Source organism: Melanerpes formicivorus, unplaced genomic scaffold (genome assembly GCF_026170545.1).
Source record: "Melanerpes formicivorus ecotype bairdi unplaced genomic scaffold, bMelFor1.0.p_v2 SCAF_19, whole genome shotgun sequence".
In the NCBI taxonomy this organism is placed as follows: domain Eukaryota; kingdom Metazoa; phylum Chordata; class Aves; order Piciformes; family Picidae; genus Melanerpes; species Melanerpes formicivorus.
The window spans coordinates 13,524,930-13,576,289 of record NW_027142371.1 but is presented as its reverse complement, the minus strand read 5'-3'; the positions used below and the strand labels follow the sequence as shown (position 1 = coordinate 13,576,289).

Here is a 51,360-nt window from a genome sequence, read left to right as displayed (position 1 = left end):
TTTCTTGGGAGCACACAGCCAGGATGCTCTGCCCCTCTCTTCCTGACCTGAGAAGCTGTAGGCTGCATCTCTTACACCAGGGCTTTGTTTGCAGCCACGTGTGCAGCAGTGGCTGCTGTTAAGCACAGAAGAGTGTGGAATGGCTGAGTCTGGTTTTAATAATGGTTCCTTGTAGCCTGGCATTCCCAACACCTGTCCAGAGTTTCTCTGCAGCTATTTGGGAGGGCTTCTTGAGTTGGGCCTGAGAGGAAGCTCTGGAGCTGTTCTTCTGGTATGAACCCTGCCCACTCTAATTAGAGGCACTCTCTTCCCTGCTCTTGAAGTTCCCTCATGCTCTCCTCCCTCATCCTGTGTCACAACCTATCCAGAGCCATGTCCTGAGAGGAGCTTGCACACTGCTCTGAGCTTTCCATGGACTGTGACTGAGGAGTTAAGGGGAAAAGGAGTAAGCCCTTAACTGTCCTCACCTCTCCATTTCTGTGTTGTGTTGGTCTTGTCTGTTGCTGTTTTCTGCTTTGTGTGCACTCTCATTGCAAGATCACTGGCAGCCAAAAAAGCAAATCACTCACAGCTGGAATTTCTTTATTTAGCAAAGGAAATCTGAATTGTTGTTATGGCTTCTCATGTATTTGTCAGTAAGACTTTGTGATCGTGTCTGGATGTGTCAGACTGAAATGTTATCACCTGCCAGGCAAAAGATGTCCATTTCAAACTCCTGGCAGCTCTGTGCTTCAGTATTTTGGCCTTAATTCTGCTTTAAACATTTTTTAAGCCAGATAACAAAGAGAAATCTTGATTATTGGCAGAGCTGTTTGTGCATCATCACTGCCTTGCACCCTGCTCCTGAAGGGTGGTTGCTGTGCCCAGTCAGTCATCAGCTTTCAGAGTAGTCCCTGGGCAGCTTTCATTGCCTGCAGTGATAGAGAATCCTTAAGGCTCCTTGAGAGGGAGATTCAGGTGGGACCTGGTACTGGTGGTGTTAGGACTGGGAACCCAGAAAGGAAGCATCTGGGACAGAGGTGTGGCACAGGGGCTGCTTGTGTATGAGTTGTACTGGGAAGGCTTGAAGGCAAATGTGTTCCTTGTCCCCAGGGAACTTCCAGTGGTGGCCAGAAATGTTAGGTGGGTTGTGCTGCTGGGCTTGCACATTAATACAAGGCTCCTGTTGGGTGAGACTTGTTGCACTGCATAGGAATGAAGTTCCTGGTTTGGGTATGTACAGGTGGTGTCTACTCTGAGACAGGCCTGTGCCCACAGGCTACAGAAATATGGTTGTCAAGGATCCCAGACATTTCTCTTTCCAGCCTTCAGAGGCTTTCTCCCTCCCCATTCACAGAGTTGGAGGTGTTGCAAAATCCAGAACCCAAATGGACAATGGGGGGAAATGTTCTACTTTGTTAGGTAAGAAGTGTGTGTAATGAAAGTGGGGGGAAAACCCCCCAAACCCTCCTCAGGCTTGTGATTCCTCATTTCCATGGAAGGCAAAATTCATTACAGAAGAATACAGCCAGGGGGATAGAGTTTATTTATTGCTGAAAATGACAAGGTGGTCAAAAAGAGACTTTTAATGATCTGATTTAAAAGCCCAAACTGGGAGCTTAACACAGTGAGATTTGATAAGACCACGAAACTAGTGCTACAAGGAAGGGGCTTCATTTTCCTACACATAAAGAGGGATGGGGTGGGGGGAAAGAAAGAAATACAGTTAGTAACTACACAGTGAAGCACTATGACAGCAGGAGCCTGGGTTGTATTGCAGTGTAAGAGTCACCCACTTGTGTGGGAAGTTTCTTGCTGTGATGGTTGTTCCTGTAGTGGGAAGAGTGCCTTCCCCTGCTGGTGTTGAAAGAGGAGGCTGCTTCCATCACATTATGCAGGTGCTACTGCAAGGGTTACAAATCCCTTCACGTGTGAGAATTTGTCACAAGAGAAGTCCACTTGCAGCTGCAGAGGCCCAGTCCTGCGAGGTGTGAACTCAAAGTAAATCTTGGATCTCTCCCTCGCTGCCAGTGGTGCCAGGCTGGGGAGAAACAGAACACAGTCAATCACTTCAGGCTTTGCATTGCCTTGCCTTGAGATTCCCGAGCAGCAGAGCACCAAGAGGTGCTCAAGACCCAGCCTTAGCTTCTGGGAGTTACTTAAGGTTTCAGGCTTTATGTAGACTGAGCAATGAGAAAAGAGAATACTGACTTCACTGACCCTTGGATTGGCCTAAATTTGCTTCATGTTTGACTGCAACAATGTTTTCCATATATATTTTTGCAATGGATTATTATCCTGTCCAAATATTTCCAGAGCCACAGCAAGCCAGGCTGGCTTATAATAAAATGAGCTTTAGGAAATGTGAACTGCTCTCCCTCCCTGAGCTGAATACCCTGGAGGTGTTCAAGAGGGGATTGGATGTGGCACTTGGTGCCATGGTTTAGTCATGGGGTCTGTGGTGACAGGTTGGACTTGATGATCTTTGAGGTCTCTTCCAACCTTGGTGATTCTGTGAATGGAGTAGAATTAACCAGGTTGGAAAAGACCTTTGAGATCATCAAGCCCAACCTGTCATCCAACACCGTCTGATCAACCAAACCATGGCACCAAGTGCTGGATTCAGCTGCTCTGATCTCACCCCTGAGTTGCTCCATAATGCAGCAGAGTCTAGAGGAAAAGGAAGCAAAGTGATACAAGATTTGCTGTTATGTTTTGGAGAGAGATGGTTTTCTCCTGCTGTGAAAGGAGAGCAGAGCAACTTCTTGTTTGGGCTGAAACGAGGAGAGCTGTGGCAGTGTCTTTTGTTTCCTTTAGCTCAGACTTACTTTGGTTGTGTTGGGGCGCTGTATATAAAAACAGAAACACAAAGCCAGGCTGCAGGAGAAACATCAGAGAGACTAAAGAGTTTGCCAGCAAAGAAGGACTTGAGCAGTGTTTAGTTGACCAAGAAGTTGGAGAAGAATGCAGGATTGAGCAGTGCTTTCCCAATGTGTATGTAGGGGGGTTGTTTAAATAGAAAACATGAAGAAAAATGATGCAACCATTCTCTTTTTCCTTATTGGGAAGCAGGACAGGCTGCTGGTCCTGTCAGGGGTCCCGAGTAAGAGCTGCAGCCTTCCCTTACCGTATCTTGACCTGCTGGTTCATCAGAGTCACCAGCAGCACGCAGCGGTCCACAGGCTCCGGCAGGGGGTTGGCGTAGGAGATCTCCAGAGTAGCAGCTTTGTTCACGACAATCCGCCGGGGGATCTGAGCGACAAAGACATCTCTGATGCACTACTTCCTCAACTTGAAGCAGGCAGAATTCTAGAGCAGCCTCTGAAACCCCAGCCCAAATCACAACGCGTTTAGCCCCAAATTCAAGCGAAGATCTGAGCTCCGGGAAGACTCTTTAGCTCTGTCTGTCTGCCTGCTCAGGGCATCGGGGAGAGAGTCGTTTACCTTAATGATAATGTTGGCGTCCTCTAACATGATTGTCTTCTCTACCAGCAGCTTTGCCCCATTCATGTGCATGACTTCACACAGAGCAGTCACTTGGATCCTTTTGTCAGTGGTCAGATACTTCCCGTAGTAGGAATAAGGGATCTTTATCCGGATGTTTTTCCCTGCAATCAGACACGGTTAGGAGCCAGGAGGCTCTCCAAGAATGTTAAAGCAGAGAGAGGGTTGGTTTTTTGTGAGGGATTGTGAAACATTTAAAGAGAAGAGAAGATAGCTGGAGTCTGTTCACACTTCTTCCCTCTTGTGTATTTCCCTCTTCTGGTCACTCTTTTCTGCTTTAATTCATTGACCCTTAGAGTTTTGAATGGAGATCTTTGGCCTGAAGCTCAGGGGTTCTGCTTAGCTGCATTTTGCTCTGTCCCTTTCTATTTCTTACAATTAGAGATACAACCCTTTTTGTCCCTTTCCCCTTTATATCCTACTTATTTTACCTCACTGAAGAAGGAACTTTGAGTCAGGTTTCACAGAGATGCTTCTCAAGTGGCCTGCTCAGCTGCTTACTGTAATCCCACAACTCTTCAGCTATGTGTGTGTGTGTGGGGAAATACGTTTATCTTTGTAGCCCCTGGCAGTGAAAAAGATCTCTCTATTTTAACAACACTAACTCTTCAAGAGGGAGACAGAAATAGACCAGGTTAAAAGTGACAGTGAAACTCTATTAGGGTCTACTTCTGTTAGGGACTATTTCAATTAGGGTCTATTTCTCTTTCTGCCTGTTGAGTGCCAGCAAGCATGCAGCAGGCTTTTCTTGTTTGTTAAAAGAATAAGATGTGCTCCTGCACAAGTAACAGCCACAGCAAAGAGAGGTTTGCTTCTGGAGCTGTAATCTAGGTGCAGCCTTCTAAACACCTTCCCAGTCCTTCTAAATACCTTCCAATTCCTGATTGAGCTACCACAAGGTCCCAGGACAAGAGGACACAGCCTCAAGCTGTGCCAGGGGAAGTTTAGGCTGGAGGTGAGGAGAAAGTTCTTCCCTGAGAGAGTTGTTAGCCATTGGAATGTGCTGCCCAGGGAGGTGATGGAGTCACCATCCCTGGAGGTGTTCAAGAGGGGATTGGACGTGGCACTTGGTGCCATGGTTTAGTCATGAGGTCTGTGGTGACAGGTTGGACTTGATGATCTCTGAGGTCTCTTCCAACCTTGGTGATTCTGTGAAAATAAACCTCTTGTAAAAAGCAGCCAAAGCCATTGCTGTTGGGAGAGGGAGCAAGTAGGTGCATGACAAGCCTGATGTAGGGATGAGAAGTGTCTCTTTCAGCTGACTTTGTGTGGCTAGCAGGGCTGTGTTGGTGTGGTAGTCTTCTGCTCAAAATCTGCAGCTAAATAGCCTAAAAGTATGAATAAAGGTAGAAGGTGATAGACTTCCTGTTGCTAGAGAAAAGAATCTGTTGGGCAAAACTGTTTGGGTAATTTTTTCCTTCAGGAGAAGCCAAACCTGTCTGAGGGGTGGTCACAATTACTGAGTAATGCAGGGGAATGGTGAAATTCAGTGCATTCCACAAAGAACTTTAGCTGAGAGAGTTTAAATTGAGTGTTGTACAGATGGCTACTTAGGGACGTCAGAAGTTACCTTGTCTAGAACCAAGATCCACAGAAGTGGTTGCCTTCAGGATCTCTGCCACCGTTCTCCTTGTATACAGGATGGTTGATGCACTCATGTCCACCTTCACAGTCTTGTGGTCAGCAGATAGGTTGTTGAGAATTAGGGTGAGGTTAATATCCTTGCCAAAGAGCGGAGGTTCAGCCAGCTTGAATCTGCCGGCGATCCCCGGGTTCCTGATGGCCTCGGAGGGGGATTCCCTGCGTCCTTCTGTGAAGCTGGAGCCAAAGATCTTGGCCAAGGCTTTCTTATAAACTCTTCTTTCCTCAGCAGAACCTGCTCAAAGGAGAAGACCAAGTCAGACTCCTCCTGGCCTGGAGCAGGAACAGTGTGGCCAGCAGGAGCAAGGAGGTCATCCTGCCTTGTGCTCAGCACTGTTAAGGCCACACCTTGAGTCCTGTGTCCAGTTCTGGGACCCTCAGTATAGGAAAGATGTTGAGATGCTGGAAGGTGTCCAGAGAAGGGCAACAAAGCTGGGGAGGGGTCTGGAGCACAGCCCTGTGAGGAGAGGCTGAGTGAGCTGGGGTTGCTTAGCCTGGAGAAGAGGAGGCTCATGGAGACCTCATTGCTCTCTACAACTACCTGAAGGGAGGTTCTAGCCAGGTGGGGCTTGGTCTCTTCTCCCAAGCAAGCAGCACCAGAACGAGAGGACACAGTCTCAAGCTGTGCCAGGGGAGGTTTAGGCTTGAAGTGAGGAGAAAGTTCTTCACAGAGAATGTTGTTAGACATTGGAATGTGCTGCCCAGGGATGTGGTGGAGTCACTGTCCCTGGAGGTGTTCAAGGGGGGACTGGATGTGGCACTTGAAGCCATGGTTTAGTAATGAGGTGTTGGGTGATAGGTTGGACTTGATGATCTCTGAGGTCTTTTCCAACCTTATTGATTCTATGATTCTTGTGTGGTGTTTCTGAGGGAGCTGGGGGTGTTCATCCTGGACAAGAGAAGGTTCCAGGAGAACCTTAGAGCTGCCTTCAAGTACCTGAGGGGTTCCTAAAGGAAGGCTGCAGAGGGACTTCTCCTGAGGGTGTCTAGAGACAGGACAAGGGGGAATGGTTTGAAGCTGAGGCAGAGCAGGGTTAGACTGGAGCTGAGGAAGAAGCTGTTCAGTATGAAGGTGGTGAGAGACTGGCATAGGCTGTCCAGGAAGGTTGTGGATACCTCCTCTCTGGAGGTGTTCAAGGCCAGGTTGGATGAGTCTTTGAGCAGGTGTCCCTGCCCGTGGTGGGGAGGTTGGAGGAGATGAGCTTCGAGGTCCCTTCCAACCCAAACCATTCTGTGAAAACAAGTTACCCATTCCCAGCCCCAAGAAGGCAGTCAGAGATAACTGTGATAAGGAGGAGAGAATTTGTGACAATCACTTTACCTTCTGGATATTTGTAGTTGTAGGTGATATCCACACGGGAATTGCTGCCTATAGCTTTGGTGCTGATAGATCTGCCAATTATTTCAGTATCACAGTAAACTCTCTTCTTAGTTCCATCATTGTACACAATCCACCTGTTGCAGTCAGCATTCACCTCTGAATACACAAACAAGGTGTCATAGTCCAAGTCCACGTCACCTTCTTTGATGGCTACAACCGAAGCAGGGCCACACTGAAACAATCCTAAAACATGAATATAAAAGGTCAGAGTCTATTAGCTGTGCTCAGTTTGCAGAAGGGATGCTAAGCCATGCTATAGAAGTTATGCTGTCACCTTTGCTTTGCTCTTGTGGAGTGGCATCTAAAACCTGCCACCCGTTGTATGATCCTCCCAGGTCTGGGCGAAGGAACCAGCTCTCATTCCAGACATGGTAATCCCTGGAGAGAGAGAGAGAGAACAGTGTCTAGAAAGCACAGTAACACAGCCAGGCAAACCTCACTTGGGAAGGAGTGGGGATTTTGGGGGTGTATAAAGATGTGACACAAGCTGTCTGGATACAGCAGATCCTTTCCTCTTCCAAACAATGTGCTGCCTGCTTTGGAGGTATCACAGTGTAGACCTCAAGGTGGGGAAGGGGAGATGCCAATCACTTTGGGGTCAATAGGAGCTGTAAGTGTAAGGATTTAAGCCTTGGATGTAGGCAACACTTGGTGGCTGGGCTCAGTAACCTTCAGATGTGGGCAATGCTCCATTTAAATAGGAACCTCAAATAGCTACATTGGGTCAGACAAAGTTCTCCAAGTCCAATAGTCCATCTGGGGCAGTGTGCAGCAGCAGATCTTTAGGAAAGAGGTAAGAACAAGATGTGAAGAGAATGAATACATCCCCTGAGAGGCTGCTTGAGTTCTTGCAGCTGGAGAATTAGGGTCTCTCTGAATTAGTCATTACAATGAGACCACTGAGCTTAATGGCTAAGAGGTGAAAGGCTTCTCATGTCCTTCAGCCATGCAGATTCCACTGTGAAAGGAGGCCAACTAAATAAAGCTGGTGAAGCCTAGAGTGCAGAGAGCCTGTGAGCTATGTAATATATCTCTGGGCAGGGTAAAGTCACTTTCTGAGAAGTGAAGAGGCTGCAGAGTAAAGCTTTTTAAGACCTGGGTGGGGGACAACTGAAGTGCAAAATGACATCATTAGTAGTAGAATATCCTGCTCCTTGGGCTACTCATAACTTGAGGCTTGATTGATCTTGGATCACTTGCAGTTTACAGCACTGGACTACACTGTCCAGTAAGCAAGTGTGGATAGTGGTGGGATTGCTCTGTCTTTCTCAGCTCCCACAAAGGGAAGGTCTAGGTGAGGGAGTGCTGGCAAACCTCTTGAGGAAGCCCCCATCTGCCTGGGGAGGGGGGCAGGCCAAGCTGAGGAAGACAGGCTTTGGGTGTGTGATGAAGGGTAGTTAGAGGACACAGTCTCAGGCTGTGCCAGGGGAGGTTTAGGTTGGATGTTAGGAAGAAGTTCTTCACAGAAAGAGTGATTGCCCATTGGAATGGGCTGCCCGGGGAGGTGGTGGAGTCACCATCACTGGAGGTGTTCAGGAGGAGACTTGATGGGGTGCTTGGTGCCATGGGTTAGTTGATTAGGTAGGTTGGATTGGCTGATGGGTTGGATGCAATGATCTTGAAGGTCTCTTCCAACCTGGTTTATTCTATTCTAAGGCACCAGGAAACCAGTCAGTGGCATGGAAGGCACACAGCTGAGTTACCAGGGACAGACTGCTTAGGTGTCAGTAGTTAAAACAGCCTTGAACTGGGCCCTTGGTGGTGGAAACACGTTTTAAAGACAGTTGCAACTTGTTTGAGGCTGGTTGGCCGAGGTGTTAACCTCACAGCCATGAAGGATGTTTCTTTCCAAATGGTTAGCTGGTGCATTATTTTAGGTGTTTGTATTAACTTTTTGCCCAGTCAGCTGCTTCTGTATATGTTTGAAAGTCTCCTAAATCCTCTCTCTAATTATTGGTGAGATGCAAAAAAACCCAAAACCCCAAACAGCCAATTAATGAAATCATTCTGCTTACCATGTGGAATCCTTGCCAATGTTGAGGCTCTTTCCAGAGCTGTCATAGTACTTATCAATGCTCAGGTTTCTATCCACATCGTGGGCAGAGTTGAAATTGGAAACCAAACGAGTTGGAATCCCCAAGCACCTCAGAACTGAAACAGATTGAATGGAAAACAAAAGAGCAAATCCAAAACTGAACAACAAGGCAAAAACAATCCCCCCCCCCCCTCCCCCCCCCAGCTTCAGCAAGAGAAATGGAGAGATTCAGATTGGATGTTAGGAAGAAGTTCTTCCCCATGAGGGTGGTGAGAGACTGGCACAGGTTGCTCAGGGAGGTTGTAGAAGCCTCATCCCTGGAGGTTTTTACAGCCAGGCTGGATGTGGCTGTGAGCAACCTGCTCTACCTGTGGCAGGGGGGTTGGAACTGGCTGATCCTTGAGGTTGCTTCCAACCCTGACAGTTCTATGAGTCTATGGTTTAATTGGCTTCTAAAATTTGGCTACAATGTGTTTTGGAGGAGAAGCTTGGAGCTGTTGTTTCCTTAGCTGCATGGGCAAGGAAGACAGGCAAGCTGGGCATGGCTTTAGTTTGGAGGTAGTGTGGATGGTTGCAGGGAAGTTGGAACTGGATGATCCTTGAGGTCCCTTCCAACCCTAATAATTCTATGATCACACATCTGAGAACAGAGCTGTCTAAAGATTTTTTTTTTGTGTTTCTTCAATATCTGCAGCCTGTTCCTCTTGTGGAATGAATTAATTGGTTTGTGGCTTTGCTAGACTCAGAGGTGACAAATGCCTCAGCTCCACCACACTCCTCTGCTCTTACCTGTACACATCACGCCTGCAAAAACCCAGCACTGGCCGTACTGCACAGGTCTGTAGTTGTCCTGCCGCCATTTCTGGAGGATCACCACACTGCCATCCCATCTGGAGGGGTTCTCATGGGAATGGAAGCTTCCTTGCCACTTCCCCAGGAGGACTCCGTTATCGTTGTCGTTTCCGTTGATCTAAAGACAGGGCAGTGGACAGAAGGCACAGAGTCAGCTGGGTGTGATGCACCATCACACTGCTCAAGGTGCAGGTGGCTGAGCCTCAGGGGTACAACAAATGCCTTCTGCTTGAGCATGTGGCCCTCAGGTGAAGGTTTTGTGTTCATACCATGGAGCTGATTACTCTGCCCACGTATTTGGGATCCCCTCTGCGGGACACGTCGATGGCTGGGCTCTGACGGTAGTACAGGCTCAGGTCAAGCATGGTGAGACAGATGTTCAGCAGATGGTCTTGAAACTGGGGGCAGACAAAGTTAAAATTAAAGAAAATAGTTTCACCCACAGAGAGTCTGCTGCAGCTTCTCCTTTTTAAAGGTATTCCAACCCAAAGGTGCTTGGGACAGTGAGGCCCAAAGCCAGCAGTGTTCACTTCACACTGCCGTGTTGGCTAAAGGTAGAGTAGAAGCCTAGCAGGATGCTAGATGTGGACACTCTGGTCACAGATGAGCTCCACACTTGTACCATGAGCTTCAAGCACATGCAGAGGCTAGTTCTAGTTGCAGTGTTGTGCTGAGACATGTTTCATGCTCAGGTCCCATGCAGACTGTGAGCAAGCCACAGGTTAAGTCTAGCCTGGTTTGTCCAGTTTTCTAAGGAGGATTTCCTACCACAGAGGTAAATATCATAAAATCCTAGAATGCTTCAGGTTGGATAGGATGTTAGAGCTCATCTATTCCAACCTCCCCACCACGGGCAGGGACACTTCTCAATTACACTTAGCTGCTCAAGGCCTCATTCAACCTGACCTTGAACATCCCCAGGGAGGAGGCAGCCACAGCCTCCCTGGGCAGCCTATTCCAGAGTCTTACCACCCTCATACCGAAGAACTTCTTCCTCAGATCCAGTTTAACTCTGCTCTCCCTCAACTTCAAAACATTCCCCCTTGTCCTGTGTCTAGAGACAGGGTGTCCTGTGTCTAGAGACCCTCATGAGAAGTCCCTCTGCAGCCTTCCTTCAGGATCCCTTCAGGTATTGGAAGGCAGCTCTGAGGCCCCCCTGGAGACTTCTCTTGGCTGAACACCCCCAGCTCCTTCAGCCTGTCCCCATAGCAGAGGTGCTTGGATCAACTTTGTGGCCTCCACTGGACTCACTCCAACAGCTCTGCGTCTTTCTTATGCTGGGGACACCAGAACTGGAGGCAGGATTGGAGGTGGGGGTCTCAGCAGAGCAGAGTAAAAGGGAATAACAAGAGCAAATGCAACTGGAGGCAGTGTAAGAGCCCAGCTGAATTCCTCCTGGCTTACCTGCCCGTAGTACCATCCTCTTGCCTCAATGTACCTCGCATTGCCCACAAAGATGATTCCATTCTCATTTAGAACGTATTCTTGCCTCTCATTTTCGGTAGCCACGTAGACATCATCACCTGGAAACCAAGTTGGAGATGCTTTTCCACTCAGAGCTGAGAATGCCTTCCAAAAATATTTAGTTGAGCAGGGGGAAGGCCACCTCTGGAACAAATGCATTGCTTTAGCTCCCTGGACATGCACACTGAGAATGCCTGCAGTTGTGTGGGGGCCGGGGGGTGGGAATTCACCTTCTAGTACATTAACTTGCCCCCCATCTCAGGGTAGCCTTCCTGTGCCATCTCAGGGTAGCCTTCCTGTGCCATCTCAGGGTAGCCTTCCTGTGCCATCTCAATGTTCCCTGTCTGTCCACTGTATGCTTACAAGAAAGATGGAGAAAAGCCCTGCCTAGCTCCCTGGGGTTTTCTGCCTTCTCAGGGTAGTTGGAAGTAAAAGACACTTGAAGAGAATCACCCAGATGATGATTTTCTCTCTTGTCTAGTAATTTTTGTCCTGGTTTAAGGCACCTGGATGAAGATCTCAGCCTGCCTCCTCTGAAGTGCTGTCAGGAGTGTTATTGGGATAGGATTTCTGATTGCATTGTTGTCCTTAGTCTGTGTCACAGCACATGGCTGCTGTGGGAGCATTGGTTTCCCCCAGAAGCTTTGGTGGTTGTGGGAGCATTGGTTTCCCCCAGAAGCTTTGGTTGTTTTGCTCACTCTTTAGGTAGCAATCTCTCCTTAGCTCTCTCTTTCAAATCTTACTCTTTAAAACACCCTCTGAAAGATTCTGGATCTCAGGAAAAACACAGGGGGGAGAAAAAAAATAAATCATCAACTTTTCTGTTTTGAGTTAACTTCTTTACCTTCCTATAGGAACTTCCCATCCTTCCCCTCCTGCAAATAAAAAGAATGTGGAATTTATTTTAAAAAAAGACTTCTGGCATGTGATATAATTACTGTTTTTGTGGTGGTTATCCACACTTCCTCATCTCATTATTACTGACTCCCAAACTCCTGGGCCAGCATGGGCCTGGAGAACTGTGTGCACTTCTAGGGGCTGCATGCACTTGAAGTATTGAATACTTGAAGTATTGGAAATGCTCAGCAGTCCTGGAAATAGAGTTTCTGAAGGACTTAGGATGACATCTGAGTTCATTCCTATCCAAATCAGTAATGAACTGTTTGAGTGGGTTTTCAGGTGGCAGGTAAGGATCCAGTAGCAGCTTTTCTCCACTCCAGTGCTTCCCCTTTCCTCTCTGGTTCAGGCTGTTTCCTCCTAGGCAGTCCTTTACTAATAGTACAAGTTACTAATTCCTTAATTAACAACCACTCAAGTGGAACCACATCTGCAGACCAAATCTGCCACTTAGCTGAGACACAAATGTTCTGCTTCTCTTCTGCTGTGACATTTACTGTGGTGATAACAGACCCTCAGACCGAGTCTGTGCCTCTTAGTCAGGATCAAGATGCTGTTCCACTCTGCAGAAGCTTGTTCAACTGCATCCTATTTTAGGGCTACTCCCTTCTGCTTGGCAGTGTCCATTGCACTGCCTGATCAATCCAGAGGGTTCTTCTGCAAAGTCATTAGCTTCAGACTGGATCTTTTCCTCTGAGAATAATCTGTCTCATGAGTGCCACAGCTGCTCTGGTATTCCAGTTCAGGAGCCGTCAGCTGTTTCAACCCTTGCAGTGTGGTTGCCATCAATTAGAAGTTACACCACAAGTGATTTTTCCAGGGGAGGTTTGAGAAGGGTTTATTTTCCTCCCTCCTCAGGAATGTCTTTGCAGAGACAGACTGAACTTTCTGAACATACTTCTGCAATTATTTCTGTCTTCCAAGACCTGCTGAGCTAATGAGCAGCTTTTTATCACCTGGGCTCTTCACGTAGAAATTGTGGATCCTTTCCTTTTGTAAAGCTGTTTAGTCACCTGGCTGGCTAAGCTCTCTTAATTACACACAGTGGTGTATCTTAAGGCTGATCTAGGTCTCTAGACTATTGCACACTTGCAAAATCTGAGTTTAGGAATTTGCATTTCTTCTGCAACACGCTGAGGATGCAGCGGTAGAAACTGGAGCAGGAACAGATGTCCCTTTCCAACAGGTGATGAAAGATGTGGGCAGTACCACTCTTCACAGCAGTCCTCTCAGTTTTCAGAGCTGGCTGAGCCGTGGGCTTTGCAGGTAACATCTGCAAGAGCACTCTTGCTTTGGTTTAGCTGCTCCCTGCGTGCTTGCTTCGGGTTTTGAGAAATATGTGAGCTTGTGCAAGCCTGCCAGCCCTCATCTACAGGGGGGAAAAAAGTCATCTCAGTCTTGAAGGAGTAGTTCACATCACCCCATATAGCATATTGCATTAGGATAAAAGTGGGGTGTGAGTGAAGGGGATGGTGCAGCAGTGGCTTTTTAATGTAGTAAAACCAGCTAGAGGAGATGGCTGCCACTGGCAGCCCAACGAGGGACAGCCTGGGGGAGCAAGCTCACTGTGCAAGCATGAAAGCAAACACATCAGTGACATTCAAGAGCATTGGCACCTACCTGGGCACCAGGGGTTGAAGAGTAATACAAACTGCCCCAGGAATCTGGAGAAGATCTTGTTCCCTGAGGTTACCTGGAGGGTGAGATTGTATCGTCCAATGACAGCATTGGCCGGGCTGGAGATTGTAAAGTTCATGGAGCCAGCCTCACTGGGTACTTGCACAGCACTCCAGCCACTGGCCCCCACCTCAGACAGGTTAAACACAGCCTTTGTACGATGTGATTCTGAGGGGGCTGGTCCTGCCAGAGAGAAGGGGGCAGTTGGTTTGCATTGCAGAGCCTGGTTCCAGTACCAACCCCACACTTAGAAGCAAGCAGAGCAGAGAGAGAATTACAGACACGCGAGGGAAGATCGCAGCCCTAAAGAGAGTCGGGGGAGAGCTCTGAGGAAGGAAGATTACAGTTGTGTGGGAAGCATGGGTTCGGCTAGGAGAGTGTTACCTATTTCAGTGATAAAGGCTAGGCTCTCCCCAGCCTGCCTTGGCCTGTTGAAGTAGAGGGTGATGGTGAAGCCTTGTCCCCGGCGCACGGTCAGCTCGGTGTTGGCGTACCTGTCCGTGCGGTGCGCTCGCGCGTTCAGCGAGGGCTGCCAGCTGATGTGGGTGGGTGTCAGATCTGTAAGGCAGAATCACAGGGTCACAGAAAACACCTCAAAGATCATCTAGCCCAACCTTTGACCCAGCTGCAAAGGGTCAGCACTAAACCATGGCCCCTGACAGAAGACCTGAAGCATCCAGCATGTCACTTGCTGAGGCCAGGCTGGATGTGGCTCTGAGCAACCTGCTTGTAGTGTGAGGTGTCCCTGCCCGTGGCAGGAGGATTGGAACTGGCTGATCCTTGAGGTCCCTTCCAACCCTAACAATTCTATGGTTCCATGAGCTTGCTAAGAGGACCAGTTAGCTATTACTGGAGGAAGGTCAACTAGAAAGCAGACAACACTCCATTGGATTTATTAAGTCCAGTTTTGGCTTGAGTTTTGTTGCAGAGCTGTCCTGTGCTGAGGACTTGGACACCCAACACTTCCTATGAGTGTTGGATGTTGGTTTATCACTGGACTTAGGGGGGATGATAAAAACATTTACAGAGGCAGATCAGTGTCAGTCACAGGCAGCACCCAATAAAGTGGCTGTAGCCCCTGTTTTCAGCCTATGTATTTTTACCTAGACAAATGGCTGTTAGGACATCTTGCTTTCCAGGCTTATGTCCTGAGGCCATTTGGCCTAGAGTAGGGAAAGATGCATGGTAAGACATCACCCATCTGACATGAACAAACAAGGACCAAGAGAGCAGCTACAGCAGGCTGCTGCTCTCCCTGCAAACCAACGTTCTGAAAAGTGATTTCAAAATGGTTCATCATTAAACAGGGAGAAGCCTGCCTTGCAACTGCCCCAGTTTGGATTGAACTTTAAAAGCAGAGGTGCTGTCATGCCTGCTCTACTGTGGTAGAGCTTGAATGCAGCTTTGAATTCCCCTCTGTAGGCTCCGTGCTCACAGCTCCCTCAGGATGGGTCACACAAAGAAGAACAGATCTCTGAAATAGCCTCTAAATTAGATGGAGTTCTGCATGGTGCCTTTGGATGCAATGGGAATTTCTTTTCCCCATCCTCACTCCCTCCCCTCAGAAAAGCCCCAAAGTCCTCTGCTTAGCTAAAAAATTGCTCTTAAACAGAAGGCCTGAAACAACAACTGAGGAGAACGGAGACAGGGACGACAGCACTCAATAGGAGTGATAGAAATCACCCAACTTTATTGTTCCACACTTCATTATTTATAGTCTTATCTTATGCATAGTTAATTCTATTCTAATTTAACACATACTATTGGTTTCTCTCTAAAAGGCTACATCATTGTTTTCACTACTCTGTGGGTTTTTTCTACTCAGTCTAATTGCTCTTTTTCCCAGATCTCACCTCCTCCTTATCTTGCTTGCCTCCCTTCTCAGGCAGCTGGACTTCAGCATGCCAAGCAATCAGCACTTTCCCACATCTCCTACTCCATTGCTCTATTATCAACAGAGAATTCTTCAAGGCCTGAATTGCACAGGTGTTCCTGGGATCCCTGTCCCCTCTTGCTCAAAACAAACCCCAACAAACAACAACAAAGCTCTGAAAACAAAGTGCAAGTAGAAGTGAGAAAAGAGAATTCCCCTCAGATAAGGAGTGTGAGCAGATACCTCCAGGGCATGAATCTCGAGGAAATAGCCCTGAGGAAAGGAACTGCTGCAGGGAAGCAAAATGCCACACAGAACTCACCTGCCATTCCCTCAGCTTATGAGAACTGCATACAACTCCTGCTTTGCTCTTCAAGGCTGTCCAGGCCACATTAATCATAAAGAGGAAAAGCCCAGGCAATCTTTTTCTGCTCTCAGCTGAAATTGGAGAGAAGGGAGAGGTACTTAGCAGTTGTTACTAATACCTGCACGGCTGTCAAATTAATTAACTAGTTCCTATAACCCAGGCATGCCTAATGCCAAGGTTCCTACTCCATGTGGGTGTAATTATGGGAGGAGATTCCAAAATTATTTACTCAGAGGAAATGCATTCTCTGGAATTCCAAGGCGAGAGGCGCTTCCTACAAAGGGCAATAGGTGTGCCATGAATGAGTTACCTGTGAGGATGAGGAAATGGGGAGTGTGGTGGGCTGGAAAAACCATATGAAGGGGAAAAAAAGGGAGCATTTCCTGATTACTTCACTTCCAAATTGGTTAGCACCACTTCTGGTTTGTTCAGCAGCTGTGATTTGGTTTTAGAGGGGTGGGGTTGGGTTTCTGTCTCAAATTATCTCCAGTGGCTCCCCCCCCAATTACCCAAAATGATAACCTGCCACTAGGAACAAACTTCTTGCTTGTTCTGTTGCCAGCTCCCTGCTGCTCTTTCAGCACTGTTTTAGTTCAGAAAGAACCCCCAAGCTACTGGCCATGGGTAGGCTTTTTATCAGTGCCAGCTCAGCCTCGCAGCTGCCAAGGCATGCACTCTGAAAGTGTACCCTGACACTGATGTGGGGAGCAGTAGTTACCTGCTTAAGGTTCTGCAGCTTCCCTGATCCTATTGTACCACTCAGCAAACATTTGAAAATAAATTAGTCTGAGTTTGAAGGTAGAGATAAAGAGAACAGCTTGAAAGAGAAGCAGCAAGGGAGACCCAGCACCTTTTTCTAAGGTTAATGTTACCCCCCCAAAAAACCCAAAATGTTGGCTTCTGACACCTTTTTGAGCAACTTTGTTTGGACACCACAAAGACTAAAAGAGTAATTCCTTAGGTTGACATTAGTGCTAGCCCTGTCCTGAAAGAACAGCACCAAAAGGTTCCTGCCTTGGCAGCAGCACATCTGATAAGGTTTATCTTCACTTACATTGCAATTCAGAGTCCTTCCTTCCTTCTCTTGGCGGTTTCCAGGCTGTCAAAACTTGTTCCGGGAAGCGCCTCAAATGGGTTTGATTGCTGTTCAGAGCCACTTCAGTTGGTCTTTTTCTCTTTTCCTTAATTCATATTCCTTGGAAACCATAAGAGCCACAAGCCTCTGATGTTCCCTCTTCCTCACACACAGCCCTAGTGACAAACCGCATCGACCAGTTCTTAAGTTCAGGTGCTCGGCACTTAGAGTGATTGCCTCAGATGTTACACATTGCTGCCCTGCACTATGACTGTTTCCTTTCTTCTTCCTCGCTACTCACAAGCAATTAAATCTCGGAACCTTTTTCTGCCTCTTGCTGCAGCCACCTCCTGTAGCTCTGCCCGACACGCCCACAGTGATGCTCACCAAGCCACCAGAACCTCTCTCTCAGCCTGGCCTACATCCCAAACTGGCACCTGCCAGTCTGCACCTTCACCGCAGCAAAGCAGCAGCAGCTGCTTTTGCAATCCCTTTGGAATGCTGCAGTCATGGTTCCTAAGTGACTAATGGCTGAGCGTTGTCCCAGGTGTTTTCCTAGCTCCGTCCCACCCACCCATCAGCCCAAACGTTTCAAAATAGGTGGTTCCTCCTTTCCCCCTCTTTCAGAGCCTTGGGATTGCAGTCGGTCTGCCACGCTTTGGTTGTAAAACCACGCTTTTAATTTTACTCATCTCCTTCGTGATTTCTTCTGTTGCTCAAGCAGTGCACTATTATGTCCTCAGGGTAACCACATCTCACCTCACACTTGGGCTGTTGATTCTTTTTACTAGACAGCAGAGTTCAGGTAACCTCCACAGAGTGCTGCACCCCCTTCTGTGAGCTTGTGTCCAGGCAGGCACGCGTTTTCATTAGCCACATTAACTTCACGGGCATGTGAAAGGGTGCAGGAGAAAGGTGTTGCCTTCCTTTCAACACCCTTTGAGATCCAATGGGCAAGCTTCTCTCACTTCTGCCAGCTCAAGTCACTTGACTTTCACATCGTCTTGTTTTCACACATCCAAGAGATGTCAGAAGCAATGGAGTGTATATCCACATTCTAAATCCAAGCCCATGCTTGAACTTCAACTTGTTTGGTCTGCTTGATAAGAGCTCTTTGCTCTGGTGAGCCTTGAGAAACATCAGGAGCAAAGGAGAGGCAACCACTGTGGGTTACTTGTGCAGCTTCTCCATCTCTTCCCTCATAGGTCCACTGTGGTCTGTGGTGACATCTGTGTGACAGGCAGTGGAGAACCAGTTGACTACAGGGGTCCTCCCAAAGCAATCTTGCTGGCTACAAGGGCAAAAGGAGTTTAGCCAGTCTGAGTTTGAGCTGCTTGTGGAACAGTGAGGAGGTCCTGTGGCAAGTCACAGGTACCATGTGGTGGAAGTAGGGGCACAGAGCTCCAGGTACTTGTGAAGATTTTGGTGGCTTCTTGGCCCTGCAGCCCAAAGCTAAGCAGAGCAGCACCCTAGCTTCCCATTCACTTCATCTACACAGGTGATTTTCAGTCAGAGATTGACTTGCTGTTGTACAATTATTGGCCATGAACAGAGCCACTCATTGGGTGTCTTGGTTTAGAGCAAGACAGGTTTGCTCTCTTCCCCTTTCCAAAAGGGGCAACAGAAAAACCCTCACACAAAGGATTGAAGAGGATTGGAAAGTTTCAGTGGAAATGCTATTCATAACTGCGTAAAACAGTACAAAGCAGATAAAAATACACACAATCCAGAGTCTGGGTTTAACACAGAAGCTCATTTAAACCAAAGCTCCATGCAAACCAGCCCAACATGCCCATGCTTTCATCCCCCCCCCATGCCTCTTTACCCTCCATCCCACACCGTTCTGACACAGCAAAAATTCAGCTTGGCAGCTCCAGGCCCCAAATTAGGCTGCTCCAGGCATAATTGGCAGCATTGCCAAGGCCAACAACAGGCCTCCCCCACAAGAGATAACAGCCTGTGTGTCCTCCAGGGAGGAGAGAGGGAGGGAGAAGGGGCAGAAGTGGAAATTCTTGGGTTTATAGGGATGCAGAACTTATGGGAATGAAATATACTTTTCTGGCCCACCTCCTGAGCCTCTCTTAGTAACTTACTAGTTCTTAAAGGCTGCTCAGCCTTAAACTACCACATTGGGCTAAGCCTGGTTCAGTTGTTCCTGGAGCCCAGCTGGTTCCTGGAACCTGTCCTGCTGGAAAGGGTTTGGGTGAGATTTGCTAAACTTCAGCTCTGGAAGGTGACCTCCTCACACATATCTGTAGTGAAGTATTCCAAGCTCTTTCCAAGCTACAACACCTTCAGACTTAACATTCCCCCTCCCTTTGGATTCCAAAGACTTTCAGCTAAGTGCAAAATATTAGCATGCAAAAATATAATCTGTGTTGAGCTGGGTAATTATCACGTTGTGGTTGTCAAATAAGTCTCAAACTGGACACCACCCACATTCCTTCTGAACATTTCCTGTGCCTCTTTTGATCACTGATTTACCCCCCCCAAAAAAAGGGGGGGGGGGGGGGAAGGACAGGCTTTGCAGCTGAAAAAGGCAAAGCTAAAAGGCATCACTCCGGCAGCTCATCCTGGCTACTGAATCTAGTATTGTGGTTGCATGAGGGGAAACACTGCTCTGAAAAATTCACTGCATAAGGCTTTGGATGTGTGGAAAGCAGTTCATGAATGCTGGTGGAGAGGCAGCTAGAGCCAGGCAGGATGATTTCCCAGGAAAGCCAGACAAGAGTCAAACAATCTCTGAGCAGAAGATCTCTTTAATAACATGGAAACTCACAGCAGTAAAGGAGGAACCAAGAGTTCCTGATTTGGCTAAAATTCCCAACGTGAAATTTTAATGACACAATGTTGGTAACCACTCCTCAGGGGAAGGGAGGACTTTGCTTTCATGCTAGGCACTGGTTTCTTTTCCAGGGTTTCTTCAGACCTCTGTACACACACACACACACTCCTTGTAGAGCCTCATCTTAGTCAGTCACATTTACCATCTTGAAGGCCTTGACATGTGCAAATTTATCACAGGAGAAATTCACAAGTAGATGCTTGGGGCCCGTTTCAAAAGGGGTGAGTTTGAACTTTGCACTGGATTTCTCACTGGCTTTCAGTGGGGGTAATCTGAAAGTAGGAAACAAAGGGGGGGAAAAACATAAGCTGAAAAATGGCTTACACACCATCCTTGAGGTTTCTTCACTGAGCATCTCTCATCTTCAGTGAGATGAGTTCAGTGTGGGATAGCCACAAAAAGACCACTCAGAACCTGGCTGTCTGCTGTGTGCCTAAACGTGCATTAGGGTCTCACAAATGCACTTAGCAGCCGTCCAGGGAAGTACAGGAAGGGGACATCCTGGGATCAGGAGAAACAGAACTTCATGCAGAGCACATCACTAAATTACTAAAAGTAAATAAGCTGAGACCATGGAGAATGTTAATGGATTAGAATGGATTGTAGCACCAAGAAAACCTTGTTTGAACAGCAGGAAATTTCATGGAATCATAGAACTGTCAGGGTTGGAAGGGACCTCAAGGATCAGCCAGTTCCAACCCCCCCTGCTGTGGGCAGGGACATCTCACACTAGATCAAGTTGCTCACAGCCTGGCTGCAAAAACCTCCAGGGATGAGGCTTCCACCACCCCCCTGGGCAACCTGTGTCAGTGTCTCACCACTCTCATGGGGAAGAACTTCCTAACACCCAATCTGAATCTCCCCACTTCTAGTTTTGCTCCATCCCCCCCAGTCCTATCACTCCCTGACACCCTCTAAAGTCCCTCCCCAGCTTTCTTGTAGCCCCCTTCAGATACTGTAAGGCTGCAATAAGGTCTCCTGGGAGCCTTCTCTTTTCCGGACTAAATAGCCCAATTCTCTCAGTCTGTCCTCACAGCAGAGCAGCTCCAGCCCTCTGCTCATCCTTGTGGCCCTTCTCTGGGCACCTTCCAGCACTCTCAGATCCTTCCTGTAATAGGGGCTCCAGAACTGGATGCAGAACTGTGCTGGATGCAATTTGGAGTGGAAGTGGAACAGTTTGAAAGCAGTGCACTTTGTAAGCCTTGGAGAGACCTGGATGGTTTTCCTGAACAGCCCTACTTTGTCATATTGACTTGTCTTGCCTGAGGATGGGGTTAGATGTGAGACACAACATCAGGTTGCTAAACTCCCTCAGGAGAGTTTATAAGTTGTGGGATAAATCATTCAGAGTTGCTCAAGTGCAAGGTGTCAAGTTGCTGTGTGTCTGTCTGTCTGTGTGTCTATTCAGTTCTGGAGTCCTCTCTCATATCCCAGGTAGCTTACACAAATACCTGCACTTGCTGGCACATGTCAAAGCTGTCTGCAGTTTTTATATGTACAGAGTACATACAGGGGCCTAGCTTAGATGAAGAGCTGGTTGAGAGCTGTGTGCTTCATTACAAGATGTTACATTGCCTGACAACCCAAGTTATCTGCAGGAGAAAATGCTGTCTTCTCCCACTGGTCAGATCTGGGGCAGCCCTGCTTACAGTCTTGCCCATATCTCTTTCCCAGCAGGAAGGAGGCATCACCTATACTTACTCTATCTCAAGGATTCCTCTGAGCAGGTCATTGCCTTGTACCTGCAGCTTACAGTCCATCACTTCCACATCAATAGGATTGGCAAATACCACTTCCACATCCAGTTCTTTATTCACTTTTGCTTCACCAAAGACCTGTGCAAAGAGAATGTTTGAAAGGTCAGGTTCCTGTAATCCTCTACTACCTGATCCTTCTCAGTCATCAGAGGAGATGTGAGGAGATGCTATGATTGATGACCAGGATGCTTCTTTTGGGGTAGAAAATGCTTCTGGGAGCTCATTTCCCCCTTTTTCTGCCACTGCAGTTGGAGAAAAGGGACAGCACTTTACCTGTATGTCGATGGCAGGATTGTCCAAGGTGATGTCCCTTTGCACAAGCACTTGAATTCCACCTTCTACGTGACACAAAGCTGTCACCTGGATCATGTTGTCTGCAGTTAACTGCTGCTGGTAGGCAGTGTATGGTATCTTAATGGGGAATTCTTTCTCTGGAAGAGAAAGAAGGAAGTGATGTGCACATTCATAGGTGCACAGAGTTTCATCCCTAATGTTAGTATTTCCTTTCATGCTGTGTATGGGACCAGGAGGGCCTGCAGGCATCACTAACAGAACCAGCAGTTTGCTGTAGAGGGAGAGTGATTTCTTAGCCCTCCTCTTTCCCTGCTGCCATGTGGTGCCTGGCTTGGTTTCCTCCCAATTGCTCTGCCAGCTAAGACAGCTGGAGCTGAAGGAGCTTGCCAGTGTCACTCCATCTGATGTATTGATTATCCCAAGCTCCTAATGATAACTCAGATTCATCTTTCCAGCAATACTCACGTTCAGGTAGAGAGTTTCTTCCACAAGGTTTGCAAACTCCCTCTGGAAGAATTTTTTTTCCCCAACCTGAGGTCCTTTACTCCTCACCAATTCTTTGGTACAAAACTTCCTTTTCTGTGGACCTCGATGGGCTATTTCAGCTATTTCTATCCCTCACACACTAAATTCCTTTCTAACCTCCTAATGCTTCTTTTTCCTGCTGTTAGCCATGGCCTTGCCCTTTCAGTAAGGCCTCTTGTGATTAACCCCAACACAGTTAGCTGGGGTTTATTTCTCTGGTTTGATGTTGACCATATCCACTTTTTTTACCTTTTTTCCCCTTAATTTTTTTTACCTTTTTTCCCCTTAATTTTTTTTACCTTTTTTCCCCTTAATTTTTTTTACCTTTTTTCCCCTTAATTTTTTTTACCTTTTTTCCCCTTAATTTTTTTTACCTTTTTTCCCCTTAATTTTTTTTACCTTTTTTCCCCTTAATTTTTTTTACCTTTTTTCCCCTTAATTTTTTTTACCTTTTTTCCCCTTATTTTTTTACCTTTTTTCCCCTTATTTTTTTTACCTTTTTTCCCCTTATTTTTTTTACCTTTTTTCCCCCTTAATTTTTTTACCTTTTTTCCCCCTTAATTTTTTTACCTTTTTTCCCCCTTAATTTTTTTACCTTTTTTCCCCCTTAATTTTTTTACCTTTTTTCCCCCTTAATTTTTTTACCTTTTTTCCCCCTTAATTTTTTTACCTTTTTTCCCCCTTAATTTTTTTACCTTTTTCCCCCTTAATTTTTTTACCTTTTTCCCCCTTAATTTTTTTACCTTTTTTCCCCCTTAATTTTTTTACCTTTTTTCCCCCTTAATTTTTTTACCTTTTTTCCCCCTTAATTTTTTTACCTTTTTTCCCCCTTAATTTTTTTACCTTTTTTCCCCCTTAATTTTTTTACCTTTTTTCCCCCTTAATTTTTTTACCTTTTTTCCCCCTTAATTTTTTTTACCTTTTTCCCCCTTATTTTTTTACCTTTTTCACCTTTATTTTTTTACCTTTTCCCCCCTATTTTTTTACCTTTTTTCCCCCTTAATTTTTTTAACCTTTTTTCCCCCTTAATTTTTTTTTTACCTTTTTTCCCCCTATTTTTTTTTTACCCTTTTAAAATTTTGCTTTTTTTTCCTTTCTTTTTTTTTTTAATGCAAGTTTTATTAAATGAAGCCAACTTCTTTTCACTCCTAAGATGTTTTCCATAGCACGAATAGTACTTGAGAAAATGATGGTGTGCAAAACGCCTTTCCAACAGGTTTAGAAGTGCAATGTTATTTCTTTCAACCTTTCCTGCACAGAGCAGTAATGATTGCTCTTTTTAGAGAGCTTTTACCTCCAAGCTGACAAGTTTCTGGTGCCCATTTAATGACTATACAATTGTAACTAAGAGTCACTTGAAGAATTACCTTCCTTAGGAGACAGGGTGACATCTATGGAGTCCTTCCAGACCTCACCAACTGGTCTTCTGGTGTACAGAGTGCTCCAGGCAGTCATCTTGGCATGAACAGTCTTAGCATCAGACTGTAAGTTTGCAAGAACCAGAACCAGGCTGAGGTCTTGGCCCACCTGTAAGGGGCCAGCCACTTTGAACTTCCCTGAGATGTCAGGCTTCTGGTCAACCTCCTGTTGCGTTGGAGCTGTAGGATCAAATTTGTCTTCAAGCCCCAGCTTCTTGCGGGCCTTTTTAAAAATCTCTCTCTCTTTTGTGGATCCTGCCAGAGAGAAACCTGCAGGTTAGCCTCACACAGCTGGCAGCCAGCTCTGATTTTACACCACTGCTACAGACAGGCCAGCAGAATGCACTGCCTGGACTTAGCAGGTGAAGAGAGCCTCTTTTCTGCAGCCACGCATCCTGTTCTGCATCTGCAGTCAGTAATGGCACTGCCCCTCTCACAGCAGCTTTTGTAACACAAAATCTGAACTCTGAGGTTCCTCACTCTTTCCATTTATATCCTTTTTTGCCCCTCATGGTTGCAATATTTAGACCCTAACCCCCTGCACTTTCAAATCCCTAAGGGCTGCCAGGTTGGCGTGCTGTTGGCAAACCTTGTTGTACCTGGGGGGGAGTGCTGCTCTGCCTCAGGTTTCTGTGATAGCCCTTTCATGCTGCTGCCAAATAACCGGGCTGCAGGCTACATCTCACAAAGCAGAGAGAGTCAGTGAACATCAGCAGGCTGAACTGTGAGTGCTTTACTCAGAGATATTTGTGCTTGCCCTATCTGAGTCTCTCAAACCAGCTCCACCCTAGAAAGGGCAAGGCAGTATTTTATTTTTTGGGGGGTGTCTTTATCTTCTCTTCTGTTTTCTGCTGAATAAACTGAGTATAAATTTTGCTCCTACCTTACAGATGCCCAAAATTGCCTGCTAAGAGACTCTTGGCCTAAAGTTTGGATGTTTGGGAAAGCAGCAGCTGTGTCATCAGAGGAAACATCAGAGCTGTTTGTTTACCTTCCTCGTATTTATAATCATTGGTGATGTCTACCCGGTCATCTCTGCCAACAGCCTTGGTGCTGATGAGCTGGCCAATTTCAGTGGACTTGTTGAAGATCAGGGTTTTCTTTCCAGTTTTGGGGTCATAGTTCCAGTACATGCAGTCTGCATTCACTTCTGCGAAGACGAAGGGGCAGTCGTACTCCAGATCCACCTCTCCTTCTTTGACAGCCTTCCGTGAGGTAGGACCACACTGATAGATTCCTACAGCAGCAGGGGGGGAAAAAAAACTGATCCTTGAGCCACAGTCAAGGCTTGGAGAGTATGCAGATTGCTAGACAGATGTTTAGGAATGACTCCTGAATTGCCCAGTGCTGATGTCCCATTGTAGCCCTTTCACCTGCACCAGCCCTCACACCAGGCCAGTCAGCGACACATCTCATGTGCGTTCTGAAGCTGCACTTGATTTATTTTCTATGATTCCTTGACTTTTTTTTTTCCAGTAGCTGTGGACACCTATTCTGGAAATGGATTGTTGCAGAAGACTGCTCCTTGAAGTCTGGCTTCTTGGCAGCCACAGATCTGAAGCTTTTCTATCACAGTATCACTAAGGTTGGAAGAGACCTCGAGGATCATCGAGTCCAACCTGTCACCACAGACCTCGTGACCAGGCCATGGCACCAAGTGCCACGTCCAATCTCCTCCTGAACATCTCTAGGGATGGTGACTCCACCACCTCTCTGGGCAGCCCATTCCAATGACTAATGACTCTCTCAATGAAGAACTTTCTCCTCACCTCCAGCCTAAACTTCCCCTGGTGCAGCTTGAGACTGTGTCCTCTTGTTCTGATGCTGCTTGCCTGGGAGAAGAGACCAACCCCCACCTGGCTACAGCCACCTTTCAGGGAGCTGTAGAGGGCAATGAGGTCACCCCTGAGCCTCCTCTTCTCCAGGCTAAACAATCCCAGCTCCCTCAGCCTCTCCTCATAGGGCTTGTGCTCGAGGCCTCTCACCAGCCTTGTTGCCCTTCTCTGGACACCTTCAAGTGTCTTCTAGTGCCAGAGACAATCTCTTCTGCCGCTTTGTTTCTGAGCATGGTGAGGAATTGCTTTCACAACGATTTGACTTTTGTTGCTGCTTCTCCTCTCTGAAAGTGACCTGATAACTAGCCAACATTAATCCTGAAATGAAACATGCATACCTCCACTTTCCTCCTGGGGAGTTGCATCCAGAACTTGCCATCCACTGTACGAGGGGCCCAGGTCGCTGCGGGTAAACCAGCTTTCATTCCAGACATGGAAATTCCTGTGTGCAGGAATGAGCAAACTAAGCTTCTGGGACAGAATCATAGGATGGTATGGGTTGGGAAGGACCTACAAAAGTCATCCAGCCCAACCCCTGTGCTTCCATCCCAAACTGAGCTAGTCTGGCAGGTTTTTTTGGGGGGGCGGTTTCTCCCCTATTAGTCAAGAGGGGCAAAGTGAGAACACCAAATTTTGTGGTATTATTTGCAATTAATTTTGTGCTTTTATTTGTATTTTTATGTCATGGATCCTATGTGTGTGTAGTTGCTTTCAAGGTGATTTTAAAGGTAAGGCACTTGTCATTAGAATCTAGCCCCTGAACTTGAAGACTCTGCAGGCATTGAGGGGTCCTAGGGGTCGGCACTGAGGGGTCAGCATTGAGGGGTCCTAGTGGTAGGCATTTTAGAGGTCCTAGTGGTAGGCATTGAGGGGTCTTAGGGTTAGGCATTTCAGGGGTCCTAGTGGTAGGCATTGAGGGGTCTTAGGGTTAGGCATTTCAGGGGTCCTAGTGGCAGGCATTGGGGGGTCTTAGGGTTAGGCATTTCAGGGGTCCTAGTGGTAGGCATTGAGGGGTCTTAGGGTTAGGCATTTCAGGGGTCCTAGTGGTAGGCATTGAGGGGTCTTAGGGTTAGGCATTTCAGGGGTCCTAGTGGTAGGCATTGAGGGGTCTTAGGGTTAGGCATTTCAGGGGTCCTAGTGGTAGGCATTGAGGGGTCTTAGGGTTAGGCATTTCAGGGGTCCTAGTGGCAGGCATTGGGGGGTCTTAGGGTTAGGCATTTCAGGGGTCCTAGTGGTAGGCATTGAGGGGTCTTAGGGTTAGGCATTTCAGGGGTCCTAGTGGTAGGCATTGAGGGGTCTTAGGGTTAGGCATTTCAGGGGTCCTAGTGGTAGGCATTGAGGGGTCTTAGGGTTAGGCATTTCAGGGGTCCTAGTGGCAGGCATTGGGGGGTCTTAGGGTTAGGCATTTCAGGGGTCCTAGTGGTAGGCATTGAGGGGTCTTAGGGTTAGGCATTTTAGGGGTCCTAGTGGTAGGCATTGAGGGGTCCTGGTGTTAAGCATCTGTGAGCCTTACCACACGCTGTCAGCTCCCCTCTCCAAGTGGTTTCCATCTGCATCGTAGAACTCATCCACGCGCAGGTTTGCGTCTGCGTCGTGGGCAGAGCTGAAGTTTGTCACCGTACGAGTGGGAATCCCCAGGCACCTCAGCACTAAAGAGGGAGTGGAAAACAGTCAGAATGCATTTCTGGAACGTTCCTTGGAACACTTTCACCTAGGAAGCGTTCTTAGGGCCTCTCGTAGCAGAAGCTGTGCGGTGGCAGAGACGTGCACGGCACGGAACGTACCTGTAGTCAGTACTGCCGCGAAGACCCAGCACTGGCCGTACCGAACAGGTTTGTACCCTGATTTCTTCCAGTTTTGCAGGATTTCACCACTTCCAGTCCAGCTGCTTGGGTCTTTCCCACCCTCATATTTTCCACTCCAGTTTCCTAGCACCACCCCTTGGTCATCGTTGGCATTGACCTGTAAAATTATTCACTCCGTCGGTGGTGGGATAACGTAAGAGGTTAGAACAGATGCAGCAGTGGTAGGGGAGCAGGCAGGAGGAAAGCTTTGGATGGTATTTTAGTGGGCAAAATTCCCAGCCTCGTGCAGCTGGCCTTCAGGAGGAAGATTTAACTTTTCAGGGCAATGAGATGTGTGTCCTCTTGAAACGTGGAGAGCATTGCACCACTGTTTCTCCCACACAAGTACAGGAGCACCAGGCAGGAGGACTAACATCTGTTTTCACTGGACCTTCATCACAGAAGGTGGCAGCTTTACCCCTGTGTTATTGAATGTCATCATCCAAGCATATTCCATTGTATATCATGCAGCTAAGCTTTCAGAGTGGCCTGGATCAGGATGTAGTGAGCCCTCAGCAAATTGACGTTAGACTAGGGGCACAGTCACCTTGAAAATCTGGGGATGATAGAAACCTCAGAAAGAAAAGGTGCACATTTCAGAAACTTGGGCCAGAGTAACCCCAGGCATTGGTAGAGGCTGGGAAGCAGCCATCTGAAAGAGGCCTGGGAGTTACAGCAAATGTCAGACTGACTTTGAGCCAGCAGTGCTCTGTCATCATAAAGGGAAAGCCTGTGCTGGCCTGCACTGGGACAAGTGTAACCAGGAGATGGGGGGAAGCTGCTAACTCCCTTTAAGTATCCTTAGTGAAGGTGTGCCAGGGAAACCCATCTCCAGTTTTGGATCCCTCAGTTCAAGGGGATGTTGAGACACTGAAGAGGACTCAGGATGGAGGGCTACCAAGATGCTCAGGAGCCCTGGAGCCCATAATCTGCAAGAATAATCTGAGAGCACTGAGGTAGTTCAGTCTGGTGACGAAAGGGCTAAAGAGAACATAATAGCAGCTTGTGGCTGCTTGAATGGAGCAGGCTGAGTTGTCAGAGCTCAGATTTGCTCTTTCTGGCAGGCTAGGTGACAAGAGGCTTAATGCAGAGGGGGTTGGACTAGATGACATTGGAGGTCCCTTCCAACCCAGAGCAGTAGATAGCTGGAAGTTATAGTATCATAGTATCATTCAGGGTTGGAAGGGACCACAAGGATCATCTAGTTCCAACCCCCCTGCCATGGGCAGGGACACCCCACACTAGATCAGGCTGGCCAGAGCCTCATCCAGCCTGGTCTTAAACACCTCCAGGGATGGGGCCTCGACCACCTCCCTGGACAACCCATTCCAGGCTCTGGACCACTCACCCGGAGAGGCCACGAAACCTCCATCCTTGGAAGTTTTCAAGGCAGCCTGGCAAACTGGGTTTGGACTAAAGACCTCCAAGGGACTTTGACTTGATACCTCCCCCCCCTCTGCCAAGTCTCAGAAATACTACAGATGAGAATCATAGAATCAACAAGGTTGGAAAAGACCTCAAAGATCATCAAGTCCAACCTGTCACCCAAGACCTCATGACTACTAGACCATGGCACCAAGTGCCACATCCAGTCCCTTCTTGAACACCTCCAGGGACAGTGACTCCATCTCCTCCCTGGGCAGCCCACTCCAATGGCTGACAACCCTCTCTGTGAAGAACTTTCTCCTCACCTTGAGCCTAAACTTCCCTCTGGCGGGCTCTGCGCAGGAGACCACCCAGGCGTTTCTCTGGCCCCTGTTTCTGCTGCACAGCAGCAGTGGTGTAAAATACTCTGACAAGGACCTTCCTGCCCAGTTGCACTGCTTTAAAAGAGCAGGCAGCAGCTTGGACTTCTGGCCCACATTGCTTACCATGGCACTGAGAACACGGCCCAGGTACTTGGGGTCGCTGCGGTGAGACACATCCGTGGCAGGGTCCTGACGGTGATACAAGCTTCGATCCAGCATGGAAAGGCAAATATTGAGAATATCTCCTTGAAACTGTGTTACAGAGACAAGTTAATGTTTTGGAAACACAAATCACTCTGCTAGAAATCAGAGCAAGCAAGGCCATGTAAGCGTTTAATGGGGTTTTTAAGTCACCACACGAAGTGCTGAAGCTCAGCCAGGAATCACTGTAGAGAAAGGCAGCCTCAACACACTGTGGAGATTAGAACTCAAAGAGCTTTTCAAAGCTTGGGATGTTCATGTCAATACTTTGCCTTGCAGCATTGCTCCACTACTTTACTGTCCACCAGGCACTGGGGTTTCTGCAGGCTGTACCTCTGAGTCCTCCATCAAATCACTGGCTGGTCACTTGGATCTTTATATTAACCAATGTAGCAGGGCTTGGCTAATTTCAGTTCTAATTTCAGACTCCTGCTCTTCAGAGGTGTGTGCAATGGACTGGACAAAGCAAATGAGCCCTGCTCACCCAGCTCATGTGAAAAGGAGAGCACAAAACACTGCCTGCTGTTTCAGTGCTGCGTTTACCTGGCCAAAGTTCCATCCAAATCTGCTGATGCGATTTTTATTGCCGGCAAAAATGATGCCAAACTCTTCTAGCACATATTCCTCACACTCAGCCTTACTGGGCATGAAGACATCATCAGCTGAAAAGACAAAACAGAGGTGAGTGCAAAATAAAACAAAGCCTGGGGAACCCTGGTCTCTATCCCCAAGAACGCTTGCAGGTAGCCTTTGCTGTTCTTGCTGCTATAACCAGACTGTGAGACTCAAGATTTCCTGTCATTAGAGAGAGGGGTGGGGGTATCTGAGTGTAGACAGGGCCATGACCCTGTCAGACCTGAGTGAGGGTGGAAGCTGATACAGAGGACTCTCTTCTTGGATCTGCAGGGACCAGACACCCTTCTAATCCTGTGCAAAAGTAGGCAGACTCTGGCAAAAGCAGAACTTAGTCTTTAGAGCAAGGAGGTCTCCAGTAAGTTCATAAACCAGAGCTAGGTTTATGTCCCAGAAGGTGCCAAGGAAAATATTAAACCCTCTCCTCACTGCTCCATCATCTGGTGACTCTTTGGGCCCTGTACTGAAAGTTCAGATCCAATGAAGGAGCTGCAAATATGACTGAGGCTGCAAGCAACCTGGTTCTTTCAGGGGCAATTGGGCATGTCCATACCTGAAGACCAAGGGTTAAAGAGCAAAACAAAAGTGCCGAGGCTTGCTGGAGTGGGGCTGCCACTTGCAGGACTTTGAACACTCAGCCTGTAACGTCCAATGGCAGCGTTGGGGGGGCTGGAAATGGAGACGCTGACGGAGCTGGAGCTGGCAGACTGAAGAACTGCACTCCAGCCCTCCTTGCTCGCTGTGCTGGAGATACCAAATGTGGCCAGGGTCTTAGCCAGTGCTGAGGGCTTGGGACCTTGCAAGGAAAAGAAACAACATTATTGTGTTTGCCCAGCTTGCTGCAGTGGAGATGTAGTGTGCACCAAACTCAGCAGGGGGGTAGCCCTCCCCTCAGATGAACTTGTGTATTGGAGATTGCAGGAGGCCATCACTGCCAGCTGGGCTGGGAGTACTGCAACCCTCACACAGTTCCATGGCCATGTGAATCAGGCTCTGAGGAATGACCTTGCTGTGCCTACAGTGCACATCAGGCCAAAAGCATGGCCCGAGGCAGCATTACGCTCTGAGAAAAGCTGGGAGCCATACCTGTTTCTGCAATGAAAGTTATGTTCTGCTCTGGCTGTAGTGTCCCATTGAAAGTGACAGTGAAGGCCTGTCCTCTCCTCACAATCAGCTCTTCACTGGACATCTTGCTTGTGTGGTGATCTCTTGCATTTTCTTTCAGGTGCCAGTTGGTGCTTGGCTGCGATGAAGCTATGGGGAAGTGAGAAGAGCAAGAAACCTTCAGGGTGCATCCAGGGAGGAAAGAGCAAAGACACTTCCAAGAATCTTCTGTTACTTTCAACAGGTGATGGGATCCAGGTGAGGTTTCCACCAAAAATAGAGATCAGCTCTTTTTGATGAACATTTGATATGATACCTTCTGCAGATTCTGCCTTGCTGCTTTCTCTTATGTCAGATTTGCCAGCCTCTCATCTGCACTTGCCTGACAGCTTCAAATAGCTGCAGACTTTGCTTGCCTTCCTTTTCCATATCAGATAGAGAACTGCTTTCCCCAATCTCCTTCTAACAAACTTGCATTTCCCATGCACAGCATACATGGAAGCCCCACAGTCCCTGTGAAAATCCTCCTCCTGCATTAAAACTCCTTAGAGCAGCAGTGACCCCTCAGTGCCCACTGGAGAGCCATACAGAGGTATGGGTGTAAGACAATGAAGCACCACAGAAGTGGCTCCCCCCTTTGCTCACCTTGGCCCATAACTGGTCAACAGGTCCTGTGTGAGCAGCTTCTGCAGCTTTCCTCTGAATTTCCTCCTCTACCCAGGCTGACTCAAGCACTGGGCAGTGTCTTTCCCTTCCTTACCCACCTAGGGGTAAAGTTTTGCCCCTTTGCAATGTTTCCGGGGAGGGGGTGGAGGGTGGAGCTTGAGCAGCCTCCTTTGCTCCCCAGCCTTTAGCTGAGTGCAGGGCTTGAGGATTAATTTCCCACTCATCTTCCACTTTCTCAGTGCCCCCACCCTGATCTCATTTCCTACTGAAGCAGGTAAACTCCATCCTGAAGCCTGGGCAATATTTATCCCCAGCAGCCTGGCCACTTGGTTAGGAGTTTCTCAAGGCATTCAGTATTTGGTAACTGTTCTGTCTGTTGCAATGGTAACACAGGAGCAGCAGAGCTCTCTGCTTGCACACATTTTGAAACTGTGGAATGCTTCCTGAGCAGTATTTGCAGTGGCTTTTGAGGGAAAAACCTCATTCACTGAACCCATTGCTTTGCTGGAGCTGCCCTTCTTCCACTGCCTTGTAGTCACTGCAGAACAAGGCTCAAGGTATTGCCTCTGTCCCAGGTTTAATCAGGCTAAATTAGAAAAGAAAAGACCAGGTTTTCATCTAGCACATAACTGCTGCTTAGCAACTTGAAACAGACAAGCAGTCCATGGCATGTTTAGATGACACACCAGAGATGCTAGCTAAGGGCACTGATGCCTTGTGATGAAGTGGCTGTCTCTGCTTTCAGCTAGGGCACAGTTGTGTTTTCTGACAGGATCTCTCTGAGCATCCAGCTGCTGCTGCCAATTTGTGCCCCAAAAGATTCTGTTTAACTTCAAGGGGAGTGATTCTTGTGCATTGCAGGTGGCTTCTGCTAAGAAAGAGAGCCAAGAGAGTAGTTCTGAGGCTCCTCCAGAGCAACCTGCAAAGTTTGATGTGCTCAGCGCACAGCCCTGAGGAATCCTTCTGAGTGCTACTGATGATGCTGGGCTGCCCACAGCTGTATCCCTTCCTAACTGCAGGGTTTCACTGGCTGGGCTCAGTGCTCAGCAGCCCAAATAGTTCTGTTTGCTGATCTGGGTCATGTTTGCATATTGTGGAACTGGAACTTGCTCACCCTATTTCATATGCAGATGTATTTTAGCCATGCCTTATAAATAGGTGTTATGAGATGAAGCAGTTTGGAACCTGGGTATAATTCAGACTGCTGCTGTGAACCTCTGCTCAATAATAATATTTAATCTTAAGAGGGATCATAGTTTTTATCACACTCAAAGCCCAGCTGTGAGTTTAAAATGAGAAGGTTTGAAATCTTAAGGTTTCTTTGGATTTTTCCTTTAAAATATGAAGCTATTAAGATGTTAAGCTAAGCTCTTCTTCTACCCATACTTTTACCTTCTCCTTAATGACACAAATACATCTCAGAACAAACTGGCTTGAAGGTTTCAGCCTAGCCTCTGTTTGTTAGAAAGATTAGTTACTGATGGGGGAAAAAACCCCAACCAAACAGCAACAAAGCAGCAAAACAAAGTCAGTAATTATTCACCAAACAGCTGGCAGTGCTGCTTTGGTCCCCTGGGGTTTTTGTGTCCAGCAATACTATGCCTGGTATCACTGTGCTGTAGGCCAATGGCATCACTGGGTTTGGTGTTTGATGCTGTGATGGTGCAGTCAAAAGCAGCATGTTCAAAAAGCCACCAGGCACTGTCACTTTACTCTGTTGCATCAGCTCCAGGTGTTTATTCCCAGCTCTGGTGAAGCTGCCTCTGGTGTGCTTTGTTTGGAAAACAGATGAATGCTACATACCAGACCTTTTGGATTAAAGGTCATGGGTGAAGGTTGAGAATGAGGGTTGAGGTAATGAGGAATTCTAGCACTAGTCAGAATGCTAGTGAAGCAGAATGCACCTGAGCCAGGCAGCTTCCTGTTTGGAATGTCTCCAGAGAAGGAGACTCCCAGTACCCTGAGAAGTTTGGACTAATCTGTCTCCCCTTGAATTTCCTCACTGGATAATTAAGCAAGGAATTTCATCAGCAAACCCTCTTCCTGCTATCCTAGATACTGGAAGTCAGGTAATTTCCTGCAGGAATAGTGTTTGTGAACCACACTGGGGAGAGCCCTGGGGCTCTAGGACAGCAGCATGAGCTGGCTTGCATCAGCACTCCTCAGCACTAGGACCCCCTGATGGAGACTGGGGAAGTCTACAGGAAAGCATTTGGCTGAGCTCTCTTTTGGGGTCTTTATGTTGCCTAAGACAACTTCTTTTCTGTCTTCCTCTTCCATTCACAATGCCCCAAATAGCAGGGGCACTTTTAATGGAAGCCTGCTGCAGCCTGAAGCCCTCCTGAACTGTCTGATTGTTCCTGAAGTTCTCCAATAGCCAGACTTTGAAGGCAGCCCGTAGAGTCTGTGTACAGACCTGTTAGTTGGGCTCAGACCTGCCCTTGGGATGTCAGCTTATTCCAGAAGAGAGACCAACAGGAATACACTAGTGACACAGAGGTGAACTTCAAAAACTACCCTGGCCCAGTACACAGCAATAAGCCCAGTGACAGGGCACAGACTGGGACAAGTCTGTGCTATGCTCCCCCACAGTCACACACAACCTGTGTGATATTTGAATGGATTTCCCTACCTCTCCCACCTGTGCACACATCTCTTCCACGGGAATAAAGACATCATTTGGGAGTTTTAACTTCCAGCTGCTGCTGTTACACTCCTCAGCACAGAACAGCTTTGCAGGCTCCCATCCATCACTGCAGTGCTCTGCTAATTTCTGCTGAGAACCCAACCTGCTCTCCCAGCCTGCAGCCAAATGCTTCTAATACAAATAAACAACCATGAGGGCTGCAGATGTGACTTATGCCTTAGCTGTAATTACACTGAAGCTTAAAAGCAACAGGCAGAAGCAGAGATAATTATTTGGAGGGTGACTGCAATGTTGCTGACCTCTTAGTTAGCAGCAGTGTGCTGCAGACTACCCAAACTGTCAGGGGAAAGAGAAATAAATGAATGAAATAATCACACTGCCAAATGTACAGGAGCTTTTTAGGTACTTCCCCCTTCTCTTTACACACCACCTTCTGCATTCTCTTACAACAAATCCATTAGAAATTGTCCCATGGATGCATTCAGAACTTCTGAGGGAGAAGGGGGGGAAAGTATAGTTGCAGGATGTGTGTAGGGGGGTGGGAGGAGGGGAAGGGAGAGAGAGAGGGCTGAAAACAGTTCTGTGCCCACACTCTTGCACGCAGACCCTCCCAGTTTTGCACATTAAGGTTGTGGAGGGCACCGTGGGGAACATCCCTGGGCACTTTTGACATCCCCAACTGAACTGGGGCTGTTTCACAAGCAGGAGCTGACCGGGATCGGCAAACGGCAGTTTGTTGGTTAAGCGCTGCTCTTGCTGCTCCTGGTGCATGGGATGAGGGCAGTGTGGTGAAGAGCAGCCTGGGGTGAGACACTTAGAGAGGAGCCTCTTAGGGGCCACCTTGCTAAAAGGTCTTGGCTGTGTTACTGGCAAATTATTGCTTAAAAGGAAGTGTTACAATGCAGAAATAATTGGTTTGGAGTCTGCTCTCTGTTGCTGCAGATGAAGGGGTTTACTTTATAGTTCTTTGTTAAATAGAAGGCTTTTCCTCCTCAGTCCAAGCTTTCAGCTTGACCTACCAAGTTGTGGTCTGCTGTTTATTTAATCTCTGCTCAGTGGAGCAGGTTTAGGAGGGAATCCACAACCCTATGCCCATTGTATGCACCTGAGTCCCTTCTAGCCTGCGTTCTGCTCTTGCTCAGGCAAACATTTAGGTGGTGGTACCCCTAGCAGGTGCAGAGACAGTCACTAGCCAAGCTCCATGAGACCAGGCCAAAAACAAATGCTTCTCAGGGGTGCTAGCACCAGCTGATCAGGTCACTAACAGCAATTAGTTCAAATGACAGTATATGAAGGACCTCTTGTGTCCTGAGAGTTTATGCAGTCAGGTCTCCCAACGCTGTGACAAAGGGGTCGTTAACTGTGCCTCCTGACTTCAGCAAGGGGAAGGCAGTGCCTGCCCTGGCTCTGCTCAAGACTCTGCTCTGTGGAGCCTTGGTTTTCACTAATTTCTGGAGATTTTTCAAGCCTATGCCACACAAAGCAGGGGCTCTGTGTCTGTAAGAGATAAAGTGGCATCCTCTGCACTCAGACCTCGCTGTACATTTCTGCAGAGGTCTCAGTGAGTCAGCCCTAAGTGGGAACAAGGCCAATCTTGCTAAGTGCATTGACTTAATATCCTTCCTCCCAAGAGCTCCCTGCTGGACATCAGCTTGCTTTGTCTGCATGTTAAAGTGCCTTTGCCTTTCACACTAACTATAACAAAAGGAGCTAGAATGATATCACAGCTTGCTGCCTTGGAATCCAGCCTCTGCTCCCTTCTTGGCACAAATATTCCCATTAGCACAAGATCCATTCACACCCCAAGCTCCTTTCTGATTCATTTGTTTCATGCCAAAAGACACTTTGCAGTTTGCTTTAGCTCCTGCTCCGGCTGAGGTTTGACTCTGGGGTGCTGATGGATGCAGGGTCTTCTTTTCCCCTGTTTGTGTCCTTTGGAAAACTCAGGCAAGAAAAATGCTGAAACAACCCATTCATAATCTCATAATATGGTGTACTCCCAACAGCTCAGAGCCCCTCACAAGACAGAAACCCCTTAGCACATGGTACATTATGCAGTTGCCCATTCCTTATGCACAAAGAGTCTTTTTTTTTACCTCTCCTTTCCTTTTTGTTTTTCCTTTTTTGTTTTCCCCACTTACCAGCCATGCTGCCTTGCTTCTCTGTGCCTTGGACTTTGTGTTTCTGGGAGCAACTGTAGGCCCATGTGCTAAAGACTTCAAGCTCTGGCGGCGCGGCAGCCTTTATAGCCAAAACTTGAGGCCTCTCCTTATGTTGGAACCAATTGTGATGCACATGAGGTGGGTGAGGCAGGTAAGTCATACCAGTGGGCATGCAAACTTCCTAGTGACCATACATTAGCTCATGGGGTTTAGAACACTGCACTTATGCAATTCAGGCTGCTTATCCAGAGAGTTGACTGAGATGCTTGGAAAAGTGGAGGGCTTAATTGCATGCCTGGACTCCAGGATCTCACACGCAGTGCTGTGTCATTCGGGAAGGGATTTTTCTTTTGAGTCAGGATGAATTAGTACTTTTTTTTTTTCCCAGGATGGTCCAGGGGGTGAGTATTCATCTCATAAAAGTATATATTCATCATAAACCTCAGAGAGTTCCCTCCCTGTGACTGTACTCCTACGTCTGGAGAAAGAAACCCAAATTCTTCCTTTACCTCATCAGTCCTTTTTCGGGGCTCACCGCGGCTCTGCCTTTGTCTTGGCCCCTCCTTAGAGTCTCTGTGACTTAGACTTAATGGTATCAGTGCTGCAATGCAAGCTGCTATTAATTATTACTGTTCACTGAATAGCTGTGGGGAGTGGATCTCAAGTAACTCTCCCTGCACAAAAAGAAACTTCAGCCTCATAAAATAAAACACTCATTCCGTAGCAGGAACAAAGGACTACTGCCAGCCCTGCTCCTAGGCTGGTTACTCATCTAGGTTCTGACTAGGCAGACACAATGGTGAATGCTGAAATACTTTGATCTGCACATAGAGAACGTTTTATAGGTACCCAGGAAATTAATTTGTTACCATTGGCTCACAACAAATCGTTCTTTTTCAGACTACAGCACAGGAGGTTCCACCTCAGCAGGAGGAGGAACTTCACTGTGAGGGTCACAGAGCACTGGCACAGGCTCCCTGGAGAGGTTGTGGAGTCTCCTTCTCAAAGGCCATTTGGATGCATCTCTGTGTGACCTGCAATAGATTCTGTGGCCCTGCTCTGGCAGGGAGGCTGGGCTCCATCTCCAGAGGTCTCTTCCAACACCTAACGTCCTGTGACTAGTTCATTTTTCAAACCAGCCCTCCAGCATTTTGCTCATGGATCTCTCTCTCTCACCCTCTCCTCTACAGGATACAGGAACTGCTCTTTCCTTGCACAGAACTAGACAAGCTCTTTTATCTCCTTTTATTATGACCTCATCTCACTTAGATACAGTGAGAAGAGACTGAAGCAATCTCAGGAATGTCAGTGCTTACCTTGAAGAACTTGAAGGGTGGAAATTTCATAAGATCAGAAATGGGCAAGCACAGTATCTACCTATAAAATGGAGCAAGAGGCAGGAGAAGGGGCTGAGAAATTACAGCTGCTCTGATGCTAATCCCTGCAAAATGCTGAAACAGATAAAACGTGTTTGCATCTAGATGATGGATAAAGGCAGCGTGGAGTTGCCAAGAAGCCAGTCAAGTCCATCTTTATTTTTCTCTGGCAGAGCAAGGCACCAGAGGAGAAGGAAGAACTAGCAGCTATCATACATCCTGATTTGCAACAAGATCCCACACGGTAATTTCATAAGCAGACTTTGGAAACCCTGATTACACAAGGTTTCTATCAGTTAACTGCATCATTTGCTGTAAAAAAGCCCATGCTGTGTTGCTGCAATGGCTCCCTGCCAGGCTGGAAGGGCCTAGGGACTGAAATGACATTAAAAAGCTGCCTTGGAACGTTGTCTTTGGTTTGAAGTGCTCCTTCTGTTAGTATAGTAAGACTTCAGCTAAAGCAATGCTGAGCTTGAAAAACTCAGCCCACGGGAGGCGCCGCCGGCGAAGCCCGGCCAGCCCAGCTCCGGCCAGCCCAGCTCCGGCCAGCCCAGCTCCGGCCAGCCCAGCTCCGGCGGCTCCAGGTCCGAGCGCTCGGGGGAAGCAGGTGAGCGAGGAAGCCCCAAGCAAGGTCTCTGCCGCCGGCTCCGGGTCCGCACCTCGGGCTCCGAGAACGGCGGCAGCTGCTCCCACCGCAGCGAGAAGCCGGTGGGACCGCGGGGGGAGCCTGCCCCGAGGCAGAACAGCCTCCGCTCCGCCCGGCCCCGGGCAGTGGCAGCCAGCAGCGAGAGCCCGCCGGCTACCCCCGAAGCCCTGGATGAGGCAGGGAGAGAAAGGACAGCCCCCACCTGCGGCCAGCCCGGACCGAAAGGCTGTTCCCAAACGGAGGGGGCAGAGGGCTCTCTAACCTGGGCAGCTGCCTTCAAGGTAAGCATGCCCAGAGCAGCGGGAAAGCACCACGAAAAGGCGAGGAAGTCCTGCGTTAGTCACCCCAGCTCCACATGCCCTACAAAGAGAAAACACAGCTCGGGCGAAATCCCCTGTGGCAAAACGAGTTTATTTGTAAACTGCTGCTTGTTCCTGTGAGTACCACAACAGCTGTACCGTGTAATGAAAGAAACACATGGAGCAAACCAGTCGATCTTGCATACATTCAAGCACTGCCAAATGTGAGCTTCTCAAAATACAGCTCACACTCAGCTGTGAAGGTAGATCCCAGCTCCTTGCCTCAGTCCCAGTGTTCCAGCTCCAGGAACCAGACACAAAAGCCTTATCTTTTTGAACAAGTGCTGACAGAGCTCTCTCCCACTCGTGCCTCTGTACAGCTGCCTTATAACTTCAGGGAGTGGCTACTTTGAAATCCAAGATGCAAAAGCATCTAAGCCTCTTTGCACAAAGAGATCTCACAGAATCACTATGACTGGAAAACGCCTTTGAGATGCTCGAGTGCTACCATTGTTATTTCTGAGATAGGAATGCCCAAGGTAGCAGAACGAAGCGTTGCTCTCTACACAAGTTTCAGCCTTGTTGAGCTTTGGGGCTTTTCCTGCCCATGCAACTCACTCCTTGCTGTTCCCGGGGCTCCCCGGGCCAGCAGCTGAAATGCGCCATCTGCTGGCCAGAGAGAAGAAGGAAAAACATCACCCACGCTGCTCTGACCTGGCAGAGCTCATTCTGGCTGCTCACCGAAGCGATGCAGCTCTCAAGAGCAACAGCTCAGAGCTCCATGAGGGAATCCACACACTGCTCAGAAAAGTGACCCTGCAAGCACAGACAGGCTGTGCTGCTGTGACAGTTTTAGGCTGTGCCTTTAAGGAAAGGACAGCTACTGACTACTCTAGCTGAATGTTTTGGTGTAAAAAGGAAAAACAAAGAGAAAAGTAATTATTAAGGGGGAAAATCTGTTAGTTCAAAGCATATGCTAAGGGAAGAAAAAGAATTGGTCTCTTATCTCGTTAGTTGAAGATCAGCACCAAGCACAGAGAGGAAAAATAGCTGTTCAGACTCCAAACAGACAGAGACTGACTGCACAGACTAAAACTTTGCTACCAATCTACCAATGAAATTCGTTTAGAATTATCTTTGTTTCCCCTTTTTACACCAAAACATTCAGCCAGAGTGCTTCAGTAGCTGTCCTTCTTAAAGGCACAGCCTAAAACTGTCACAGCAGTACTGATCTTGGACTGGTGAGGTAAGGGAAGAAAAAGAATTAGTTTCTTAACAACTGCTTTGAACTAACAGAATTTCCCTTAATATCCATTTTCCCCTCTAATCCTTTTTTTGGGGGAAAAAAGGAGGAAGGGGGAAAAGGGTTTTTGGGGGGGGGAACCCTCCTCCAGCTGGAGGGAGTGTTCTATGTGACCTTCTTTCCTGTATGTTATTGTATATACTGTAGACACTGTATGTTTTGTATATATTCATTATATTTCATTATGCTTGTAAAAATGTAGCCTTTCCCTTTGCTTCTCTGACTGAGTTGGCTGTGGTTTGTGTGTGTGTGTGGGGGAGAACTGAACTTCTCTCACCACCACCACTGCTAAAAAGGGAAAAAGCCATTCAGGTGACACCTCTGCAAAGCAACTTCACCTGAGAGGTGTTTCATATTGAAAGTGTTTTCCAGAACCACATGGGGCTTGTCAACTCCTCAAACCGAGTTGGCAGTGGATAAAGACAGCAGGAAAGAGCATTTCAGGTAGGGCATTTTAAAGAGAAAAAGGGGAGGGCAGGGTTTCACTCTTAATGTGTGCAATAACCTTACTGAACATAGCCCATAACATTCTGTAGTGCCTTTGTCAGTTTGCTTTTGAAGAGGAGCTTTGTCATGTGCCTGCAGGGACTGGCCTCCAAGTTCACTCTAAAGAAGGAAGCTGTTGACAGGTCTCTTAACAGACAAAAGATGATTCAGATACTCAGAGGGTGAGCCAGAACTGGAAGCTCATTTTAAAGCATGAAGATTAAAAGTCTTAGTAGGACGAGGGGCAACAGGCACCAACTGGAACCCACCCACTGAGTGTACATTTCAGGTTAAACATCCAGAATTAAAACCTCCACCACTACTACATACAAGAGGAACATGCAAGTGCAGTTACAGCATAAATAACCCCCTCTCTTCTACTGCTTCGAATGCATAGTCTGAGGCAAAGTGCTGGGGAGCAACATACACATGTATCAAAGAAGTCAAAGTGCTGGAAGGACAAAGCCACCCCAGTTTGGGACTGGAGCTCACCTGTTCTGCACTCAGGGCAGCGCTCACTTGTTCAGGGAAAAGAGGGAAACGTCGCGGAGGCTGCGCAGGCTGGCGCTGATGTCGCGCCGCTGCTTCAGGCTGCACCTCGCCGGGTATTGGGTGGCGTAGCTTCCAGGCGCACGTCCCCTCCGGGACAGGATATCCACCATGTGGCTGAGCTTGGAGCGGATAGTGGAGTAGTGGAACTGCCTCTCTTTGTGAAGCTTTTGGAAGTGCTCTGCCCTGCGGCTGGCGGAATAGTCGAAGGAGCGGAGAGAGGAGAGCGAGCCAGCAGAGCTTGCCAGAGAGCACTGGGATGATGAGGAAGACACAGACTGCAGACTGGAACTGGATATGGCCTTCCCAGCCAGGTAAGGGCCTTCTCTTGACAGCTTTCTGTGAAGCAGGGGAGCTTCTGTGTACAGCTTTCTGTGAAGTAGGGGAGTTTCTGTGTGCTCATCTTCCTTGGTCTGCGTCACTGCAGCCTTCAGCAGAACTGAAGTCTGAGTGCCTGTCGTTCTGGCAGTGGCAGATGTCTGAGTGCCAACCTCTTCAGTCAGAGTGTTGGTCTGTGTGGCAGCACTACATGCCCTCACTACAAGCTTCTCTTCCCATGACCCTGTTTGGGTAGAGACACTTCTCTGTTCCACTGTGGCCTCTCCATTGCTGAACCACTCCTCTTCAGGAGGGCAGGAGTGCCCTGGGTTACGAGGTTTGCCTCCAGGACTATCCTCAGCCTGATCTGGTTCTTTCAACAGTTTCTTTGGAGTGCTAGACAGCCTGGCAAATGCTGCTCTCAAGTTGCCTTCTACAGTATATTCTCTGGGGGACTCTGTACCATTCACCAGGTGATCAAGGATCCCACTGTTCCTGCAGCTGGGCAGCCACTTAGAGCTGATGGGCATCGACTGGGCATAAAGAATCCTGAACTGCAGGTCAAAGCGTTCGACCACTTGACCTGACAGCACCAGCAAGTTACTGCTGTTCAGCCTCCCATCAGACCACGTGAAACTATGGAAAACAAACCAAGATTCACTGTTAATTGTCAGAGCATTTCAACTGACAGAGAGCAAAACTCAGAAGTGCTGAACATGAGATATAAAACCTGTAGACTATTCACTCCCCTTTTCAGCAATAGCTCTTATTTAGCCATGGCCAGGTGCCTTGCTAGGAACAAATTGTGTAAGCCAGTTTTCCAGAGCTGCTCCCAGTTGTGCTAGTCCCAATTGGACACAGGTAGTCCACTTACCTTTTGCATTTGTTATCACTAGGCAATCAGCAAAGTTGATTTGTGCTTCTTAGATGGATAGAAAGCAGTCCAGAGAAGGACTTGAGGATGCTGGTTGATGAGAAGCCAACATGAGCTGGCAACATGTGCCCACAGCTCAGACCCAAGCATGTCCTGGGTTGCATCCCCTGTAGTGTGAGCAGCAGGTGGAGGGAGGGGCTTCTGTCCCTCTGCTCTGCCAAGGCCCCACCTGCAGTGCTGGGTCCAGCTCTGGAGCACCCAACACAAGGACACAGACCTCCTGAAGTAGATCCAGAGGAGGCTACAATAATGACCCGAGTGCTGGAACTCCTTTGCTGTGAGAGCAGAGAGAGTTGGGGATGTTCAGTCTGGAGAAGGCTCCAGGGAGATCTTGGAGCAACCTTCAAGAGTTTGAAGGGGACCACAGAGGAGCTGGAGATGGACTTTTTTGAAAAGCATGGAGTGACAGGATGAGAAGTAAAGGCTTCAAACTGGAAGCAGGTCAATTTAGATTAGACAGTGGGAAGAAATTCTTTCCCATGAGGGTGGTGAGGCACTGGAACAGGGTGCCCAGAGAAGCCATGGAGGCTCCAACCCTGGATTGGATGGGAACTTGAGCAACCTGGTCTAGTAGATGTCCCTGTGGTAGGGGGTTGGAACTAGATGACCTTTATGGTTCTTTCCAACCCAAACCAAACCATTCTGTGATTCTATGATTCTTGCAGAAAGCCTCTACAGCTTCATCAGGCACCAGCAGACCACAAGTACTTGCCTGTAGGAGCCTGTTGCCACCCTGATGCCATCGATTAACATGAACTTCTCATGGACTTTCCCAACAATTTTGGCACCTGACCTCATGTAGAAGGTGTTGCCTGTGAGTGTCCGAACTCTCATCAGCTGTTGGGGAAAAGAAGGGGGGGAAAAAAATGACATCAGATTTCAGTTAACTCCCAAGGAGTTTTGATTAGCGATGCTACCCAAAAATCAGCTGTGAAGACAGGAATGACATTAACTCCCTTACATTGTCTGTATCTGAGTGTCATCAGTTCCACAGGACAACACAGGGATCTAAGTTAGATACCTCTGAGTTTCAGTTAGGGGATTCTGTGGAGAGAATAGCTAGTTCCAATTAATTACTGCCCACAGAGCTCTGAGTGTTTCCCTGTCCAGAGAACCCCTTGCTGGGGGGAGCTTAAACCTGTCCAAGCCAAGCCATAACACAGTTCTGTCATCTTACATTCAGAGGAATTAAGTAAATCAGCTGGCTCACATCATCCAAACCTTTTAGAAGTAAGCAATTCTGTATTAGGAAAGGAAGGGGATGTTGCCAGAGCTGTACCACCCTCTAGCTCCCTGGCTTTGTTTCCCTTAGCAAGAAGTGTGGCCAGCAGGAGCAGAGAAGTCATTGTGCCCCTGTACTCAGCACTGGTTAGGCCACACCTTGAGTCCTGTGTCCAGTTCTGGGCCCCTCAGTTTAAGAAGGACATTGAGACACTTGAACATGTACAGAGAAGGGCAACGAGGCTGGGGAGAGCACAAGCCCTGTGAGGAGAGGCTAAGGGAGCTGAGATTGTTTAGCCTGGAGAAGAAGAGGCTCAGAGGAGACCTCCTTGCTCTCTACAACTACCTGAAAGGAAGTCGTAGCCAGGTGGGGGTTGGTCTCTTCTCCCAGGCAAGCAGCACCAGAACAAGAGGACACAGTCTCAAGCTGTGCCAGGGGATGTTTAGGCTTGAAGTGAGGAGAAAGTTCTTCACAGGGAATGTTGTTAGACATTGGAATGTGCTGCCCAGGGAGGTGGTGGAGTCACCATCCCTGGAGGTGTTCAAGAGGGGACTGGACATGGCACTTGGTGCCATGGTTTAGTAGTCATGAGGTGTTGGGTGACAGGTTGGACTTGATGATCTTTGAGGTCTCTTCCAACCTTATTGATTCTATGATTCTAAATCCTTTGAGCCAAAGAATAAAGCTTCTTAGGTCTTGCAAAACTAAATACTTGCAAATTGTTGCTTCCTGAGGACAGGGCTGGCAGTGTGCACCCCACCCAGCACACCAGGCTGGTGCAGAGCAGGGCTGGAGCTCCAGCACACAGGCAGAGTATGGTAGCAGAGGTGCCTTCTTTGCTTGGTTTTCACTGAGTTTGTGAGCAGGTTCACAGGCTGGGTCAGAGGCTGTACTGGCACCCTATCAACCCTGGATCTTCACCAGCTGAGAAGCACTTCACAAAATGCCCTTTCATACCAGCTCTAGCCTTTCAAGGGACTCTGATGCTTTAGAGCAGAGTGTCTGATATCCAACACCACAAACTGTACCACCAGAAACAAACAAACATGGGAGGGCTTGGTTTGAATTTTTAATACTTACCTCTTCCTGCTCAGGACAAACTCCTAAATTCTTACACATCTCCAAGAAACAGGGTAAAAACTCCTGGTCCAGGAGGATATAGACAGGGACTCTGCGGTTGTTATAGGCATCCTGGAGGTCACCAAAGATATCAATATCTGTGAAGGTATCCATCACCAGGGCAATCACCTGCAAGAAGAGTGACACCTCTTGTTCAAGAGCTTTATTTTACAGCAGGCCAGATCACTGCCTCTCCTAGCTGTTTTCTCCTGCTGCCATCATCATGGGCAGAAGCATAATTTCCCCTCCTGCTGCCCAGGCCCTGGCAAGTTATAAAAGGTTTCTACATTCCCCCAGTGTTTCTGTCAATTCATTATGCCCTGGGGTGCAAAGCATAAGCCTGAAGAGGTTTTTCCTCATGTCAGCTGTTGCTTTTGTGCATTTTCACAGCCTGCTTTGGTACACAATTTCCTGTAATCTGGCCTTTTGGGATCACTGGAGAAACTACCACAGCAGAAGTGGGAATCCAGACTGCTTGAGGTTATGGCCTCCCAAGGAACTCTGACACGATTAAGCAATATTCCATAGCATCTGATGTTCAATAAAATACAGGGGCCCAAAATTTCTCTCCATTTCATGCCCACAAAACCACTCCCTGGATCAGGCACACACACGGCAGCTGCTGGAACACCTTGCCTGGCTCTGGGCTCAGTGTGAGGGGAGGCAGTGGCAGGATGCTACAAGCAATTACAAAGCAGAACAGCTTTGGGGAGAAACAGCTGCTTGCATGGAGTTTACTGAAGTCACCAGACTGGTCTCATCTACCTGATAAGGATCCTTTGAGAACAGAGCTTCCCTTTGTGACCGTTTCTGGCCAGGAGCCCATGTTCATGTCATCCTCACATACACTCTATGCTTCTGCACTCAGAAGGGGGCAGGTACAGAGCTCAGTTGCTGATTCAAAGGCGTGCCATGTATGAGCACATTACACAGAGCCACCCGAAAAGGAAGCTATCCATTTAAATTTCATCTGAGCCAATTGAATGGCTGCCTACCAGAAGGGTGGCTCCCTCCTGGGGATTGCAATTGGAGGCCACAACCTCAGGTACCATAAGAGCTACACAGAACAGTCAGAACTCACTACACCATACTCTGCATCAGATGAACCATTCACAGGTGAAGGCCTGCTAAAAGCAAGCCTTGGGGGCAACTAATGAGGTGAAAGAGAGAAAAGGTGAAGAAGAGAGAATGGATGGATGGAGAAGGGAGATATAATCCTAGGGATCTTTTATAAGAGAGTTCTTCTTTTACAAGAGAGGCTTTTTTTGTGTGTCATTCCCTTTAAGGGACTGTATGAGGTTGCTGCAAGGAAGACCGGCTTGCAGAGCACAGCAGTGAGGAACCTGGAACAGGAAAGCTTCCACTTTGAATAAGAGCAAGATCAGTTCGAAGTCAGTGAGTGGTTTCTTTATGAAGAGCAGCAGCAGTGCCGTATGCAGTACTGGGGGCTGGAAGCTTGCAGCCTACCACCTCCAGAGGAACCCGGAAAGTGACATTCCCCAGCAGTAACATATACACACACGCCATTAAGAAGAGAAGCAATCATGTGTTTATAAACTCGTCCTCCTAAGCTGCCTTTCTTTGGTCAACAGGCGTTTTAAAGCCGTTTGGTCTTGCTTAGTAACACTCGAAGGGATGTGGACAAGCTTGAGAAGCGAACCCATGTGAACCTCGTGAGCTGCTACGGGGCCAAGTGCAAGGTCCCGCACCTGGATCAGAGCAACCTCTGGTATCAGTCCAGGCCGGGGGAAGGAAGAGACAGAGAGCAGCCCTGCAGAGAAAGACCTTGGGGTGCTGGTAGGTGAAAAGCTAGACATGAGCCGGCAACATGCGCTCACAGCCCAGACCCAACCGTGCCCCGCGCTGATCCCCAGCAGCGTGGGCAGCAAGCGGATCTGTGTCCCGGTTCGCAGAGCCGCTAGCGAACGGCCCCGGCCGGGGCTCTTGCAGGGGGCGTTGCCGCCTGAGCCCGCAGCCCGCTCCCGCCGCACTCGCTCACCTGCCGGGCAGAGCGGATCTGCCGCCGCACCGCCTCCTTGCAGCCGCAGTCGCCGGCCCCATAGTCGGGCTGGAAGTGCGCCTCCACCCGCGTCAGCCCGCGGAAGGCGCCGCTGGCGAAACCCGGCCAGCCCAGCTCCAGCTCCGGCGGCTCCAGGTCCGAGCGCTCGGGGAAGTAGGTGAGCGAGGAGGCATCGAGAGAAGCGCCGAGAGAGGTCTCTGCCGCCGGCTCCGTGCCCGCTGCGGGCGGCAGCGTGCCCCGCACTACGGCCCGCACCTCGGGCTCCGAGAGGAAGGGCGGCAGCTGCTCTCGCCGCAGGAAGGCTCGCAGCGCCTCGGGGCCGCCCGCCACCAGCTCCTCCAGCGCCAGCCGCTGCGCCTCGCTGTAGGGCTCGGGCGGCTGCGGTGGCCAGCGCCCGGTGCCCTCCTCCAGACATTGCGAGCTGTTGGCCATGGCACGGCACGGCCGCGGGACTGGGAGCGCCTTTATGGAAGTTTGAATCCAAACAGCTCCGCGCCGCCGCCGCCACTGGGGGAGCCGTGCCCCGCCCCGGGCCGCGGTTGGCTGCTGCCGGGGCGGGACGAGAAGAGGGTTGGGTCGCGTTTGTTGTAGGGGACCGCCCGGCTCGGTTACTGCCGTACGCTCCCCTTCTCAGGCCGCCGAGTTCCTCCGAGACGGGTGTCTCATGCTGCCTGGCATCCCCCTGAATCCCCTCGAAGCTGCCTCAGATCTGCCCCGTGGCCAGCCCCACCCGCGGCTCTCACCCACCCTGTCCTGCTGTGCCGGGGCTGGGAGCAGGGATAGCCGACTTCACCTTCGCCAGAACCATTCACGCACACCCTGAGTGCCCCGGACACAAGGAAATTCGGAAAAGCCAAGCAGAGCTTGCCCTTTCCGCCCATCCCCAGCACAAACTACCGGTACCCGCTGAAAATAACAACTCGCATCTAGCCCCTGCTTGGATTGTCTCTTCTAGGCAATTCCTGGCCACGCGTACCTAGGAGAGAGGCAGAGACGCTTCCCCCCCGCCGCCCCGAAATCCAAACCCATTAAATAAAGCTCAGTGGCATTTTTTTTTTTGTATTAAAAGAAATTTAATATAACTTTTAAATAAAAAACAATGTCAATCTCTCTTATTAAAGACGCTGGAGTCCGGTGCTAATACTGTCAGACATACCCTTTTGGCATCGAGTGTTTTTCACATACAAGTTAAGATTTTGCTGCATTGCTTCAACGTGTTAAGAAACCACCTTGTCATACTTTACAGGAGCAATAAAGTCAGTTCCATACAATATCAAATACCCTTTATTGTTTAAAAAACAAAACAAAACAAAACAAAACCAGTTTTAAATATATTAGACTCTGATTGCCAAAATGCCATTTTATACACAAAGCTGCTAATACAATATACAGTTCTGACATTAATTTCTTCTTCTTCTTCCTCACGTAAAATACATTTCATCAAGTTTTTGTTTGTACATCGTTTACTACTGATCAAAGGAGTGAGGAGTTAGTGCAGGAGGCTGGCCGGCGTTCCTTCACGCCCTGTACGCCCTGCAGCAGTCACACCGAGGTGCACCAGGCTCACCAACACTCCTCTCGTCTGTCCTCACATCACAGTCTGGAGGCTGAAGACGCACAGGTGGCAATGCTAAGGCTGCATCTGCACTGGTTAAGACCCGTATCTCCTCTCCAGCTGCAGGTGGAGGTAATTGCATTGGTGGAGGTTTGGGAACAGGTATCTCGAGCAGGGTCTCCTCTACTACAGCGCCCACAGTTGAAATACCAACAAAATGCTCTAGGTTGGAATTGTGCCGTGGCAGATGTTGCCTGAAGAACCCAGTGGGACTCGAATTGAAGGGGGGAAACTGAGAAGTTCATCACTAGTTTGGCCAACATGAATACAGCAGAATAAAGCCACAGGACAACCAGGGACACCACATTCTGTTGTATGGCCGCAGGCAGAGCAGAGCACAAAAAATGTCAATATCAGCTGTGTTCTGCAGCAAGAGGCTTGCTGCTAAGGGTGTCTTCTGGACTCTGCCTGTAGAGAACTGCTAATAATAAAGTAGGTCAACATGATTTGGTAAATTAGAGTGAGGACCCTGCACATCTCCTTTCTGTGTATTTAGGACGGGAGAACTCGTGATCATGAGAGAACTGAGAGCGCAAATCAAAACTTCAGCATCTGGCATGCTCTGGACTGTTATCCCCTTGCAAAACGGTCTCCAAGATAAAGAACAGCACTGTAGAGTCACCACAAGCCTTCCAGAGACTAGTTACCGAGTTTAGCAAGTATGATAAGGCACAGAAATATCCAGATGTAGGGAGAACACCTTCCAGCAGATGGACAGCAGCTCATCTGTGGCTCACTGGAGACCGGTGCTATTGCTTCCTCAGTTAAGATACTCCTATTTCATGGCACTGCTGATTTAGCTTCAGCAGAGAAGATTTGGGTAAACAGAGCTCCGAGCTTAAAGCAAAAGGACACTAAACAGAAGTGGCAATGCAGTTTGGGAGCTTGCAAATGCTCTCAACCCCACAAAATAAGACCCTGCTCAATAGACTCGAGAATGTGTGGCCTCCACCAAGTATTGCACCAATTCATTATTGCTATTGCCCTGCCATGCTCTTCTTCCTCACCAGTTCTACCACTATCTGCAAGATAGTATAGAATCACAACAGCCTAGAGTTAGTTCTTCCCAAAATCAGGAGGGTTTTAAGATTCTGGAACATCACAGGAGTAAGCCTAAGTGGGCTAAAATCACATCACTTGGTACATGAAGTAAGTATCCAGGTCTGACATCAAACAGAACCCAGCAGTGGTACTTAAGCCCTTATCAATCATCTCAGTGCTGGGACCTTCTTGACTGAGCTCAGTGAAGCAGAGACACTGTTCTGAGCCACACCTGTTTTTCTCCCTACAAAATGCCTTTCACCAAGAAAAGCCAAGCTTCTTGCATCAGCCAGGCAGTCTGTTAGACACTTCAGCACACAGGATGGCTTTGCAAGCAGGATTATTCCCACAGGCAGCTCCACCTACACTAGACCCATCAGTACCTCCACATTCTCACACCTCTGTGTAAATCTGTAGGAACAACTACCCCCTTTGGCTTGCTGCTGACAGAAACAGTACCCTAATCTGATCTTGAATCTGTGCTTAGATATTTATTGAGCCTAAAAACACTGGGTGCAGCATAAAAAACCATAACCAAATCTTCCTTAAATGAGCCACTCACTACATGATTTGTAGTTTCTACAGCTTTTTAGCAGTACCAAGATCCAATGAAATAGCTAAGTGTCTTCTACTGTCAGAGCTTTCCAGTGGCCTGGCCTTTAATACACATAGATATAGAAAACACTGCTGAAGCTTATGGGGAAAAACCCTGCTCTTAGAGGTAGGCTGCACATTGAAAAGTATCCGTGGGTTTGTAGCCCCCAGGACAGCCTGTTTGTCTCTACAAACTAGTTCCCCAGGAGCAGGTTAAAATAGCCACCTTACAAAACTGCCCATCCCAGATTTACAGCCCACAGCTCTGCATGCAGCATGAACTGCCAGCTCCTTCCCTGAGTGTGTTAGCCAGTGCCCCCCCAGGCAGTGACCATTGTATCCCAAACGTCACCAGCACATCAGCATTAATCCACTCCAGCCTTCACAAGTCCATCTCTGATGCAACTTCAGCTCAAAGCCAGTGGTAGGTAAGTACTTGGCATGGAGTTGGACTTCGTGGTCCTTATGGGTCCCTTTCAACTTGAGATAATCCATGACTGTATGGCTGTGAAACACAGCCTGGAAGATTTACTGGTGACTGACTCTCTCATCTGACATTTGATCAGACACCACTCACCTTACAGTGCCAAAGCCAGAAGAGCTGTATCACAGCCAGTTGTACAGCTACCACACCAAGTCCAATCAGGGGGATGCTTTATCATCTAGAACCTGCCCTATCTTTTGCCTGACAGTAAATCAGTTGTTGGCTTGCTCAAGATCACAGCCAGAGTGCTGAGTTCCTGGAGTTTGACTTATAACTAGAGTGAAACTAAAAAGTTTCAGTGCACTAAAAGCAGTGTGCCTGAAGTGGACAGGCTTCCTACAGCCTTAATGCAGTAACAGCTCTCAGTGAAAGCAAGCCTCAAACTACTTAGCATTATCACATCCAGGGGTCTTTTTATTTGCTTTGAGCTAGGTAGGATTTTTTTCCCGTAGGGGGGAACAAAAGCATCATCTAGGCCTGAATTTTGCACCACTTGCAACCCAGTGGGTAGCAGCACCAAAATTTGTTACATTGAGTCCAGAATTCTCAACAGGATGAATGTGCAGAGACAACCCTCAGCACCATGGAAGAAGAGAGACAGCTCAAAGATCACCTCCCTTTCCTCCTCCCCCTCCCAGTTCAGTGATGCCCAGGCTATGCTTGGTGTTATCCTGGAACAATTTCCTTGAGGTAATCAGAAGAGACACTGTTGACACCACACAGATGCAGTAAACTCTCTCCAGTCACCAAATCACCTTCTTTCTACTAGAGAATGACTTCTGCAGTTCCTTAAGGTTAAACCAATCACCAGAAATATTTTCTAGTCTTCCATTTAGCATCCTGCAGGAAGCCAAACTTCTCTCAATATTTCAAACCCAGAGAAAGAAATCCCTGCCTTTAACTGAGCTGAGGTTTGGAAATCAGATCAAC

General features: G+C 48.2%; 3 protein-coding genes across 3 annotated transcripts; all 3 read right to left on the bottom strand.

Annotated features, from left to right (window-relative positions):
• Nucleotides 1-1,509: 1,509 nt before the first annotated feature.
• On the bottom strand, nt 1,510-17,187 carry LOC137446987 (protein-glutamine gamma-glutamyltransferase 6-like). Its single transcript, XM_068150131.1, has 14 exons — nt 16,725-17,187; nt 15,626-15,741; nt 13,815-13,988; nt 13,374-13,613; nt 10,797-10,915; nt 9,662-9,790; nt 9,330-9,510; nt 8,521-8,656; nt 6,780-6,883; nt 6,446-6,688; nt 5,054-5,359; nt 3,424-3,587; nt 3,107-3,231; nt 1,510-2,020 (listed from the first exon to the last, which is right to left on the bottom strand). The coding sequence occupies exons 2-14, from the start codon at nt 15,630-15,632 to the stop codon at nt 1,870-1,872; spliced, it is 2,079 nt and encodes a 692-aa protein (XP_068006232.1). The 5' UTR covers nt 15,633-15,741; nt 16,725-17,187; the 3' UTR covers nt 1,510-1,869.
• A 2,304-nt stretch (nt 17,188-19,491) lies between these two features.
• Nucleotides 19,492-36,513, bottom strand: LOC137446986 (protein-glutamine gamma-glutamyltransferase E-like). The gene is made up of 13 exons (XM_068150130.1): nt 36,404-36,513; nt 30,932-31,099; nt 30,399-30,641; nt 29,756-29,874; nt 29,135-29,263; nt 27,204-27,381; nt 26,933-27,068; nt 25,758-25,861; nt 24,576-24,821; nt 23,534-23,839; nt 21,621-21,778; nt 21,292-21,425; nt 19,492-19,862 (listed from the first exon to the last, which is right to left on the bottom strand). Exons 1-13 carry the CDS (start codon nt 36,408-36,410, stop codon nt 19,715-19,717), a joined length of 2,076 nt encoding a protein of 691 aa, XP_068006231.1. The 5' UTR covers nt 36,411-36,513; the 3' UTR covers nt 19,492-19,714.
• A 4,481-nt stretch (nt 36,514-40,994) lies between these two features.
• Nucleotides 40,995-47,206, bottom strand: FAM83D (family with sequence similarity 83 member D). Its single transcript, XM_068150129.1, has 4 exons — nt 46,676-47,206; nt 44,638-44,805; nt 43,048-43,172; nt 40,995-42,037 (listed from the first exon to the last, which is right to left on the bottom strand). Exons 1-4 carry the CDS (start codon nt 47,126-47,128, stop codon nt 41,050-41,052), a joined length of 1,734 nt encoding a protein of 577 aa, XP_068006230.1. The 5' UTR covers nt 47,129-47,206; the 3' UTR covers nt 40,995-41,049.
• Nucleotides 47,207-51,360: the final 4,154 nt, after the last annotated feature.

Bases quoted from the DNA above. Each gene is read 5' to 3' on its own strand.
- LOC137446987 (XM_068150131.1), bottom strand. The intron at 13,614-13,814 runs GTAACACTCTCC...TCTCTCTGGCAG, and splicing joins AGCCTTTATCACTGAAATAG to GACCAGCCCCCTCAGAATCA. The intron at 9,791-10,796 runs GTAAGCCAGGAG...GTCTGCCCCCAG, and splicing joins GAGGATGGTACTACGGGCAG to TTTCAAGACCATCTGCTGAA.
- LOC137446986 (XM_068150130.1), bottom strand. The intron at 23,840-24,575 runs GTAAACAAACAG...TCTCTCTGGCAG, and splicing joins TGATTATAAATACGAGGAAG to GATCCACAAAAGAGAGAGAG. The intron at 19,863-21,291 runs GTAAGTATAGGT...TCCTACTTTCAG, and splicing joins AGAGGAATCCTTGAGATAGA to ATTACCCCCACTGAAAGCCA.
- FAM83D (XM_068150129.1), bottom strand. From the start codon at position 47,128: ATGGCCAACAGCTCGCAATGTCTGGAGGAGGGCACCGGGCGCTGGCCA. The intron at 44,806-46,675 runs GTGAGCGAGTGC...CTCTTCTTGCAG, and splicing joins AGATCCGCTCTGCCCGGCAG to GTGATTGCCCTGGTGATGGA. The intron at 43,173-44,637 runs GTAAGTATTAAA...TTTCCCCAACAG, and splicing joins TTTGTCCTGAGCAGGAAGAG to CTGATGAGAGTTCGGACACT.